This window comes from Podarcis erhardii, assembly GCF_964252035.2.
Source record: "Podarcis erhardii genome assembly, chromosome: 11".
Lineage (NCBI taxonomy): Eukaryota > Metazoa > Chordata > Lepidosauria > Squamata > Lacertidae > Podarcis > Podarcis erhardii.
Genome location: NC_138501.1, coordinates 12,420,168 through 12,492,256, shown reverse-complemented (window position 1 = coordinate 12,492,256; position 72,089 = coordinate 12,420,168). Strand labels below are relative to the sequence as shown.

The 72,089-nt window shown below is 43.1% G+C and overlaps 1 protein-coding gene and 1 long non-coding RNA gene across 2 annotated transcripts; both read left to right on the top strand.

The window, feature by feature from the left end:
* Positions 1 to 22,930: 22,930 nt before the first annotated feature.
* LOC309352247 lies at positions 22,931 to 25,428 on the top strand. The gene is made up of 3 exons (XR_014161190.1): positions 22,931 to 23,046; positions 23,260 to 23,364; positions 23,485 to 25,428. It is a non-coding gene; the product is annotated as an uncharacterized lncRNA (long non-coding RNA).
* A 9,632-nt stretch (positions 25,429 to 35,060) lies between these two features.
* Positions 35,061 to 71,596, top strand: SPTLC1 (serine palmitoyltransferase long chain base subunit 1). Its single transcript, XM_081880510.1, has 15 exons — positions 35,061 to 35,160; positions 37,750 to 37,857; positions 43,289 to 43,383; positions 45,455 to 45,548; positions 47,820 to 47,892; positions 53,276 to 53,408; positions 58,173 to 58,302; positions 58,980 to 59,069; positions 60,129 to 60,236; positions 61,473 to 61,568; positions 63,913 to 64,009; positions 65,268 to 65,322; positions 68,118 to 68,235; positions 69,321 to 69,394; positions 70,151 to 71,596. Exons 1-15 carry the CDS (start codon positions 35,098 to 35,100, stop codon positions 70,242 to 70,244), a joined length of 1,428 nt encoding a protein of 475 aa, XP_081736636.1. The 5' UTR covers positions 35,061 to 35,097; the 3' UTR covers positions 70,245 to 71,596.
* Positions 71,597 to 72,089: the final 493 nt, after the last annotated feature.

Genomic DNA, 72,089 nt, shown 5'->3' with positions numbered 1-72,089 from the left:
ACTGTAAGCCAATCAGGTTGTGGATTCGCTTATATCTGGAGCATGATTGGGTGGTCCTGCCAACCAATCATACTGCTGCATTGTTCTAGGACCAATCAGACTGCTGCATTCTGAATCCTATTGTTCTAGGACCAATCAGACTGCTGCAATTTGGATCCTATTGTTCTAGGACCAATCAGACTGCTGCAGTTTGGATCCTATTCAACTCAGTACATAACAGATACAAAACCTTGTGGAATATGCAGAAATGGTGAAACTTACTGGAAGAATAAGAAATCAAGATAACAGAATGGAAATTATTTATTGAATATTTACAGATGAATTGTAAATGGATGAGATTGGCAGGATTATTGTAATAACCTGCAGTTTTATAAGAGAATATATTTAAAATAGATGAATAATAGATGAAATAGATGAGGAAGGAAGTCAAGTTTTGAAATGTTAAAATTATTGTAAAATTAGTGAAATGTATAACTCTAAAAAGCATGAGAGAGAGAGAAGAGTCATTTTCCATAGATCATCACATTGGGACTGTACAACAGTGACACACAATGTAACCTGGGGGTCTGGGTACACACCAAATATTTAAAGCACATTTTTGTTTTCCCCGCAGAAAAATCTGGGAACTGTAGTTTATCCCTCAAATAGTTACAGCTCCCAACACCCTTTAAAAAAAACTGCAGTTGCCAGGATTCTTTGGGAAGGCAAGCTTTATGGTTTTTTGGAGGGACTGGTGTAGTTCACAGTAACCAGTGTGCATTTTAAGCAGTTGTTTTGTTTTCCTTTTACGCTGTTGATTCCTAAGTATCCTACCTTGCCTGAAAGCATGAAATCCTCAAAGGTCAATTGGCTTCTTTTATAAAGCCCCAAAGCTGTAACTTGCCGAAGGAGGAATGTACTTTGTGGTTTAGCAAACCTAGCATGCCTTACCTTACTAAGCAACCACGCTGATTTTTCTCTGCAGTTATATAATTAAATGCAATATCTCTTTACCAACTTTGATTGCCACTCATCGAAGTTTGCCTTGCAGTCTGCGATCTCCAAATCTCTCCCTCTCAGTCGCTCGCCTTCCTTATGTCTTTAGATCTCCCTCTTCTGGCAGCACAGAAGTCCTATACGAACACTGCTAAGTGGATTTATTAATGCACATGTCCTGGCCTGATCTAATGGTCCAATCCTGCAACCTTCCCCAACCTGGTGTTGTCTAGATGTATATTTTTGAACCTTATCAGCCATTGAGGCTGATGATCAGGGATTATGGGAGCTTTAGCCCAAAACTGAAAGTGCTGAGGCTGCACTGATGAAGGAATCGTGCTTACGCATTTATTTATTTTAAAAAATATACAGTAGTACCTCAGGTTACAGACGCTTCAGGTTACAGACTCTGCTAACCCAGCAATAGTACCTCAGGTTAAGAACTTTGCTTCAGGATGAGAACAGAAATCGTGTGGCGGCAGTGGGAGGTCCCATTAGCTACAGTGGTACCTCAGGTTAAGAACCGTTTCAGGTTAAGAACAGACCTCCAGAACGAATTAAGTTCTTAACCTGAGGTACCACTGTATATAGTATTTTGAGGCCCTTATAGTTAAAGCTATGGTTTTCTCAGTAGTGATGTATGGATGTGAAGGCTGATCACCGAAGAATTGATGCTTTTGAATTATGGTGCTGGAGGAGACTCTTGAGAGTCCCATGGACTGCAGGAAGATCAAACCTCTCCATTCTGAAGGAAATCAGCCCTGAGTGCTCACTGGAAGGACAGATCCTGAAGCTGAGACTCCAATACTTTAGCCACCTCATGAGAATAGAAGACTCCCTAGAAAAGACCCTGATGTTGGGAAAGATGGAGGGCACAAGGAGAAGGGGACGACAGAGGACGAGATGGTTGGACAGTGTTCTCGAAGCTACCAGCATGAGTTTGACCAAGCTGCGGGAGGCAGTGGAAGACAGGAATGCCTGGCGTGCTCTGGTCCATGGGGTCACAAAGAGTCGGACACGACTGAACGACAACATATGGTGTTTTATAGGAAGATTCCTTTCTGGAGTAGACGCTATGCACATAGTGCCCATTGACAGATCTCTGCGTTTGGCACACAGACTTTGCACCATCCCAATTGCTGGATTCAAATGCCACCCACACATCAATGAGCAGATGGCTGTCAGTGTTCTCAATGTTAACCTCTCTGGTGGAAGAACTGAATGTAGCATCTCCATGTACCCAGTACATGCCTGATTTTATCCTGTGTGTAAGTTATTATTTTTATATTATTATTATTAAATGCATAGATTTGGGTTTTGAGTCACACGTACACAATCTAAACAATCAACCCCCGGTGTGTGTTCCTTTCTGTCTGTCCAGTTTTGACCTGTAAAGCAGGAGTGAAACTAGGATTTATTTCACACGGGTCAAAGACTCGGTTTGGCACATACCCACCCATGTGCATTTGGGTGGAGGAGTCACCTGGGGCAAAAAATAGGACTAGCCCCCCCCCCAGCTATGACTCTGCGTAAAGAAAAAGCTTTAATCTTCTTGTGATGCAACAACTTCCTAATAATAATAATAATAATTTATGATTTATACCCCACACATCTGGCTGGGTTTCCCCAGCCACTCTGGGCGGCTTCCAACAGAACACTAAAATACAATAACCTATTAAACATTAAAAGCTTCCCTAAACAGGGCTAACTTCAGATGTCTTCTAAAAGTTTGGTAGTTATTTTTCTCTTTGACATCTGGTGGGAGGCGTTCCACAGGGCGGGTGCCACTACCGAGAAGGCCCTCTGCCTGGTTCCCTGTAACATGGCTTCTCGCAGTGAGAGAACTGCCAGAAGGCCCTTGGCGCTGGACCTCAGTGTCCGGGCAGAACGATGGAGGTGGAGATGCTCCTTCAGGTATACTGGACCAAGGCCGTTTAGGGCTTTAAAGGTCAGCACCAACACTTTGAATTGTGCTCGGAAACATACTGGGAGCCAGTGTAGGTCTTTCAAGACCGGCGTTATATGGTCTCGGCGGCCGCTCCCTGTCACCAGTCTAGCTGCCTTATATCTATCTTATATCTTATATCTATGCTTATATCTACGGGTGCCATAGGTCCAGATTTTCCTGGACATTACCGGGATTTCCAAGGCGGAATTGACGTCCAGGGGGAATTTCCGAAAGGCGGCACTTTGCTCTGGATCTTAGACAAGTCAGAAAAGCTCAACGCCCTTGGGGCTTTCCTTCCAAAAGCTGAAATACTTTCGGGGTATCCTGGTTTTTCCTTTTTGAAATATGGCAGCCTTGCCTCCTCCTGAAAGGGTTGTGATCACCTATGATTAATTCATGCTATCAGAAGCTGACGTATGTAAAACAGGCCTCTAACTCTCCACCCGGCAGGAGGGAATGTTGGTTTGAAATCTCAAAGGACTTTTTGAGTGTAGTAGAACATGTCGGGATATCAAGCCCTTTATCAGGAGAAACTGGCAACTCTCCCAGGCACCCGGCTTGATTCCCTGTTGACCTCCCTGGCTGCATTCCCCAGCAGGCGCAGGCAAGGTCTCGATCGGCGATTCTTCTCAAACGTGAGAAAAACACACCCCTCTTTCCTGCCCCCCCGGGCAGGGGAAAGAGATAGACAGAAACGTATTTACATGCCTTTATTTCTGTCTTTGCAGCGTTACAAAAAACATGACTGCTCTCTTCAAGCTCCAGCAGTCTAGAGACTAACACTTCCTGGATAGGAACAAACGGAAGAGCTCATATTACACTCTGAGCTAATTCCGGTGCTTCGCACTGTGAATTGACTGTCCCTCTGTTTCCCACGGGCAGTCCCAACATGTTTACTTTTCAAGCTAGCACTTTGCAGCTGCATTGCATCCATATCGTAACAGAACATGCTTTCCTGGGCGTAGCCAAGGAATCCGAAGCAAAACCAGCTCTCTTCCCTCACCTTTGCCCCCGACTGCTATGCGGAAACTCCCCGGACAAAGTTCACTTCAGGACTCGGCTTTTCTAAATGGCACGGGAGGGGAAGCCCAGCCAGATGGGCAGGGTATAAATAATAAATTATTATTATATAAATTATTATTATCACCAGTGGTGAAGCTAAATGCTCCGCTACTGGAGGCGGAGAGCAGGCATGCCACGCCACCCACAAGGGTGTGGTGCGTGTTCTGGGGACATGATACACCACCTGTGGGGGCATTGTGCCAGGTGCGTGGGGAGCACGCAGCACGTGTCTGGGGGGGCGTCACGATGGCACCCTACCAGAATAGTGGTGCCAGGGGCAGTCCGTTCCCTCCGCACTCCTGTTCCTTTGCCATTTGGCATCACTTCCCCAAGGTGCTTTTGTGCCAAGGGAACAACCTTTCCTGCTGGCAAAAAAGATGAGGAGGACCAGAATAGGTGGCGCCTTGTCAACATTGCCAGCCTAAAAATGTATAATGAAGGCACCCGGCGAACCTTCTTGGGGAGAGTATTCCATAAATGAGGAGCCACTGCAGAGAAGGCCCCGTTCTCGTGTTGCCTCAAGGATATAGTTTTTAGTTGCCACAAGCATATAGTTTTGAGTTCCTCACTTGTAGATTTATAAATTTGTGTCAACACAAATAGAAGTTACTAATATCGCAGTTGTTGTATAATAAAATAAAACTGAGTCGACAACAACTCACACCACCCTTAATATAACCACAGCTTCCAGAATTTATAGGAGATACTATGACTGTTTAAAGTGATAAGCTGGTGCTTTAAATCTATGGTGTGAATGGGGCCCAATGGAAGTTTCCTACATTTCTTTTGTGATCTTTAAATTGAAGTATTTAATGTGCGCACCACACTAGAAGGTTTTTATGTGTGGTGTTCAGAACAAACACACACTTCTCCATCTGTGGAATGTTAAATGTAACCCCTCCCCCCCAAAAAATACATAACACAAATGTGAGCATACTGCCAAAAACAGTGCATACCAAAAATAATAATAATCTGTGGCTTTTGACATAAGTACAAACGAGAAAACATCCATTTGCCACTCATATCAGACAGTCTGTCTCCCATTCGTTCCCTTGCCTCTGTTCTAGCTCTTGGTCTGTCTCTGTCTAATCTAGGAGATTTGTGTTGCTGATGGAAACTCGGATGAATTATCTGTGAACTGGGAGAGGAAGGCTGGCAAAGAATTTATTCACAAATACATTTTCCCCATCCACCGGCCACCTCCCATTTATTTCCAATAAAGTGTGGATAACAGATGTGCACAGATGACTGCGAAGGGACTTCTGAGCAGATATATGGGGTTCTTCTTTACAAAATTAGCCAGCTTTCCTCTGAGAAAACCAGAACTTTCCTCCATGTAGTATTTCTAAACATAAAGAGATAATCTGCTTCAAGACAGAAGGAAAACATTGAACTGAGTTTCATTTCCAAAGGTTGTGCTCTGTGTCCAAAGGATAGGCAGACAACACACATTCCTACTTCAGAATTATATAGCTATTCTTCCATGATGATTTTCCATCTCGGATCTCCAGTGTCCACAGCCTTCCTCACCGTAATTTCCTGGCAAAAGCCTTTTCTCCATTATCAGAGGGATGTTCAAGTCACGATGACCCAATCTGAAATATTTGCTATAGCTGCATTTTCCACACTACTCAGTGCTGAAGTACAAGCAGTGTCTAACACCAGTAGCAACTGCCTAATAATAATAATAATACTGTAATAATAATAATAGATTTTATATACTGCCCGATACCCGGAGGTCTCAGGGACGTTCACAAAATAAAATCAAAATATAAAACCACAAAATACATAATCAAAATAAAAACAACAACCCAATAACACCCCCCCCAAAATCCCCATATTTTAAAGGGACATAGGATGTCAATCCAATCAACCAAAGGCCTGATTGGGAACTTTTTTCCCTGGTTCCTAAAGGTGTACAGTGGAACATTGGTTGTTGAACATAACCTGTTCTGGAAGACTGTTCAACTTCTGAAATGTCCGACACCAAGGCACAATTGCCAGTTGGCAATTTTTTTTAAAATGGAGAAACGTGCCTTGGAAGCCTTTCAAGAGTTTGGGTTCTGAATTGTTCAGCTTCTGAAGCATTTGACAAGCGAGGTTCCATTGTATAATGAAGATACCAGGCGGACTTCCCTGGGGAAAGCATTCCACAGTCGGGGAGCCTACTCCAAATATCCCAAAGCACTTAAAAATAATAGGTATGGTAAAGTTAAAGGACCCTTGGATGGTTTAAGTCCAGTTGAATTCAACTATGGGGTTTTGGCGCTCATCTCGATTTCAGGCCGAGGGAGCCAGTGTTTGTCGACAGACAGTTTTCCAGGTCATGTGGCCAGAAGGAATAAACCACTACTGGTGCAATGGGACATCATAACGGAAGCCAGGGCTTGCCAATCGGAAGGTTGGCGGTTCGAATCCCTGTGAAGCAGTGAGCTCACGTTGCTCTGTCCCAGTTCCTGACAACCTAGAAGTTAAAAAGCACGCCAGTGCGAGTAGACAAATAGGTACCACTGCGGCAGGAAGGGAAACTGTGTTTCCGTGCGCTCTGGTGTCCATCATGGTATCCCATTGTGCCAGAAGCTACTGTTAGGTCCATCATGAGACGTCCACCAGCTTCCAGCCACAGATACCAGCAACCTTCAAGCAAGCAAACTTGCCTTATTATTGCTCCTTAGCATCCCACTGCCAAAGGATTGTCTCCTTCTATTCACCAATTTGCCTCCTCCAATCGGAAGAAACCTGGGCAGCGCTGAATGTCACACCCATTGCCAGGTGTGTCCTACTGGAAATAGAAAAGGGCTTTCCTCTTGGCCTGCCTTTATATCCACTCAGTTGCCAAGTGCTTTTGTGACATCACAAAAAACTCACAGCCAATAGCAACAGCTGGGGAGGCATCATCTTCATTGCTTTGAGCCTCACAATGGCGGGTGGACCTATCAGTGATTGTGTGCTTGTTTATTTGGAATGTGGGTGGCGCTGTGGTCTAAACCACCAAGCCTCTTGGCTTGCCAAGCGGAGGGTTGGTGGTTCGAATCCTCGCAAAGTGGTGAGCTCCCATTGCTTTGTCCCAGCTCTTGCCAACCTAGCAGTCTGAAAGCACACCAGTTCAAGTAGATAAATAGGTACCACTGCGGCGGGAAGGTAAATGGTGTTTCCGTGCACTCTGGTTTCCATCTGAAGTGGTTCAGTCATGCTAGCCACATAAGCCAGAAAGCTGTCTGTGGACAAACGCTGGCTCCCTTGGCCTGAAAGTGATATGAGCTCTGCAACCCCATAGTCACCTTTGACTGGACTTAACCGTCCAGGGGTCCTTTACCCATTTTTTTTACCTATTGTGATAGATCCATGCACGTGCAGTTTTGCAACTGTTTCCTGCACAGTTTCCCTGGTCTCTCCAAGTTGCTTCGGCTTTTGCATATTACTAAATTGTAAAAGAAACAGGACCAACAAAACATTTTGTTTTTACAAAAACAAAACTTGATATTCTTGCAGGCCGGCAGCTTCTATACGGGAGAATTCTGCCGTCTAACTCCAGCTGTGATAAATTTCTCTTGACTGCTATGTAAACCAGGGTTCATCCAAGACATTTTGCTGCCTGAGTTGGCAGCAAATGGCACAAATCACTTCATGCCCTAAAGTACGGTATGCAAGAAGAAATGTTTTTGCACCAAAAGGCACTTCTTCCTCTCAGATGTCAAGGTGCAGAGTTAGGCCATTTTGCCACCTGAGGCAGAACATCCTACAAGCACCTCTCTCACTGCCTGCCACAAAAAGTAAAATAGCCATAGATTAAATGACTAATGATTTATACTATAGCCCATTCATGACACCCAAGGTTTGAGGTGTCTGCCGCACTCTACCTAACGGTAGGGTTGACCTCGGTGTAAAAAACATTAATTATTGCATATCATGTGAGCATCTTTAGCACATGAAATGATTTGTGCCCATATTTATCATCGACATCATCACAGCTACTACAGAAGTTAATAACAAAGGGCTTAGGGTGGATATTATTTTGATAATCTGCTTCCAAACTGAGACCTTACTAAGTACACCTCTAGGGGGAGCTGTAACTTCAACATCCAAACATGCATATAGAATTTGAAATTCAACCTCCCTTCATCACTTTTGAAGCAGACCATATTTCTAAGCTTCCCCTTTTCAACTTGAGCGAACAAATCTGATCTGCGAAGATGACCGAAGAGAATTTCCCCCACCTTGCATTTGGAAAAGATAGAAGGAAAAGGCCATTTCCCTCCTAATGGATTCACAGCCTCATACCACAAATTTCTGAACTGTTTGGCATGCAACTAATTGCTAAATGCCGGGGACGGTACCTAATAAACAGAGGAACTTTTAAAGAACAAAAACAAAACCATGAGTTCTGAATTGTGATTGGTCCCAATCTCTACACTTAACACTTAATTAGTTTTAATAATAATTTTTAAAATCCTTATGCATGCAATTTTACATTCAATCTACCTCAAGGTCTATCAGGATTTCTCACTGACATCATAATTTGTGGGGGGTGGGGTGGAATCCATTGGCTGAAATAATATAGAGTGGATTTTTATGACATTTGGCAGCTACGGCAATCACTTGGGCCTAATGCAAAACATGTGTCTGAAGATTTGTAGCGCTTAAATCGAATGCTGAGTTGCATGCTGGTGTTAAGGAGACTGTTCTATATCATGCCATCTGCTGGGGCCTTTCTCCCAGCAAATTCTGTCTCCTTTTATAAAGAGAAACAAGCTCTTAAGAGATTGAAGTGGCTTGAAACGTTAACGTTATGAAACATGGCAATGCGTTAGAGCAGGGGTAGGCAAGCTAAGACCCGGGGGCCGGATGCAGCCCAATTGCCTTCTCAATCTGGCCCATGGACAGTCTGGGAATGGGCGTGTTTTTATATGAGTTGAATGTGTCCTTTTATTTAAAATGCATCTCTGGCTTGTTTGTGGGGCCTGCCTGGTGTTTTCACATGAGTAGAATGTGTGCTTTTATTTAAAATACATCTCTGGGTTATTTGTGGGGCATAGGAATCTGTTCATTCCCCCCCCCAAAAAAAAAATATAGTCCAGCCCCCCACAAGGTCTGAGGGACGATGGACTGGCCCATGGCTGAAAAGGTTTGCTGACCCCTGCGTTAGAGAAACCAGCAGCATACACAGGTAGGGCCATGAAATATCTGCAGAAATCTCAACACAAACAGGGATGCTGAGAGTTCCGTTTTGCCAATATGTCACGGACATATCAATATAACAGTATAAATCAGGCACATCCTCTGCCTGATGCGTTATTAGGGTGGGCTTTTTTTACTTGCTAGGAGGTGTTTTTAAAACACACACGTATATGAAACACCCACCTGTAGTTAAAGAGGTCCAGGGCAAGCAGAAACATGCCTACTTGAATCATCACATCCCGAAAAGTCTAAGGACCTTGAGTAGCAGAATCCATGTCATAGGAAAGTTCACGGTCTCATAAATTTCCTAAGATCCTTTGGGTTGTGTTTAGTCTTTCTGCATGAAAAAACATTAAACCAACCCTGAGCCTGAGTTTACCACCGTTAACTTATATTGTGTGTGTGCAATTTATCAATCTCTGTAAGATATTTGAAGGCAGATACAGTGGTACCTGTGGTTATGTACTTAATTCGTTCCGGAGGTCCGTTCCTAACCTGAAACTGTTCTTAACCTGAAGCACCACTTTAGCTAATGGGGCCTCCTGCTGCCACCACACCACCGCTGCACAATTTCTGTTCTCATCCTGAAGCAAAGTTCTCAACCCGAGGTACTATTTCTGGATTAGCGGAGTCTGTAACCTGAAGCGTATGTAATCTGAAGTACCACTGTACTTCCTTCTTGGTGGGGGGGGGGATGAGCAATTGACAAATTGTGTTGCATAAACTGGTGATGGATATAATAGCGATATAAAACCATAAATATATTTCAGTATTTCCAGATTACATCTGCTCTGCTCAGGGAGGGTGTCTCTAACAGATTCCTCTCCCTCTTTCAGCAGCTCCCACATACCAGGCTGTATTTTCAGGAGACGATTTGGCAGGTTGGAGGAGACAATAGGGAGAAGGAGGTGTCACAATTTCCTTACACAAATATTCTTTCCTGATCACACTAGCTGTGGTGCCAAATTTTACAGTGCAAAATGAAGCTGTTCGCATGTTTGTAGAGGTGTGGCTATTATTTTTATTATTTATTATTTATTATTTATTATATCCTACTCATCTGGCTGAGTTTCCCCAGCCGGTGGCTCCCAGTTGAGTGTTAAAAACAATACAGCATTAAATATTAAAAACTTCCCAAACAGGGCTGCCTTCAGATGTCTTTTAAAAATAGGATAGCTGCTTATTTCTTTGACATCTGATGGGAGGGTGTTCCACAGGGCGGGCGCCACTACTGAGAAGGCCCTCTGCCTGGTTCCCTGTAACCTCACTTCTCACAGTGAGGGAACCGCCAGAAGGCCTTCGGTGCTGGATCTCAGTGTCCGGGCTGAACGATGAGGGTGGAGACGCTCCTTCAGGTCTACAGGACCAAGGCCGTTTAGGGCTTTAAAGGTCAGCGCCAACACTTCGAATTGTGCTCGGAAACATACTGGGTGCCAATGCAGATCTCTCAGGACCAGTGTTACGTGGTCTCGGCAGCTGCTCCCAGTCACCAGTCTAGCTGCCGCATTCTGGATTAGTTGTAGTTTCCAGGTCACCTTCAAAGGTAGCCCTATGTAGAGTAGTCCAAGCGGGAGATAACTAGAGCATGCACCACTCCGGTTAGACAGTCCGCAGAAAAATATACAATACCGGTACTACACAGATTACACCTTAGCCGCTAGTACACTTGCAGGTTCAAGATGCTGATGTTAGCCGATAAAGCCATAACAAGTTTGGGACCAGAGTACTTGAAGGACTACCTGAAGTTGTATCAGGCTGCCTGCATTGAAAAAGCTTCAGACATTCTCCTCATTTATTAGTCAATACCAGACCCTCCAAGTGTCCCTATTTTCCAGGGACATCCCTGATTTAGAGAAGCTGATCCTGGAATGTCCCACTTTTCCTTAGGATGTCCCTATTTTCATTGGATAAATGTTAAAAGGTATGAAGTTATCTGACTCCCAAACTGTTTGAAGGCAATCCTGTATAGGGAAGGTTATTTTAATGTTTTATAATGTTTTTTTTATATATGTTGGGAGCTGCCCAGAGTGGCTGGGGCAACCCAGTAAGATGTGTGGGGCATAAATAGTAAAATTATCATTATGGAATGGGACGTCCCTATTTTCATTGGAGAAATGTTGGAGGGTATGCAATACTATCCATTAGGTTGGCGAGGAAGGGAGGGAGATGTGAGCTTTTTAAGTGGTGACCCCATGATTATCATATTATCTCTTGAGGAGTGTTCAAATGGCCCTTTTTTTGCAGACCTTTAAATGGGCCTTTAAATACAGTAGGTATGGATGCCTCACTTGTTTCAGATGGCTTTTGAGTAAAATGTTGTGGTCGGAGAGTCTGAAGGGTTTTGACTGGTTTTAAATTGGTTCTGTCATGCTGGACCGATTCACCTCCTTGTTATGGCCAGTCTTGTGATCTTTATGTGATGCATATTTCAGCATTTTGTGATCTTTGTGCAATTAGTTTATTGTCTTGCATTTAGCCCCCTTCAGAAGGCAGTCTACAAATATCTGCCCAACATATTTTAAATGAATAAACGAGCACGCACATCCTAAAACAGCCTGCACATTTCAGTTCATTCACTTTCCTAACTAAAAAAAAGTCTGCCTCTTTCTCAAAGTGGATCTGTTGTGCTAGGGTGAGGGAGAACTTCACTTTAATTGTGCCAGCCTAAATGTGGGTGGCGCTGTGGGTTAAACCACAGAGCCTAGGACTTGCCAATCAGAAGGTCGGCGGTTCGAATCCCCGCGACAGGGTGAGCTCCCGTTGCTCAGTCCCTGCTCCTGCCAACCTAGCAGTTCGAAAGCACGTCAAAGTGCAAGTAGATAAATAGGTACCGCTCTGGCGGGAAGGTAAACGGTATTTCTGTGTGCTGCTCTGGTTCGCCAGAAGTGGCTTAGTCATGCTGGCCACATGACCCGGAAGCTGTACACCAGCTCCCTCGGCCAGTAAAGCAAGATGAGCGCCGCAACCCCAGAGTCAGTCACAACTGGACCTAATGGTCAGAGGTCCCTTTACCTTTACCTTAAATTTCCTGGTAGGTGCTCAAAATGCTCATGCAAAATACTGACAGTCTAGCGGCGCCCTGATTTAAAAACATAGCAAAAGGCGAATAATACAACAACCTTTGTTTTAAGGTTCAGTCAATTTGCCTCCTGGGAGGCTGGAGGCAATGGATCAAGCCTCATTCCAGGCTGGCAGGGCAGGATTGACTAGCGGCGAGTTATGACAAGTGCCTGCCTACGAACTGCCCCCCTTGTATTGGGAAACAGCTTCAAGGCATTTGAGACGATGTGTTGCCCATGGATTATTACCTTTGCCAGGTGCTTCGAGTCACTTGGCTTCCTGTTTCATAAGATCAAGAGTGAAATATTTCTCCTAATAGCCCCTCTGAAATCGACGGCTTGCCTCATTTCACTGCAGTATTGATGATGGATGCATACCTCAAATTGGAGGGGGTGGGGAAATTCTTTTCAAGACACACACACACAAATGATCCCCTCAAGGTTACCACATATTTCACCTTAAGGGCACTATCTGCATGAAACATATCCGTTATTTTTAACAAGGAAGAGTGTGGTGACATTTAACAAGAGCGGGGAGGGACAGCTTTGCATTCAGGCTGACAAAGAAACCTTTTTTTAGCATGCCAGGAGTAACTCAATCCCATCTCCTATCTTAATTTTTGAATCCCAAGCCAAAACAAGCTGAGCATCACATTTCACCCGCTAGCTGGAGGCAAGTCAACATGGAAGAGGAAGACTTCGTGTTAAGTTTTCACAGCAGCCAGTGCTAGAGGAAAAATGCTTTTTCCTCTGCCTTTGTCAGACGAACTGAAAACATAATCTGTCCTGAGCAGAAACGACTTTTTATGTACGTGACGACAGCAGCATGGATGCTATTAGCCCAGAGATGGGAAGGAAATAAAGTCCCTACCAGAGAAGAATGGCAAATTAAACTGTTGGACTATGCCAAAATGGCAAAATTGTCCGGAAAGTTCAGGAACCAAGAAGACCAAAACTTTAATAAGGAATGGGAGGAAATTATAATTTATCTTGGAGACCACTGTAAACAGATGAAAACATTAGCAGGATTGCAATAACACTTGTAATATAACGGGTATTATGAAGATAATGAAGGAATATATATATAGAGAGAGAGAGAGAGTACTGAAAAAGATGCAGTAGAAAAGATTTAATAATAGAACCCATGGAGGGGAAGGTGGGAAGTCCAGAGATTTGGAGGAATCTCTTAATTGTGAATATGTGTTAAGTTATTTTTCTAATTTTATACCTTTAAAATCAAATAAAAATTATTTCCAAAAAAGAAGGAGAGAGAGAACATCATCCGTCCTCTTGTTGGGTAGAAGAGGTTCATGCTGACAGGGCCATCTATAAGCCTCTGCACAATCTCAGGCCTCCAAAATGTAAGAAGAACTTTGTTGGCTCAGACTAAAGAATCCTTGACCTCAGAATCACAGAATTCTAGAGTTGGAAGGTAACTCAAGAATCATATAGTCCAATCCGCACAAATGCAGGAATTTTAGCTTAAAAGCTCCTAACAGAGGACCATCCAACCTCTGTCTAAATACCTCCAATGAAGGTTCTAGCCTCTTGTTCTCACAGTTGTCCACCAGCGATGCCTACGGGAAGCTCAAAAGTAGAACTGAGCAGAGAAGCAGATTCTCCACTTGTGATTCCCAGTAACTATCAGCCATCATTGATAGCAGTGCACAAACTGAGTTGTCCCTTCAAGTCCTTTCCCTTCCTCGCTAGGCGGTGGTGGAGGCAAATGGCACCATGCTTTCATGTACGAATGTCTGTTGAAATGAAGCTATTGGCCAAAAGAGTTGCATACAGGCTATTGATGGAAAATAAAGAAGAGTGCAACTATAATAATAATGATGATTTTTATACCCATTTGGCTGGGTTTCCCCAGCCACGCTGGGCGGCTTCCAACAGAATATTAAAAATGTGATAAAACATCAAACATTAAAAACTTCCCTAAACAGGGCTGCCTTCAGAGGTCTTCTAAAAGTCAGAGAGTTGTTTATTTCCTTGACATCTGATGGGAAGGCGTTCCACAGGGCGGGCACCACTACCGAGAAGGCCCTCTGATTGGCTCCCTGTAACCTCACTTCTCACAGTGAGGGAACCACCAGAAGGCCCTCGGCGCTGGACCTCAGTGTCCGGGCTGAAGGATGGGGGTGGAGACACTCCTTCAGGTATACTAACCTAGGAAGATCAATTTGAAATGAAAAGATAAAGACATTTCCTTCTCAAATGTGTCAGTATTTGCAGCATTCTTTTCTTGATAGATAGGAAGACCCGTGCTTCTTAGCACTATCTTGGCTCAAAGACTATCAGGAGGGTCTTGTGTTTGGTTTACATGGTTTTCTGGCACACTTCAAGCCAGCAACACTGCAATCCATTTTTAAAGTTACATTTTTGTTCAGCTGTAAAATGTCTGGCAATTTATTTTTCCAGCTGTTTTATACCTTTTCTAAAACAACATTCTTTCATAGTCTTAACACTTCTTGGCCTCATTAGACTTGTATCGAAGTTTTTGCACAAGAGAAAGTAGTGAATTCAGCTTGTATGGGAAAAGACAAAAGTATTGCCAAGTTTATTTCTAGGCATGGGGGGCTGGCAGAGGACACCAAGGAAAAGTCAGCAATACAGAATTTTCTGTTGAAATAGCTGAAAGTTACCAATATGTCCCCAAACACCATTTTAAAACAAAGCAAGGCATCACTCAGTATTTGGATTTTTCAAATCTCTCTCTCTTTTTGTATTTCTAGCAGCCAATCCCATTCATGTTTACTCAGAAAGAAGTCCTGCAATCTTCAGCTAACCTTTCTTTCAGGTAAGCATGCACAGAAATGTCACCTCAGCTTAGGTTCCTCACTGCATCTTCAGCTGACTTCATTTTTAGAGACTCCTGACGCCATTGTTACCAATCCATTGTATGTTGTTTTTGTCCTATCTTGGAGAAGGGTCTCTCCGTGGGATCATTGGTCTCCAACTCTTTGAGCTCCTCTCACCCCATGTCCTGATCCAACCAGCCCCTCCTGGATGTCTCAACAGGGCTTGTGACAGAATCTGTCAGTCTTCGGCGTGGTGATAAAGTCGTGGCAGTGTCGTGGAGAAGCCGGAAAACAGCAGTTTCACATCTTCTTCTTTGGCAATCCCTCGTAGCCGAGTAAAATTGTCTTCCATAAACATGGTTTTAACAGTGATTCTGTAAGTGATCGTCGAGGCTATTTCTGGATCCACACGTCCTTCCACAGTGGGGACAGAGGTTTCCAGGTGGGAGTTGATCACGGTGAAGGTTTGCCAAGCGTGCCTTCCTCCTAGCACATTTCTCCTTTCATCCTGAGTTTGAGTGTCTTCAAAGCCCATGACATATTTGGTAAAGACTGTTCTCTAATTGGAGCACTCGCAGACCAGTGTTTCCCAGTTGTCGGTGTTTATACTACATTTTTTTTAGATTTGCCCTGCAAGAATCTTTAAACTTCTTTTGTTGACCTCCAGCTTTCCATTTTTAAGTTTTGAATAGAGTACAGTGGTACCTCGGATTAAATATGCTTCAGGATAAATACGCTTCAGGTTACAGACTCTGCTAACCCAGAAATAGTACCTTGGGTTAAGAACTTTGCTTCAGGATGAGAACAGAAATCATGCTCTGGCGACGTGGCGGCAGCAGGAGGCCCCATAACCTAAAGTGGTGCTTCAGGTTAAGAACAGTTTCAGGTTAAGAACGGATATCCGGAACGAATTTACTTAACCCGAGGTACCACTGTAGTTGCTTTGGAAGATGATAATCAGGCATCCAAACAACATGACCAGTCCAACGAAGTTGATGTTGAAGAATCATTGCTTTGACACTGGTGATCTTTGCTTCTTCAGTGTCTATGACACAGTTGTTTAGTCGTTTAGTCATGTCCGACTCTTCGTGACCCCATGGACCAGAGCACGCCAGGCACCTCTGTCCTCCACTGCCTCCCGCAGTTTGGTCAAACTCATGCTGGTAACCTCAAAAACACTATCCAACCATCTTGTCCTCTGTCGCCCCCTTCTCCTTGTGCCCTCCATCTTTCCCAACATCAGGGTCTTCTCCAGGGAGTCTTCTCTTCTCATGAGGTGGCCAAAGTACTGGAGCCTCAGCTTCACGATCTGTCCTTCCAGTGAGCACTCAGGGCTGATTTCCTTCAGAATGGATAGGTTTGATCTTCTTGCAGTCCATTGGACTCTCAAGAGTCTCATCCAGCACCATAATTCAAAAGCATCAATTCTTCGGCGATCAGCCTTCTTTATGGTCCAGCTCTCACTTCCATATGACACAGACCAAACTTCAATTCAGAGAACTGACTGCTTTTCTGATCTCATTGTTCATGTGGATCTTAGCCAAAACCACACAAAAACTTGTGAATGATACATCTGTGTGGATGCTTAAATGCCTTTAGTGGTGAGAAACATATGCAGCTTCGATAACAATCGTACTGCATAGGAGAAGTCTCTGAGTCTGACTCATGGGTGCAGACTGAGGGCAAGACAGAGGGGCGTGTTGTTCTCTTCTGGTAGCTTCATAGTGTTTGGTTCACAAGACAAGACTTCAGAAAGATAAAAAATGGTTTAAAAATAAGGTTTGCTGAAGGGAAGAAGTATATTGACAATTTAGTAGGACTCTATCTAACAGATAATGATTTGTGCAAGGCCAGGGCACACTTCGACCCATTTGATGAAGCTGTAATTGAAAACTCAGGACATGACCTCACTAATAACTGCAATGAGACAAGATCCAGATTCAGCCTTTAGCAGCAATGCAGACTCGAAATGTGCCAAACCAAACACATTTATTTGGCTAGTGCCCACCTTAGCCTAAGAAGTATAGAGGCCCACTCAGTTACGCTAATACTAGCACAGAAAGGCATTTTTGTAACTCCTTACATAGGAAAAAGGCAGAGGATATAATACAAAATCTAATCTCTTGAACATTTGTGAAAAGCTGATCCCACACTACTGAAAGTTAATGACAGTTGAGATGTGTTAATGCCTCGATTGAGGCAGATGTTTTGGTATCTAAAATATACCTTAAAGATTATCAAGTTCATCTGAAGGCTGCTAAAAAGGAGACTGAAGGAAAATATTAGACTAGCCGTTTCTTACAAAACTCAGTTTATCCTCATTCGGAGGATATGCTAAATTCCACACATTCAAAGATCATTATTTCCCTCAAAGAATTCTAGGCACCACAGGTTACCTTCCACATAGTTACAATTCCCAGAAATCCTTAACAATCTACTGCTCTCAGAATTCCTAGAGGGGGAAATGTGCTTTGAATGTGCTATGAAGTTATAGTGTGTACACAGTCTAAACTACTCAGTACTATGTGGTGCAGTTAAATGAATTAACTTTTCTTTGACATGTGCAATTCATTAAAATGTCAGGACAAGGCTCTGTTCTGTTGTTCATAGTGCTAGGATGCAGTTACTGTTGTTACGGCATACCCTCCAACATTTCTCAGTTGAAAAGGGGCCTTTTCTGTGGTGGCTCCTTCTTAGTGGAATGCTCTCCCCCAGGAGTCAAAACAAAATAAAAAAATTCCTTCCTTCCATCTGTAACTCCCCCAAGAGGTTTGCCTGGCACCTTCATTACATAACTTTAGGCACCAGGCAAAAACATTGGTCTTTTCCCAGGCCTTTGTTTCATTGGCCAATCAATGGCCTTTTAAACTGTATGGCGGGGGGGAAGGGTGCTATTGGTTTTGTTTTTGTTTTTGTTTTGTTATTATGGCATTTTATTTGTTATTTGGGGACATGGGTGGCGCTGTGGTCTAAATTGTAAGGTCAGCAGTTCGAATCCGCACGATGGGGTGAGCTCCTGTCATTTCATTCCAGCTCCTGCCAACCTAGCAGTTCAAAAGCATACCAGCGTGAGTAGATTAATAGGTACTGCTGCGTGGGAAGGTAAACGGCATTTCCATGTGCTCTGGATTCTATCACAGTGTCCCGTTGTGCCAGAAGTTTAGTCCTACTGGCCACATGACCCAGAAAGCTATCTGTGGACAAATGCTGGCTCCCTCGGCCTGAGAGCGAGATGAGTGCCACAATCCCATAGTCACCTTTGACTGGACTTAACCGTCCATGGGTCCCTTTACCTTTTCCCTTTACCCTTATGGTATGTATTTTTGTGTTTTTATATTGTAAATGCCCTAGGACAGAGCAACGGGAGTTCACCCCATCATGGCGAATGGAACTGCTGACCTTCTCATCGGCAAGCCTAAGAGGCTTAGTGGTTTAGACCACAACACCACCCGGTTCCTGAATAAACAAGCACACAATCACTGATAGGTCCACCCGCCATTGTGAGGCTCAAAGCAATGAAGATGATGCCTCCCCGGCTGTTGCCATTGGCTGTGGGTTTCTTGTGATGTCACAAAAGCACTTGGCAACTGAGTGGATATAAAGACAGGCCAAAGGGAAAGCCCTTTTCTTTTTCCAGCAGGACACACCTGGCAATGGATGTGACATTCAGCACTGCCCAGGTTTCTTCCACTTGGAGGAGGCAAACTGGTGAATGGAAGGAGGCAATCCTCTGGCAGTAGGATGCTAAGGTAAAGGTAAAGGTACCCCTGCCCGTATGGGCCAGTCGTGTCCAACTCTAGGGTTGTGTGCCCATCTCACTTAAGAGACACTTCCGGGTCACGTGGCCAGCGTGACGAAGCTGTTCTGGCGAGCCAGCACCAGCGCAGCACACGGAAACGCCATTTACCTTCCCGCTATAAAGCGGTACCTATTTATCTACTTGCACTTTGGGATGCTTTCGAACTGCTAGGTGGGCAGGAGCTGGGACCAAAAGACAGGAGCTCACCCCGCCGCGGGGATTCGAACCGCCGACCATGCGATCGGCAAGTCCTAGGCACTGTGGTTTTACCCACAGCGCCACCCGCGTCCCGCGCTAGGGAGCGATAATAAGGCAAGTTTTCTTGCTTGAAGGCTGCTGGTATCTGTGGTTGGAAGCTGGTGGACATCTCATGATGGACCTAAGAAAAGCTGGCAGATGTTGGTGGATGGAAGCCAGTGGCATGTGGATTCGGAAGTTGGTGGAGGCTACAAGGCTAAAGCAGACTGATGTTTGTGGATGTCGGCTGATGGAAGTTCACCTTTGGAAGCCAGTCAACAGAAGCCAGGGGATATTTGTAGATTGAAGCCGGGACACAAACGTGAATGGATGTCATGTTTTTGGATGTCGGCTGGTATATGTTTGTGTGAGTACATGGGGGGTTTCAAATGTGGTTGAGGCAGAATGGTGTTTCTGTGTGCACAAATGTAATGTGTGAAAGGTAGATATTCATGAATAGATGAAACCCAGGGGAGGGGGATATTGGTTTCAAGGAATCATAGAATCAGGGAATCGAGTTTGGGAGGGACCATGAGGGTCATCTAGCCCAGCCCCTTACAATGCAGGAATCTTTTGCCAAAAGTGGGGCTCAAACCCGCTGGCATGCTTTCGAACTGCTAGGTTGGCAGGAGCTGGGACAGAGCAACGGGAGCTCACCCTGTTGCGGGGATTCAAACCACCGACCTTCTGATCGGCAAGCCCAAGAGGCTCAGTGGTTTAGATTACAGCGCATAGATGTTTAATTAATAAATAAATAATTTTAGTGTTCCATCTCTCATTTGAACAGTGTACGTGATATATTAATGTGTGTGTTTGTATACTGTTCTATACCTGAGTGAGCACACAAACCCTTTAGGCTTGATAGCAAAAACTTTTCAAATTGAGCCTCACCCTGGCAAAGGTCTGGAGAACAAAGTGCTGCTCTGTGTACTGGTAACCATTCCTGTTCTAGAGCATCTTGCACCATCTGCTTATTCAAGTGGCCAAGCTTACTAATATATGCTGGAATGTTGCATCAGGGCTTCTCCTTATATCAATTCCTCATGGAATATTTGGAATTACTTTGTTCTTCTTGCAGAGGTTTTGATCACTCTTCAGTTATTTTTCTAGCTTTGCGGTGACACTAACTGCTCAGTCAAAATATATTTAGGATGGTGATTCAAAGGCTGCTTTTACATGATTATTTGCCTACTTGTCCTCTGAAACAATCAACGCATATGTTTAAAATTGCAGATAAATTATGATGCCACATCTGCTTCTGGTCCCTACCCACATGGGGGTTGGGGCTGTGCTTTGTCTGTCCACCCTGCAGGCTTCATCCTAAGAGTGCTTTAAATTTCACCCAGGATTCTCCTCTGTCTTTCTGGCTCCTGACTCACCTCCAGAATGGTCCTCCTTGGCTGAAAGATTGGTCAAGGCTTCAAAAGGATGACGTAGGCTGTCTTACCTGATGAGGAGCTCCATCTCATAAGTATTTAGGCCGGGGTATAGTGTCGCTGTTCCACCAACAGTGCCAACAGAGCTCTGCAACCCTCCACTCATCCTGATCTGTTTACTTGGGCTGTGTTGGCAGATATCTCCATTGCAATGGCAGCTTCTTATTACCCTCTCTTTGAATTTTGCTGATTCTGGCCACACTCTGGTCCTGGCTGCCCACAGTTGGGTTCAAGGTTCTCCTGTACACAAAAAGAAAACAGTGTGACTCTTTGTGACCCCATGGACCAGAGCACGCCAGGCACTCCTGTCTTCCACTGCCTGCTGCAGTTTGGTCAAACTCATGTTGGTAGCTTCGAGAACACTGTCCAAACATCTCGTCCTCTGTCGTCCCCTTCTCCTTGTGCCCTCCATCTTTCCCAGAATCAGGGTCTTTTCCAGGGAGTCTTCTCTTCTCATGAGGTGGTCAAAGTATTGGAGCCTCAGCTTCAGGATCTGTCCTTCCAGTGAGCACTCAGGGCTGATTTCCTTCAGAATGGATAGTTTGATCTTCTTGCAGTCCATGGGACTCTCCTTGCCATGGTGAAGGGGCTTGAATAACTCAGAGAAGCTATGAGCTATGCTGTGCAGGGCCACCCAAGATGGACAGGTCATAGTGGAGAGTTTTGACCAAACGTGATCCACCTGGAGCAGGAACCGGCAAGCCACTCCAGTATCCCTGCCAAGAAAACTCCATGGACAAAGACAACAGACATTTGGGCTATGTGTCACTTATTACTGATGTTACAAAGAAGCAACTTGAGAGTACCTAAACATAGCATGATGCCTGCATCTGCTTGCATCTGCTGCTGAAAGCCCTTACAAGATTGGTAGAGTTTTGGTTTTATAGCTTGTCTTGCCATCCAAGGAATATTTTATGAACTACTATCAAGGTCTGAAGAAGCTGTAAAAATCCACATTGTTTCAGATCCCACCCTGACCTGACACGTCAATTTTTGCTCCTAGCGCTCCTTTGATCCTTCAGCTTTCCTCAGCCTCTTCTGCTGAGTCACCAGCTGCTTCTACATGCCTGACCAAGTCCTGGAAGGGAGATTAAGTCATTTCGAAATCAAAAGTTGGTAATGTACGCACAGTGTATGTGTACATCTTTGTGGCATGAAGCTGAGCTACGTTGGCAAGAAGAGAGTGTTTGGAAGTTGGAAGCTGAGGCCTTCAGGGCTTGGCAGGGCCCCTCACCAGTCCAAATTAGATGCACTGCCAGCCATTGCTTTCCCTGCCTGGACCCAAGATGGTTTTCTGTGGTAGGTACCAGTGCCAGTTTAGAACAGGAACCAAGCTCAAGTGGTCCTATCAACATGGACCAAACACCATTTTAAATTACCTAAAATTCAATGTCCTGATGCCTAAATCTATTAAATTTATTCATTCCATAGAGCTATAGTCCAGGTAGGGCTACATCTAGACATTTCATTGGCCAAGGCATTGCATTTTGGGTGAATTAAGATGTTGGTTGCTTCCACAGATGAGAGCTGAGCTTAGCTCTCATTGAAAGCTCTGTCTCCCATCTACCACTGAAGCATGTCTAGGAGGCTGATGGATGTGGCATCAGAGAAAGCTTGTGATGGCCAAGGTTGTCACAAGAAGAGCAGAGCCTGATGTTGAGTGGGGGGACATCAGCAGCACCAAACCACGGGCTCCGTGAAGTCCAGCACCAGCCCTGGGTGTCTGAATGTGTTTTCTAATTTTGGCAAAAAAATGACCGGAACAATCAGAAATCAGGAAGACCAAAATTTCAATAAGGAATGGGAAAATTTATACTTTATAATTTATCTTATAAACCATTGTAAACAGTTAAAACTGTTAGCAGGACTGGAATAAACTTGTAGTTTAATGGTGGACGTAATGGAGATGTAAAAGATTTGGATTATTATAAAAGATGCAGGAGGAAATGATTAACAATAGGACCCACAAAGGGAAGGAAGGAAGTCCAGGAGATTCCTTGGAATATTGTTTTTTATGTTATATATTGGATATGTCATTGTAAAACTTTGATCTGAAAACCAAGCAAAGAAATTTAAAATGAAAGTGTTTTCTAATTTGTGCAAAGATTGTAGCCACAATACGTTCCTGCTTAATGGTGAAACTAGATGCGACAGAGGGGATATCCATATTGTGGATATATTTCTCCAGGCACTGCAGCCTTCATCCGAAGCCTCCCCTTTCACAGCTGCTTTTAACAAAAGAAAACAGCAGCTGAACAAGCCACAAAAATGTGAGACTGTAAATTTTGAGAGACAGCACATCACAGTCTCCTGTCCTTATCTCTCTAATACTTCCTCTCCTTGAGTCCAAAAGGTCAGGTCTGGCCCTCATACCTCTGTTTGATATGACTGATGTGTCTGAGCACAACTTTCTTCTTTTGTTTCTTGTTGTGCAGAAACTTCGACGTTCTCTTCCCATGATTTACCCTGACCTCAGCCTCCCTGTTTAAAAAAAGGATAGGACACTGAAGAATGTGAAATGTAAGCAGGGTTTATACTGGAAGATAGCCAGGTGAGCTGTGCATCTTCCCCTTCCCAGAGAAAGATGCTTGGGCCACCTCAAGCTGTTCTCATTCCTGTCTTCCTTCCAACAAAAGCAAAAGCAGCGATGGCACAGCCAGAGACTCTGCACACTTTGGGGATTTAGTTAATCCCAAAAGCCAATATTGATGCTAAATCCTTTGCTTTTAGGAATACTCTTTTACCTTTAACATTTGCTTGACAGTGAGATTTGACGGCTGCAGTCTGCCCCCACCTCCGTCACGTGGTAAAGCAGGACTGGAAGATGTTACAACCTGAATATTTCTCCAGGAGACTGTAAAAGGAACAGGTGCTCTCCCTTTAAGTCCATCTTCACATTAATGGGGTGTGGGGTTTTTTTTGGTCAGGGTTTCATTACTCTGACCCCTTTAAATTTCTCATTATTTTTCAATAATATTTTATTGCTCAGCCGGATTACGAGTTTCATGTATTACGGTCTGCCAATTACCTGTTCACCTGGGAGGAATAGCAATTGCCTCTGAGTGAGCCCTAAGGAGGAAAACAGCACCTGTCCAAGTGAGGGACTTCGGTGGATTGCAGAACCCACATCACAAAGCAACATCTGAAATTGGGGCAAAAGTGGTTCTATGTTGCCGGGATCTCTGTCAATTCTCCGTGGAACCTTCAATGTGGGGTTCCGCAGGGCTCAGTCCTATCCCCCATGTTGTTTGACGTCTACATGAAACCGCTGGTGGGGTTATTGGGAGGTTTGGAGTACGTTGTCAGCACTATGCTGGTGACACTCAGCTCGATTTCTCCTTTACATCTGCAGGTGAGGCAGTGGAAGTGCTGGACCAGTGCTTGGACTGGATGAGAGCCACCAAACTGAAGCTCAATCCTGATAAGACAGAGACACTGTGTGTGTGTGTGTGTGTGTGTGTGTGTGTGTGTATACAGTGGTACCTCGGGTTAAGTACTTAATTTGTTCCGGAGGTCCGTACTTAACCTGAAACTGCTCTTAACCTGAAGCACCACTTTAGCTAATGGGGCCTTCCTGCTGCTGCCGCGCTGCTGGAGCACAATTTCTGTTCTCATCCTGAAGCAAAGTTCTTAACCTGAAGCACTATTTCTGGGTTAGTGGAGTCTGTAACCTGAAGCGTATGTAACCAGAGGTACCACTGTATATATATTTGGGTTTTTTTAAACATATCATTTCCAACAATCATTTAACATAAATTCTTATCTTATACAATGTTTTGGACTTCCGTCAACAACCTCTGATGATTTTCCATTCTTTATCACTTATTCTGCATTTCTTAATTTCTCTATTACTCTTAATTATCATTAACTAATAATTATTTTCATAGTCTTAGCACAATCACATCCCAAGCTGGCTACACATGTAATTTGAATTTAAAGCTACGTAGTGCCAAGGGGAATCGACCATTGCATATGCCACATAAATACCTGCAATATTAAAATTATTATGGGTGCGTTTAAACATAAACCATTGAAAGCATCGGCTGTATTGTTCAATGAATCGTAGATGCACAATTGTTCAATGAATTGTAGATATGCCCTTTTTAAATGTGCTTTTTGGGGGGCATTATTGGGTTCTTGTTTTTATTTTGATTATATATTTTGCGGTTCTATATTTTGATTTTGTTCTGTGAACCTCCCTGTGACCTCTGGGTATAGGGCGGTATATAAATTCAATAAATATAAATAATAGATATACAGTGTACAAGCTGACAAGATCTCATTAATCTTAATTAAAATTTATCTTTATCAGATCTGGCACCTGAGAAAGAAATTATGTTTACTAATGTAATAGGTTTTCCTCATATCTCTAGATTGCCTATGTCTGAAATTTTAGGAAGCAAGGTTAAGTGTCCTGAAAACAGCTGATTTTGTAGCTATCCTCTTTCACATGTAAATAACCTACAGTAGTGGTAGTAATAATATCTCAGGTCAAACCAGCTCAGAGATAACAAACAGGAAACCTACATATGTTGCCACTTTGAACAATACTGGTGGCCTTTCAGATTTTGGAAGCTTTCCAATTTGCAAGCATTGTTGTAGCTAGTGCATAACTGCTCCCTAGTGGAAAAGATATACCACTGCAGATTATTTCTATGCCTAGTTGTGACATAAGATATTTAAGTCAGTTGAGCATGTTGCCATCAGAATGTCAAACAATCTGTAGCTGGAGTTATTTATTCACAATGGGCAACATGACTCTGGGCTTCTGCAAATTTAGGGGGAAATAGAATTTCTGTGATTTGTTCTTCTAAAATCCAGCTGAGATTAAAGTTTATTAGATTACTTTACCCACCATGACTTTACCCACCGTGACTCAATGTTGAGGGGGCCTGGGGAGTGTTGTGCGTGCATGTCATGCGCAATGCGCATCACACACCGTTTCAGTGGTCAGCTCCTTGGTTATCTCAATGTGCTCTATGTGGGGCTACCTTTGAAGGTGACCCGGAAACTACAGCCAATCCAGAATGCGGCAGCCAGACTGGTGACTGGGAGTGGCCGCTGGGACCACATAACACTGGTCTTGAAAGACCTACATTGGCTCCCAAATCGTTTCCGAGCACAATTCAAAGTGTTGGTGCTGACCTTTAAAGCTCTAAACGGCCTCAGTCCAGTATACTTGAAGGAGTGTCTCCACCCCATCATTCTGCCTGGACACTGAGATCCAGCACTGAGGGCCTTCTGGCGGTTCCCTCACTGCGAGAAGCCAAGTTACAGTGAACCAGGCAGAGGGCCTTCTCGGTAGTGGCACCCGCCCTGTGGAACGCCCTCCCACCAGATGTCAAAGAGAACAATAACTACCAGACTTTTAGAAGACATCTGAAGACAGCCCTGAGTAGAGGAGCTTTTAATGTTTGGACTACAGTATTTTAATATTTTGTTGGAAGCTGCCCAGAGTGGCTGGGGAAACCCAGCCAGATGGGTGGGGTATAAATAATAAATTATTATTATTATTGGCCTCTGCAGACAATGCGACGTTGTCCACATGACATCACACGCATGCAGCGTGCGACAGGCCCCCCCCCCTCAATCTTTGGGGCAACCTGACACCTCTGTCCCCAGCTCAGCTATTTTCCCAGGTCAGGCTTCCTCACTCAGGGAAAACCAGGACTGCGTTTGCTTAGTAACATCCATGCTTCTCTTTCTTTCTCCTAGATCCCAAAGGCAGCTAGTACCTCCTGAAGGGCCAATATGCAGAATAAATATCCCGTCTGTCTCATGGGTAGATATGCTCTCCACATTGCCATTACTTTTACTGCCTCAATAGCATACTACTCTGTCCATGCCAGAAGAACAGAACTGTGAACTTTGGAAGTTTATGAACTCTCGCCATCAGGGGCTGGTCCAATAAAAGTAATTGCCTTACCTGCTTTGCCTCATTGAATATGGAGAAGGCAATAAACCCAATGAATCACGTTCAATGTATTTCCTTCTGCGCTCAGTAAATACCTTTTTTATTATTACCAGTGCCCTGGGATGTATGATTCATGAAACAAGTTTGCACATATTTAGTCTACTCCTTGGAAAGGTCCTGCTTTAATCTTGTTGCGGGTCAACTTCATGCTAATGAAGATGGAGAAGTTACGGCACGATCCTATGCTTGTTTCCACAGAAGTGAAGCCACGGTGTTCAATGGGACTTATTCCCAGAAAAGTGTGTATAAGGCTGTAGCCTAAAACTTGTATGGGCAAAACTTGGTGGTAGGTCAGAGAACCATTGAAGTAAGTAGGGATGGGAAACCTGTGACCTCCCCAGATGTTGCTGAAATACAACTCTCCTTTTCCCTGACCATCGATCAAGCTGGCTGGGGCTGACACGAGTTGGAATCCATCAACATCTTTCTCCCTCTCTTTCTTTCTTTCGCCAAAAGTGGTCTATTGTGTTAGCATTCAAACTTCAAACAAAATAAATCTTACGAACATCTTGGAATTTCAAATTTTAAAAGAACATGTGGAAATTCTCATACCTTAAGTTTTTACCGCATATGAAAATTGTATTTATTTGCTTATTTTACATCATTTGTATACCACCCAAGCCACAATGCCCTGTTTTGTTTCCAGCTTCCCCAAGTATCCTCTTTTTTCTTTTATTGATAGAGGGAAACAGAAAAATATCTGCACAAAAGGAATTGAGCACTATCTTTACAAGCCTAAATTCCATAGCTGGCTCATAAGATCGTTTATGTATGCATTTGTCGTGGGGCAGTTTTACAATTTAAACATTTCAAACTACAGCAAGCCACAAATTAGGTACTGTGTAACAACAAAGAGGAAACAGAGTTATTTAAATTGGGGAAATGCTAAGAGGTATAGAGAACAATTAAATATACCACAACAATAATAAATAGGGACAGGGTTTATAGGGTCAGATATTTTTCTTTCTTGCAACTAATTTTATAATGTACCTTTTTTGCACACAATTTCTATGTAGGAACGTTCCATGCTACATTACAAACTATTCTGTGGAGGCCCATAGACCTTCAGAGAGGCTTTTTAGAGGCAGAAAAGGCTGCAAATACTTATCTGGATCCAAGATTTGCTTATCTTTGAAACAATTATTGTTTCCCTTTCCTGACACAGTAGAGGGATACAACTTGCCTGTGAATCATTTCCACATATGCATATTTAGTATACAGTACACTGCAAATTGAGCAAGCAAACTCACCCTGCCCAAATTAATTACAAATAGTTCCACAGTTACAAAGAGTTCAAGGTATTTTTGCAATGGAGTGGTGCAGATCTATGGCAGCACACCAGATCTACGTATTTTATTGGGCAGTGCGTAGTTCTGGCATCAAATCCATAACTCATTGCTCAGACCTTACTAAGGATGACTCCTGTATTTCCCAAGACCGGAGACAATGAAAATCTCTGATTTTCTCAGCATCCTAAATTGTTGTGGCTACGCCTGTCAGGCTCGAAGTGTTCTGCCATCACCTCCACGCATGTTTTACCCATAAGTAGAAGGAATTCCTGTTTGCCTTCTGGTTTGGATTACATGATCTGTAAACACAGCAATGCCCTTATGAACTTAAGCAAGACGACAGGATCGACTGCTTAACGTTTTTCTAGTTGACAAATGGGTTTTAAGGATAGCAAGGCTGGTCTGGTGGTTTCAGCATCAGCTCTGCAGACCTCAGATTTTAAACAACTATACAACATTGAAAATCACAGAGTATTTTGGCACCATGGGAAAAACTTGAGACTGTGCGCTGGCATTCCAGCACTGTAGAAATATATACTGTACTGTTAACTCTTAGGACCTTTTATTCTGTAACATTGGTGGCAAGAACAACCTTACAGCTTCCTTATACAATGCTTGTGGGTTATCCTTATGTTTGTATTTTTGCTTTTATTTTCTTTGTATGGCTTTATTTCTTTATAATGGAAACCTTTTCAATAAAATATGAATACCAAAAAATGTTTGTAGTGAAAGATTTATGGTAGTCTGGTTTATGCCTTATTGCTAGGCTGAAGAAATATATCTATATCCAGAAATATAGAATATATTTCTATATTCTATATCCAGATTCTGTTAATTTCAGCCTAGGGCTTAATAATAATAATAATAATAATAATAATAATAATAATAATAATAATAAATTTATTATTTATACCCCGCCCATCTGTCTGGGTTTCCCCAGCCACTTTGGGCAGCTTCCAATAAAAGATTAAAAATTCATTAAAACATCAGTCATTAAAAACTTCCCTAAACAGGGCTACCTTCAGATGTCTTCTAAAAGTCCTATAGTTGCCTATTTCCTTGACATCTGATGGGAGGGCGTTCCACAGGTCAGGTGCCACTACTGAAAAGCCCCTCTGCCTGGTTCACTGTAACTTGGTTTCTTGCAGTGAGGGAACCACCAGAAGGCCCTCGGCGTTGGCCCTCAGTGTCCGGGTTGAACAATGGGGTTCAAGACTCCTGCACTTCTGGTTTCGTATGCAAGCACACAACTGGAAGAAAAGAAGAAAAGAAAAGACCTGCAATGGAACCTGGAGGGTATTTGAGCCACACTCTCATCCCTCTTTCAAGGCAGAACCTCTTCCATTTCTTCCACTGAGGGGAACATAGTATATGCTTTGTCCCCCCCCCCCCCATAGTCTCTGTTCTGATAGGGGGAGGAGCTTTCCTCCCCAGCTCACCCCAACTGGAAAGGTAGTGTGGTGTAGTGGTTAGAGGGTTGGACTAGGGCCTGGGGGACCAGGGCTCAAAGTCCTCCATCAGCCATGAAGCTCATTGGGTCTTCATGGGCCTGTCACCATATCTCAGGCTAACCACAGGGTTGTTGTGAAGATAAATAACAGGGGAGAATGTAAACTGCCTTGAGCTCCTTGGAGGAAATGTGAGATATGAATTGAGCAAACAAATAAAAGGTGCCATTTTCAGCCTTTGCCACCTCCTCTTTTCATTATCTTCTGTCATTCCCCTCTGCCTGATAGGTGACTGTCAGCCCCTTTATAGCTCAGTCATATTTCCCCACTCACTCTCCCTCTCCGGAGATTAGTCTTGCGGGATATCAATCCTAGTGCTCCTTATCTTTCTATCTATCCCCATCCTCGAGCTTTCTCTTTTTGACCAACTCCTTTGATCAGCTTCATCAATGTGGGATTTGTGGCACAAACTGCAACACTTGTTTGGAGTCCATCGGACAAGGTTAGATTTGGGGGAATTAACCTGTGATCCTGATTTGCTGGGCCAATTACCTGGTGGCAGGGGGCAGCACGAAAAGTGGGGTTCACAGCACAAAACTTTGGCATCAGTTTTTTTTGGGGGGGGTATCCAGAATTTTGAGGTCACATGGTAATGAAGCTCCTTTGATTTCCTTCTTTATGCCAACTCTGCAATGGTCAGAGTGGAATGCTCTCTCTGAATTTCCTCCTCTGATTTCCTATTTGGTGACTTCCCTGGCTTTTTTCGGGCCCATGTAGGACCAGTCTGGATAGTTGGCCTTGGTGAAGATTTGACATTTTCATCCCCCAAAAGTTTTTGATTTGAGTTTCTACTGAAATGAAGATGCATTTTAATGTTCTATTCTAATCTTGTTTTTAAGTTGTATTTTAATCAATTGTTTTATACAGTGGTACCTCAGGTTACATATGCTTCAGGTTACATACGCTTCAAGTTACAGACTCCGCTAACCCAGAAATATTACCTCGGGTTAAGAACTTTGCTTCAGGATGAGAACAGAAATCGTGCTCTGGCGGCGCAGCGGCAGCAGGAGGCCCATTAGCTAAAGTGGAGATTTAGGTTAAGAACAGTTTCAGGTTAAGAACGGACCTCCGAAACGAATTAAGTACTTAACCTGAGGTACCACTGTACCTGGTGTTAGCCGCCCTGAGCCCAGTCTTGGCTGGGGAGGGCAGGATATAAATAAAACATCATCATCATCATCATTATTACCTGGTTTCCTTAAACCTGTTACACCCCCTTCTTCCCCCTTTCAGTGAACTACTTTTCTGTATTTTCAAAACCTTTCTCTGCTATTATTTCACTGTTACTCCTTTTTCACGCTGCTCTTTGCAAGTTATAACAAAATAATAAAACTGGGAGACTATGACACACTCACACCCCAAGACCCGTAGGATTATGTAAATTGGAGCATGCATTATTTATTCTGGTTGGTGTTTACCGAAAATGTAATCCAGGACACGCTAAAGAAGGGTGTGGCTGAAAGTACAAAACTGAAGTCCTGTTTTTCTACTTGCTTTGCCTGTGGCCACCAGCTGAAAAGCATTATTACTTCACTCCCCCTCTCCCTTCCGTACAATTTGCTTCCCATCTGGTGTTGTGGCAAATAGTGTTTCATAAAGTGCTGGGAGTTGCGTGCAGAGTGGTTACATGGGTAATTTATCACAACCGGGATGGTAGCATTGGTCCCACTTTTACCCTTAGAATCATAGAATCATAGAGTTGGAAGAGACCACAAGGGCCATCGAGTCCAACCCCCTGCCAAGCAGGAAACACCATCAGAGCACTCCTGACATATGGTTGTCAAGCCTCTGCTTAAAGACCTCCAAAGAAGGAGACTCCACCACACTCCTTGGCAGCAAATTCCACTGTCAAACAGCTCTTACTGTCAGGAAGTTCTTCCTAATGTTTAGGTGGAATCTTTTTTCTTGTAGTTTGGATCCATTGCTCCATGTCCGCTTCTCTGGAGCAGCCGAAAACAACCTTTCTCTCTCCTCTATGTGACATCCTTTTATATATTTGAACATGGATATCATATCACCCCTTAACCTCCTCTTCTCCAGGCTAAACATGCCCAGCTCCCTTAGCCATTCCTCATAAGGCATTGTTTCCAGGCCTTTGACCATTTTGGTTGCCCTCCTCTGGACACGTTCCAGTTTGTCAGTGTCCTTCTTGAACTGTGGTGCCCAGAACTGGACACAGCACTCCAGGTGAGGTCTGACCAGAGCAGAATACAGTGGCACTATTACTTCCCTTGATCTAGATGCTATACTCCTATTGATGCAGCTCAGAATTGCATTGGCTTTTTTAGCTGCCGCGCCCTTTTCTTAGGAAATACTGCACAGGTGAACGGAAGAAGTGGGACAGGCCACTCTTTCAAAACACAGGTGGCAAAGCAGCTGTAGATCTGCATTATTATGCTTCCACTGCCCGTCCTCCTTTTTCCCAATTTAAAGATGTGCCTCTCTTCAAGGTGTTACAAGGGACCAGGCAAAATCAGCAATCCCTTCTGGGTGTGCCCAAAGTCATCTTAATAAACAAGTTGTTTTGCTTTGCTTTAAATTATTCCTAATTAAAATGCTAACACAGTCATTTCTTAGTCAGCCCTAACCATATCTACTCAGAATTAATTCATACAATTTCTCACTTGCCCTCAAAGTATAAGTAACTCTGCATTTATATGTTGCTCTGCTACCACAGCCATTAATTGAGTCATATTGAATTCTGCGACATTTACTCCCAGTCGCAGGTAAACGGGATTAGGATTGCAGATTTACACAGAAGTAAAGTCCCCCTGAGTTCATAAGCACCTACTTCCTAGGAAATATGCTCAATGTCGGTGTTGCAAACGTGACCATATGAATGATTGCAACTTGAACGTTTTGTAATACAGTGGTGCCTCACAAGACGAAATTAATCCGTTCCGCGAGTCTCTTCGTCTTGCGGTTTTTTTGTCTTGCGAAGCACAGCTATTAGCGGCTTAGCGGCTTTAAGAAAAAGGAAACAAACTCGCAAGAACTCACAAGACGTTTCGTCTTGCGAAGCAAGCCCATAGGGAAATTCGTCTTGCGGAACGACTCAAGACTCTTTCGTCTTGCGCGTTTTTCGTCTTGCGAGGCATTCGTCTTGCGAGGCACCACTGTATTTGTTTCTCGCCATTTTCCAGAAGAGAAATAGGAGGAGAGAATATTGAATCACTTTGGTTAGGTGTTGACTCACTGATTCCTCAGGCCGCAGTTCTGGGCTAAGCCTACCATGTGAGCCAATAAAGGAAGTGTCAATGAGATGAGCAAAATACCTTCTTCTCTAGATTGCAGCAGGAAGAACAAGAAGTGCAGAACTGAAGCTGGTTCGCCTCCTTTCTTCGCTTATCGTAGGCATGTGACTCCCACATATCCATGCGTAGATTTTGTCTGCTTGAATTGTGTTTTACCTCGTTGGAAGCTGCCCAGAGTGGGCGGCAAAATAATAATAATAATAATAATAATAATAATAATAATAATGTCAGATGGGTGGCATAGTAATAATAGTAATAGTAGTAGTAGTAGTAGTAATAATAATAATAATAATAATAATAATAATAATACAGTGGTACCTTGGGTTAAGAACTTAATTTGTTCTGGAGGTCTGTTCTTAACCTGAAACTGTTCTTAACCTGAAGCACCAATTTAGCTAATGGGGCCTCCCGCTGCCGCCGCGCAATTTCCTTTCTCATCCTGAAGCAAAGTTCTTAGCGGAGTATGTAACCTGAAGCATCTGTAACCCGAGGTACCACTGTAATAATAATAGAGGTAACCTGTTTTTATGTTGATTATATATATTGTGGTTTTATATGTTGATCTTGTTTTGTGAACCGCCCTGAGACCTCCGGGTATAGGGTGGTATATAAATTCAATAAATAATAATAAAAAATATATATTAATAACTCAGGGTCCAAACTAGAGCATGATGCTAAATGTGTACTTAGAAACCGCATCAAATCCAGAGGGGAGAGGGCTCCCATTGGGACCATAACTCATAGCCATGCCAGTGGTTGGAAGAGATTGTTGGGATTGCAGCTGGAGAGGGACAGCTTATACCTACATACTCTGATGTCGTTTTGGAAGAAGTATCTGATGTCACATCTGGTCCACAATTTAGGCCAGGGTGTCCCAAAGCTTGGGTCTCCAGCTGTTTTGGGGCTACAGATCCCATCTTTCCTGACCACTGGTCTTGCTAGCTAGCGATGATAGGAGCTGTAGTCCAAAAACAGCTGTAGACTCAAGTTTGGGAAACCCTGATTTAGGCGATCCTGCAACCTCCCCTGGCTCAATCCAAAACGTACTGCTAAATGATCTCCTGGAAGCTTCATGTGGCAAAGACTCATGAACCCCTTTATGTTTCTACACGAAGTGCTGTGAATTCAAGTTGCTGTATAAAAGAGTAAACAGAGACCATTTAGAATCAGGTGAGGCCATGTGGGGAACTTTTCACCCTCCAGATGGTGCTGAACTGCAACTCGCAAGTAATTCTTGTGAATTATGATGCTCTTGTTCTTGTTCTTTCACAGCAAGCTTTGTGTCCTATACCACTGGCCTTAACGCCGGCTGCGTTTTGAACCAATAGGACAGCACCATCCAGGGCCCATTGAAAAAATGTGAGAACACAAGTTGGAACCATCCTCTTAAAATAATAAGGTGGCAGCGATAGCTTTGCGACGGAGGTTTAAGAGAACTACTGGAGAGCAGACGGAAGGCTGTCTTAAGCATATCCGGCGCCGTGGTTCAAAGATCCCTCCGGTGCCCCCCCCAGAGTTGTCCACCTTTTTTAAGGGGGGGACCCCAGAGTTGCTGACCTATTTTAGGGAGCTGACCATGCTTACACATTATCTCTAACAAGCTCTTGGAACAAAATAAAATGAAAAGGCAGAGGAAAATCTAATGAAGTCCTCAATTCCAAAGCAAGACTCATTCAAGACTCGGCAGATCTTCTAATTCATCCTCATGATTCAAATCACCACATATCCAAAAGTTAAAGGAATCACCAGTTTGTTGTTCTTTAAATAAATTGATAAAAGACACCGAGAATGAATTTCCCGGCCAATTTATGTACAAATTACAAAGTGTACATTTTCAAATATTGTGAGGGGTGGCGTGGGGGTGAGTGTAAATCAGTGACATCCTGAACCTAAAAAAGGACCCAAAACTTGGGTCACAAAGGCTGCAGCTGCACTTACCTGAGAGTAAGCCCTGCTGAATCTAATGCAACACACGTCTCACAACAATTGAAACTGATCTGTAGAAAGCACAACTTGAAAAAAAGAGATAATGAACCTATTTTTGTAAATTAAGAAACGGCATTGCCATTCCAATGGTGTGCGTGCACTGCTGCATCTTGTGACCGATCCTATGGCGTGGGGCATCCTAGCAACCCTTAGATCCTATGGGGCGGGGCATCCTTGCAACCCTTCCAATAGTCTGCAGCTTGCAACCAATCCTATAGGGTGGGGCGTCCTTGCAACCCTTAGATCCTATAGGGTGGGGCATCCTTGCAACGCTTCCACTATTCTGCATCTTGCGACCGATCCTATGGGATGGGGCATCTTTGCAACCCTTCCAATATTTTATTTACGTAAGTTTTGTGTGTGTGTGTCTGTGTGTGTGTGTGTGTGTGTGCGCGTCAGCGAGTAAGAAGACCCGCCGCCTCCACCTGCGCCTCTTCCTCCTCGTCTCTCTACCAGGCAGTCTCCTCCGGGGAGTGGAAGGGGTTAAAAGGGGGCGGGGCGGCGGGCGTGTCCGCCGCGGGCTCCCCGCCCCGCCCCCGCACGCGGCGTGACGTCGCGGCGCGCGCCGGGACCCGGAAGCATCTCTCGGCGATGGCGGCGGAGGGCGCGGGGCAGCAGTGGGTGCTGGTGGAGATGGTCCAGGCCTTCTATGAGGTGAGCGGGCCCCTCGAGGTGGCCGGCCGGGTGGGTCGCCGCAGGGCTCCGCGGAACGGAGCGAGGAGAGGCTGGAGGCTTGCCGAGGGGTCGGGGCAGGAGCAGGGGCCGGCGGGGGTCCCTTCCTCGTCCGCCCCCACGACCGAAGAGGGAGGCTGAGGCCGGGGTGGGGCGCCGGGAGGAGGGTGGCTGCCCGGGGGAGGGGCCCGTGGGCGGGGGGGGGGAAGGGGTCGCCACGCCTGGCCGTCAGGAGGACGCATAGGGGCTAACAACAAGGGGCAGAGTTCCCTTCGCAGCCCCCCCTCCCAAGAAAATAAAAATTTGAGGGGGACGGGCCCCCAAAGTTGAGGGGAATTCCCTTTCAAACGGTGTGTGTCTGTGCCACATTAGTATTATTGTTATTGAGGGAGCTGGGCCCCCAAAATTCAGGGGAATTCCCATTCAAATGGTGTGTGTCTGTGCAACATTAGTATTATTATTATTATTATTGAGGAAGCTGGGCCCCCAAAGTTCAGGGGAATTCCCATTCAAATGGTGTGTGTCTGTGCCACATTAGTATTATTGTTATTGAGGGAGCTGGGTCCCCAAAATTCAGGGGAATTCCCATTCAAATGGTGTGTGTCTGTGCAACATTATTATTATTATTATTATTATTATTATTATTATTATTGAGGAAGCTGGGCCCCCAAAGTTCAGGGGAGTTCCCATTCAAATGGTGTGTGTCTGTGCCACATTAGTATTATTGTTATTGAGGGAGCTGGGTCCCCAAAATTCAGGGGAATTCCCATTCAAATGGTGTGTGTCTGTGCAACATTAGTATTATTATTATTATTATTATTATTATTATTGAGGAAGCTGGGCCCCCAAAGTTCAGGGGAATTCCCATTCAAATGGTGTGTGTGTGCCACATTATCCTTATTCTTATTACTCTTTCCTGCTGTAGGGCAAACTGGATTTAGATAGCTTTGGGTTCCCACCCCATAGCTCCCATCAAGATATAAGAAGGTGTCATTAAATATTGCAGTTATAAGGGTTATTTAGGCATGAGCACCATTGAATTCTGAGCAAACGTATAGGTTCTGTTTGTATGTGTCGCTTATAAATATGGGGTAAATGTGCATAATCTTGGTTATCATTCAGTGGGTGTCTGTCTAGAACGCTCTGCTGAATTAATTCCCAGTCCTCCAACATGGACTTATTTTTTTGCTTTAGGCAAACAAACACCTTCTTATTCAGGTGTCTTAAAGTAGTTTACATACATTTAAGTATTCTTAATTTTTATTTCCTGGCTTACTTTTTTATTATTTGTATTTTTTAACCTAATAAGCCACTCTGAAATCAGTTTTGATGAAGGACATTATGTTTTAAATGAATAGGCTTCTGTTTGTTTATAGCATGGGTTGGTGACAGAGCTCATATCCCAAGCCTTCTGGCTTTCAGTCAGAACAGACAGTGCTGCATTGGGTAGTCTTAATACCTAGTACAAAATCCCATTGCCATTGGTTGGCTTACCCATAATACAGTGGACGCTCGAATTCCGAACGTGATCCGTGTGGGAGGCACCTTTGCAACCTGCAGTGCCGCGTCTGCGCATGAGCAGTTCGCAATTTAGTGCTTATTCGCATGTGCGAGCACTAAAACCCGGAAGTAACCCGTTCTGGTACTTCTGGGTTTCGGCGTGTCCGTAACCTGAAAACGCATAGCCCGAAGCGTCTGTAACCCGAGGTATGACTGTACCATATTTTTAGCGCTGTCTGTATTCAGAGACTACATCTTTTAATTTGGATTGGCAGAGCAGTTTGGTTGGCCTGGCATAGTTATACTTCTGTAGGTGAGTGGTAAGTTGAGAAATCTAACTTCATGATTTATAGTTCTAAGTAATGCTGGGGGTGGAAACGGCATGGACACTTTGAGGGAGCAGATTAACCTTTTGGCCTCTGCTTCTAAGGGAGTGGTGTGTACCTATTCTGTTCAAACCCATTGACCTGATGCTTGTTGAAGCAATCTTCCCAGAGAAGAGACTGTTGAACTCTTTGAAGATCCTGTGTGTCTACAACATGTCCACTTAACACAGCTCTAATGGGAGTGTAGAGATCTTAAGTAAGAAAGATACTCTGTGTATGGAGACATAGCTAAGTGTATAGAACACTTGTTCTGAGCTATACCAGTTGCATAAAGTTGCCTATTAGGAAATGTAAGAACTTGTTTGGCAGCCAGCAGTTCCATACCATCAACGAGTGGAGAAAGAATGGACCACTGTCTCCAACAGCAACCTTCTTGGGAGAAGGTATTCTCTTTTGCCTAGTGCCCTGAATTTCCATGTTCAGTGCAGAGGAGGGGACTTCCTAACCTTTGCAGTCTTTTTTACAAGGCTGTGTTATTGGATCCAAGAGAATAAATCCAGCCTTTGTCCATTTTCTCTTTTGAAACCTTCCGATTGGGCAGTGCTGGGCTTCCTAAACATTTCAGTCAGGTTACAAGTTTGGCTAAAACAGCAAAAAGTGGTAAATTTAACTTGTACACTTTTAAAGAGATGGTAAACTTAGAGCAATGATTAATGTGCAGCTGGTATTTTTGTTTACTTTCCAGGCTCCAACTTACCATCTTATTTTGGAAGGTATTCTAATCCTATGGATAATCAGACTTCTTTTCTCCAAGACGTACAAGCTTCAGGAGCGATCTGACCTCACACCTAAGGTTTGATGTTCCAAAATAGTCTCAATATGCTCTGACAAAAAACTAAAAGTCAGTATGATTAATAGCTGTAATGCTTGAAATAAGCACTTCAGTCTAATCATTGTTTTTTAAAAAAACAACAACGTGTTTTTATTAAAGATTTTCTTGGGTTACAAAAGTACATACATCACCTCTATTTTCAGATCATAAAGTCCGTTTTACATATCAGTTATATTTGATGTGAAACATTAATGTATACAATACAGTGGTACCTCTGGTTATGTACTTAATTCGTTCCGGAGGTCCGTTCTTAACCTGAAAATGTTCTTAACCTGAAGCACCACTTTAGCTAATAGGGCCTCCTGCTGCTGCTGCGCCGCCGGAGCACAATTTCTTTTCTCATCCTGAAGCAAAATTCTTAACCTGAAGCACTATTTCTGGGTTAGCGGAGTCTGTAACCTGAAGCGTATGTAATCTGAAGCGTATGTAATCCGAGGTACCACTGTATAAGATTGGGGGAGAACAGAGGTAGGAAGAGAGAAATGGAGGGGGGGGAGAGAAGAGGGGGCTGAGTCTAATCATAGTTGTATATACAAGTGTGACTGTTTTTCCTAAAGCCTCTCACACACACAAAAACCCTGTTCAATTATGGACTGTGTTAATTCGTATTACTAATGACTTGGCTCTAGAGAAGTATGATTGCATAAGCAGGGAGGTTGTGGCTGACAGACACACTGTGTGGGGTGCTGTTTAGGACACCCACAGCCCATGTTTTTCTCTGGCTCCAAACCTGTTAAATAAGTTGTGGTATTTAGGGGTGCTGTTTTAAAAAGTGATGTTGGTTTCTGTGTAGCAAAAAAAAAAAAGTTCCTCTGACAATTACTCTTTGAAAGTGGTGCTATGTGCTTACCTTGGCAAGTTCCACTGATCAGCTGATTGGCAGCACTTCTGTACCCAGGGCTTTGGAAGATCTAAAAGTCCATTGATTGGTGGCAATTGTGAAGCCCAGTGCACATTACTTCCCCAAACCTAACAATCAGCTGATCAGCATTAGGAGTAAACAGGTTGATTTCAAGTCATTATGTCATTGTAATGCAAGGTGATAGTCATGGCTGAACCATGTTGGGTTGCAGAATGGGAGGGGATATAATGACAAGACTGGCTGGATCCAGTTCCCCACCTGATACCAAAGTTATTCTAAAAGGTGATTGCCCAGTTTAATAATAATAATAATAATAATAATAATAATAATAATAATAATAATAATATTATAATTTATTATTTATACCCCGCCCATCTGGCTGGGCCTCCCCAGCCACTCTGGGCGGCTTCCATAGAAACCAAAATTACAGTAAAATATCACACGCTAAAAACTTCCCTGAACAGGGCTGCCTTAAGATGTCTTCTGAATGTCAGGTAGTTGTTTATCGCTTTGACATCTGCTGGAAGGGCGTTCCACAGGGCGGGCGCCACTACCGAGAAGGCCCTCTGCCTGGTTCCCTGTAGCTTTGCTTCTCGCAATGAGGGAACCGCCAGAAGGCCCCCGGCGCTGGACCTCAGCGTCCGGGCAGAATGATGGGGGTGGAGACGCTTCTTCAGGTATACTGGACCCTGTGTGTCGTACAGCAGTTTTCCACAGGAGAACAGATATGATGGCAATATGGCTGGAAAATGCTCTACCTTTTCTTTACTGATCCAGATGTTTAGTTTCTTCACAGCTGTCACTCATAACGAAGTGGAGATGCAATTTGCTTTTTATTTTAAAATATGCCTAGTTCACCTTTCCAAGAGTCAAGGCAGCTAACAACACCAGAGTCCATTTACCTTTAACCTCTAGGCCAGGAACGTTCAACTCTAGAGACTGTGATCTACTCCCAGTAAAATAACACCGGGAGTGATCTACCCACTTTCATTTTTTTGAACTTTTTTGGGAAGGAGAGACTACCAGGGTTGTTGAGAATGTTTTAATTCGATATTACTTAAGTCCGCAGCAGTAGCTACTTACAACACTCAAACGTCAGTGCATGACATGATAGCTTTCACAGCTACAGCAGCAATTGGACATAGCACCAGGGGACCGCACATAGGACATGACAGAGGAATACAGCAAGGGGGCAGGCAGGGGAATATTCCATTCCCCTTTGTTTCATATTTGGTGATCGAATACGATCCCGCAATTGACCACAATAGCCTGGAGATCTACCTGTTGTTTGCTGTCACCCGGTTGTAGATGTCTGCTCTAGATGTTTTTGGACTCCAACTCAAAACAGCCCCCGTTAGCGTGGCAAAGGATGATGGGAGTTGTAGTTCAGCAACATCTAGAAGGCCCCATCCCTCGAAGTAGATGCTACTATGGTTGGGTCCATGCAGCTCTTTAGGAATAGATAGTCTTACACACATTGTTCTGCGATTTGTTTTTCGTTTGACGGGGAGATTTGCGAGGCAGCATGCTTTTTCTCTCCTTTAACTGCATAAAGATTCCTTGCAAAAGGTCCATCTAGTCTTTCATCTGTTTCCAACAGTAGCCAGCCAGGTATCTCTGGAAAGCTCACAAGCATGATATGAAGTTGACTTCAGTACAGAATGTTCAGGGGTAGCCTGCCTCTAATGTTAAGCATCCATTGTGAAATAATTGTTCATGATGCAGGTTTTTTTTATTAAAAAACCCCATCTAATTTAGTGGTTATTACAATTTGTGGTGTTAAATAGGTTGGAAAAGGTAGGGCATTTATGACTGCTTTATGGTTAGTGAGATCTAGGGTAAATGCTATATTTATCTATCTTACTCATTTGAAAGCAGGACTTAGCATTGAAATAGAAGGAACTAAAAGTACCTCAGAGACCTAATGATGTTTCTTAGCCCCTGGGAAGCTTTCATTTCTGCTTTTCCTTTAGCGTAATGAATAGTAATGACTACTTGCCCACAAGTGAGATGGGGCATTCTAAGTATAACTTGTGTTCACGTTATAGCAACAACAAAATGAATAATTTCCACTTTCATAACTAGTTGTGTTTATTAAAGCACATCCTGAGCTTCTACCAAACCCTGGTTGTGTGCTCTTCTTTAATTAAGTTGTTTATGCAATATATATCCAAATAGATCTGGAACGGATTATGTTTGACAACCAAGGTTTGACTGTATTGCTTGGTTATAAGAAAACTTCCAAGCAGTTTGCAAAAATATAAACTAAAACATTACAATTCTCAATAAACAGTTTAAAATAGGTATTTAAAAACATTCAAAAGGTTATTAAAATCAGCAGTAGATAAAAATACAAAACACACGTAAGTTCTACATGCCAGGAGAGGCTTGCCTAAACAAAAATGTTTTCAGCGGGTGTTGGAAAAAGTATAACAAAGACACCCCCACTAAAATACGGATTTCTTACAAGTGTGGAGCAAATATTAAGTGGCCCACAGCCCAAAGCAGTCAATTGGACATATATGGAGTAAAGTGGTCCTGTAAGTAAACTGATTCCAAGCTTTTAAGGGCTTAATATACTAAAAGTAACACTTTGAACTTGGCTCGGTAGTGTATGGGCAACCAGTACAGAAATCTGAGTGGGCAAGATCTCCCTCTTGTCAGTGATGCGGGTGGCACTATGGTCTAAACCAATGTTTTCCAAGCTTGGGTCTCCAGCTGTTTTTGGACTACAACTCCCATCATCCCTAGCTTTCAAAACCAGTAGTCAGGGACGATGGGATTGTAGTCTGAAAACAGATGGAGACCAGAGGTTGGGAAACACTGATCTAAACCACTTGGTCTCTTGGGCTTGCCGATCATAAGGCTGGTTGTTTGAATCCGCGTGACAAGGTGAGCTCCTGTTGCTCTGTCCCAGCTCCTGCCAACCTAGCAGTTCAAAAACAGTGTGGGTGAGGAACCTGTGGCCAAATGTTGATGGTGGCGCTGTGGTCTAAACCACTGAGCCTCTTGGGCTTGCTGATCGGAAGGTCAGCGGTTTGAATCCCTGTGACGGGGTGAGCTCCCGTTGCTCTGTCCCAGTTTCTGCCAACCTAGCAGTTCGAAAGCACGCCAGTGCAAGTAGATCAATAGGTACTGCTGCAGCGGGAAGGTGAGCGCCGTTTCCGTGTGCTCTGGCATTCGTCACGGTGTCCCGTTGTGCTGGAAGCAGTTTAGTCCTGCTTGCCACATGACCCAGAAAGCTGTCTGCGGAGAAACGCCAGCTCCCTCAGCCTGAAAAGCGAGATGAGCACCGGACCCCATAGTCGATTTTGACTGGACATAACCGTCCAGGGGTCCTTTTACCTGTCAGCAGCCTGCCGCAGTATTCTGCCTCACCTGCATCTTTCCTGCTGCAAAGGAAGCCTCACATAGAGTGCATTGCAGTGATCCATTCTTGATATCACCAAAGCCTGAAGTGAAGCTGTCCCATTTCAGGCATGATTTTAGCTGTCACACCAGTCACAGCTGATAAAAGGAATTCTAGCCACTGAAACATCTTGGGCCACCTGTGTCAGAGTTGGGTCCAGAAGCACCCCTAAACAGCCTGCCTGCTCCTTCAGGGGGAGTATAGATCCACCCAGGCCAGGCACTTGACCAATTTCTCAGACACAAGAACCACTCACCCATAGTGTGTTGCCAGGATTCAAGTTCTGCTTTCTTTCCCTCATCCATCCCATCACTGTATCCAGGCAGTACGTTGCCCTGAGGCCTTTTTGGCATAATAATAATAATAATAATAATAATAATAATAATAATAATAATAATAATTTATTTATACCCCGCCCATCTGTCTGGGTTTCCCCAGCCACTCTGGGCAGCTTCCAACAGAATATTAAAATACAATAGTATATTAAACATTAAAAGCTTCTCTGAACAGGGCTGCCTTCAGATGTCTTATAAAAGTCTGGTAGTCGTTTTTCTCTTTCACATCTGGTGGGAAGGTGTTCCACAGGGCAGGTGCCACTACCGAGAAGGCCCTCTGCCTGGTTCCCTGTAACTTGGCTTCTCGCAGCGAGTGAACTTGCAGAAGGCCCTCGGCACTGGACCTCAGTGTCTAGGCAGAATGATGGGTGTGAAGACGCTCCTTCACGTATACTGGACAATGAAGAAATAAAGATGATAATAAAACCAGTATTCAGGTGGGTGGACTTGCTTGGTGCTTCTGTACAGAGAAGTCTATTAATTTCATAATGATCCTTTTAATGTCTATATTGCTCTTGGAAAAACATGTTGTCAGCATAATCAAATGTTTTCCCAGCGCTAACAAATATGTGGCAATAGTTACAGTGCCAACTGGCATGCATAGAACATGAAATACATATGTGGATTAGAAAATGGGAAGCATATTAATATGAATGAATTACATTTTTGTATCCATTTAACTTACCAGATGTGCATGTAAAATCCATCTGCTTAGATCAAAAATCTCTTCCTGATTTTCTCAATAAAATTATTAACAACCAATATTTTGGCTTCTTTCTGTTTTAGGAAAAGGAAGAGTTGATTGAAGAATGGCAGCCAGAACCACTTGTTCCTCCTGTATCCAAAGACCATCCAGCTCTCAACTACAATGTTGTTTCAGGGTAATCCTAGAATAAATCAATTCCACGTTTGACTAAACAGCCCAATCCCTTGCATGCTTACTTGAAAGCCAGTCCTCCTGACTTCAAAGGTGCTTGCTTCATAGTTAGTATGCTTAATATTGCAGCTTTGATTACTTTCAGGGGAAATTGTGATTTGTTCTCTTGCAAACTTTGAGAACCAGGTTACAGAATGGATTGAACTTTTAGCTCGCAACAAAATTTTGTTTTTTAAAAAAACCCTCATGAAGATGCCTGGCGTCTGGTTCACTTAGTTGGCATTCAGCTGCTTAATTGATATTAGAGACTTGCCTGGTGACTTTTCAGAAATGTTATTGTGAAAGCTTGTCATCAAATCTAAACTTTTTAAGCTGGGAGATTTCAGTGGTTAAGAAATGGTTGCTGGCTTCTATGCGCCTCCGAGAGTGAAGGCAAACCACTGTGTTAGCAGTACCAAAGTGATCTCTCTGGGATGCAAGCCTGGGCAGTGTGTATGGGGGCCCTGGGCTGCCCAGGCGACAAGACCCCCCTCTCGGCCTCGCTGATGTGGTCCAAAGGAAAGGAAAGCAATACGTTTGGCACACGCTTGGCTGTAGGAGTTGCCGGAAGGAGGTGGACAAGGTGGACATCCAACCATCTTAGGGACTCCACTCTGGATTTGTGTCGGGTTTACTCCTTCGCCTTTTCTTCTCCCAAAGATATCCTGCAAGGCAGCAGAGGTTTAGGATCAGAGTTTTCCTTCCAGAAACCGCCTTCTTGACCATTGAACCCACTGTTTATTGGCCTCGTCCACTCAGTTTGCTGGAGCCTGTTTTCACATGCAGGGGAAGTTCCTAACTCACTAAGGGTTTGAGACCCATTGGCTACTCTCACCTGCTTTAGCCAGCCAGTCGAAGCCATTCCCAGGGTGTTGCTGCTGCCACATTCTGACAGCTTTGAGGAGCCACAGGTGAGAGCTGAGTGCAGGTTGGGCACCAAATGTGGACAAACTACCCCAGAAGGAGCCTAACATGTCTCTCACCACCCCTCCCCTAACACCCCATAAAGGTAAAGGGACCCCTGACCATTAGGTCTAGTCGTGGTCGACTCTGGGGTTGCGGCGCTCATCTCGCTTTATTGGCCGAGGGAACCAGCGTACAGCTTCCGGGTCACGTGGCCAGCATGACTAAACCGCTTCTGGCGAACCAGAGCAGCGCATGGAAATGCTGTTTACCTTCCCGCCGGAGTGGTACCTATTTATCTACTTGCACTTTGACGTGCTTTCGAACTGCTAGGTTGGCAGGAAAAGGGACTGAGCGATGGGAGCTCACCCTGTTGCGGGGATTCGAACTGCCGACCTTCTGATCGGCAAGTCCTAGGCTCTGTGGTTTAACCCACAGCGCCACCGGCCTCCCATACACCCCGGTTAAGAAGCAAAACCTATAATATTCTGAATGTTAATGTTGATCCCAAAGTTATCCTAAAACTAGTAGTTAGACATAAAGATTTGTTTTCTACCTTGCATGTCCTGCAGTAGTAGTTCAGTAATAAAATTAAAAAAGTAAATGGATATTTGATTATTGAGGAAAGGTAAGAAACCTCTTTATTTTAGCTCTGTTGAAAGCAAAGTGATCTTTAACTAGAGCAGTTTTAATTTCTGATTGTCATAAGGTAGTTCTATGTTTCCCAAGATCCCTCTTAAATTTTCCTCCCCACTGCATGTTCCAGAGTTTCAGATATGGGTTCTTTAAAGTAGTTAGTGTCCAAAAATGCCAAATTCTGTGCGAGATGAGTGCCACAACCCCATAGTTGCCTTTGACTGGACTTAACCATCCAGGAGTCATTTACCTTACCTTCAAAGGCATGGCTTCATCAACAGGAATGCAGCTGTTTGAAATGTGATATAAATACTAAAAAAGGAATCCCCGCACCAGAAAGACTGAACAGTTTCCACCATTGCAATATGTATTTTCAAATTAGTTGTGTTTACAGTGTTGTGCAGATTTTTTTAAAGCGCTGTTCTCTTACCAAGTGCCTGAAACAAAGTTAGGATTATTAGTAAGCTAAGAAAAGTTTGGTTTTCTTTTCTTTTCAGGCCTCCAATTCATAACATTGTCGTGAATGGCAAGGAATGCATAAACTTTGCGTCATTTAATTTTCTTGGGCTTTTGGATAATGAAAGGGTCAAGGTAAGTGCCTGCACTGTTGCTCATCTGAAGGTATTGGCTCAGGTGTAACAATCCTGCCTTAATAATCTACTGTTTATTAAGCAGGGAGGGAGCATCCTGTCGCTGTGCTATACTTTGCATACCAGATTCGGTTAGTGCTGTTCACTTTAAGCCATAGTTTAAAGTTGCCCAAAGGGGCAACTGCAGTTGAATCTTGAACTCAGTGCCACAGTTTTATAATACTGCTGTTCATATTGTGCTTGAAAAGACTACATGAGAATCCTAGGCGAAACCTCCCTTTTAGGTAATGAACCCCTGGCAACAGACCTGCTTGGATTTAGAGATCTAAATAAATATATTCCTTCCAGTAGCACCTTAGAGACCAACTAAGTTTGTTACTGGTATGAGCTTTCGTGTGCATGCACACTTCTTCAGATACACGAAAGCTCATACCAGTAACAAACTTAGTTGGTCTCTAAGGTGCTACTGGAAGGAATTTTTTTATTTTGTTTTGACTACGGCAGACCAAGACGGCTACCTACCTGTAAATAAATACAGTATGCTTTCAAACCCTTGTCTAGCATCTTGTTTGTAGGGCAACTGTGTTGCATTCATTTGTACTCGCTGGGACATGAAAGTGCCAATACTAACACTGTTGAATGTCCCAAGGAATAGCTATTGAATGTCCCAAGGGATAGCTCCGTAGCTGGGGTCGGCAACCTAAGGCCTATGGGCCACAAGCGGCCCATGGAGGTCGTTTAACCAACCCATGGACCCCCGCCGCCCGCCCAGCTGGCTTCTGTGCACCTCACTAAACCGGGCATGGAGCAGAGCGGGGACCACCTTCTGCGATGCTAGCCAGCTTCCCATTGGCTGCAGGAAGCTCCTGCAACCAATGGGAAGCTGTGCACACCTCCTCTGCGCCAGAAGGAGCGCCGGAAATAGCGTGTGCACGTGTGTACTCCGGCTCACCGCGGCGTCTGCAGGACCGTGAACTGGCCCAAGCCACAAAAACTTTGCCGACCCCTGCTCAGTAACATGAGATTCTTAATTTCAGGGTCATGAGTTTGTGCCCCTTGTTGAGCCAAAGATGCTTGCATTGCAGGGAGTTGGACTAAATGGTTCTCATCAGTGTTAGGAACTGGGATACAAAAGCTAGGAGCTACGTTGCTCCTGGGGCTGGAATTGTAGGTGCAAAAACAGAATGTCTTGATGCTACTTTTTTATTTATATAGGGATTTCTTTTTTAAAGACACTAAAAGTTTTCTGTTTAAAAAAACCAGATTTTGGCACACATTTAATCCAGGCAGGTTTAATAACATGAGAGAAGTAATAGTGTAGGAGGGATTTCTTAATACAGCTATGTACGTGTAAGAGCAACAGAGGGGAATCCTATAATGAGGACACTGCCCTTTCCAACAGTAAGCAGCCTACCCACCAATTTCCCTACAGGAATATTTGTGGAAGAGAACCTGCTAGGGGAGATGCAAGTGATCCCTTGCAAACAGTAAGGTGGGGGGAGAGGACACAACAGGAAGCACAAAAGCACTGATGCTTCCTGGTGCCTTTGTAGGTCCTCTTTGAAGGCAGTCTGATATCCCTAGCCACATTATAAAGGGATATTATATTATCACACAAGCATTGCTGTCTATGTTAAAGTGCCCAATACAGCAAGCAAAAGTGTTTTGTAAGAAGTAGGTGCAGATAGAGCCTTTGAGAAAACATTTTGGAGAGGGGTTCAAGTCAGGTCAATTAATAAACGTGGGTGTTTTAAACACTATCTTTTTATTTAAAATAAACAAAAATAATCCATTAAAAACAAAAATGTAACCTGTTTTGTTTTTTTAATCAAGTGTCCTGACTTAGCATTCTAAGATCAGCAGTTAATAATTTTTTATACAAATTGGTATAAAACACCTGATTCTCCCAGCAGCGTGGTGGGGGTGGGGGGTGTTGAGAGACAGTCTTTTGCTGCTGCTGCTCTGCACCTGGGCGAATCAGGTGTTTTGTGGGATAGAGCAGTAGCAAAAGGCATGTCTTTTGCTGCTGCTGCACCCTGCAGATCAGTGGACTGCAGCCAGGCCAGGGTGGAGATACCTTGACGCAATAGAGGCTCGCGGACATCTCCGTCCAGTCGCAAAAGGTGGGTTGCCAGTGGCAAAATGCGACTGGAACAATAGGCGTATCCAACGCCAGTCCTCATGGTCAATTTTGTGATTCTCTGAATACTATAGAAATCATTTCTTTTCTAACTGTACTTAACAACTCTTCTCCTGTTATGCTTATTCAAAGAATGCAGCCCAGAATTCTCTGACAAAATACGGTGTTGGCACCTGTGGCCCAAGGGGATTTTATGGAACCTTTGGTATGTATAACCTGTTTTTTTCCAGTAGAGCATTAAAGGTAGCTAATTGAATGTTGACGTCACATAAAGGAATTGGGAGATGGGAACCAATGCTGACGTATTCCTCATTCAGATGAATTGGCATGTAAGCTTGTGGGGTTTTTTTGCATAGTGTCATTAACATGCAAACACATGGAGTAATAACAAGAGCACATGGTCCCTTTCCTGAGAAGCACACAAACTAGAGTTTGACATGGGGAGGCAGCAGAAAGAAAGCTGAAACTGAGCATAAACAGAAAAGGAGTTTCCATTCAGTTCAGTTGAACATACTACAGCTCAATCCTCCCCCTTTTCTTCAGTGAGTAAGATTGTCTTCCATAAACACGGTTTTAACAGTGAATCCGTAAGTGACTGTGGAGGCCAGTTCTGGATCCACACATCCGTCCACAGTGGGGACATAGGTTTCCAGGCAGGAGTTGATCATGGTGTGGATTTGCCAAGCGTGCCTTCCTCTTAGCACGTTTCTCCCTTTCGTCTTGAGTCTGAGCGTCTTCAAAGCCCATGACACATTTGGTCAAGGCTGTTTGCCAGTTGTAGCGCTCTCAGGCCAGTCTTTCCCAGTTGTCGGTGCTTATACTACATTTTTTTAAGATTTGCCTTGAGTCAGTCTTTAAATTTCTTTTGTTGACCAGTATTACGCTTTCCATTTGTAAGTCCGAAATAGAGGTTGCTTTGGAAGATGAGATATATAGATATTTATATAGATACACACACACAAGATACACATGTCTGCTCACGGAGTTTGAGGGCCTTTACACTCGGGGAAGCTAGGTACAGAACTGCATCAGTAGCAAATGAGAGCTAAGAGGTTCTGCCAAAGACATCAGAGAAAAAGTGAGTTCACAGGAGGGATTTGAAGGGAAAGAGTAACTGCTGGAAAGTCCACATTTCTGTCTTCTTTTTTTGGCTGCTGCTTAGAAGATATTTCCAAAATCGGAATTAGATATTTCCAAAACCAGAATTATCCATATGAGTTTGAAGCAGCTTTTAGTCTGCATCCAGAAGTATACCCATGGTTGCACCCTCAGTCTTTTCAGGGAGAGTACTTTGCTGGGCAGTTTTGTACTTTTTGAGTGAAAAGAGATCACTTTTGCATCTTGTGAAAGTGAAGCTACAATACTTAACAAAGTATTATAATTAGGATAAACTAGCATTTTTATTTTTATTTTTTATCCTGCTATGGCTGTATGCTAATGCAATAAAGGTTTGATTGATTGATTGATTGAATACTTAACAAAGTATTATAATTAGGATAAACTAGACCCCAGTTGGATTGTAATGCCTGAAAGAAGCAAGAGGAATTCTCACTCAGAATTAAATGCTTCTTAATTCTCTAGAGCCATTCATCGGCCTACAGATGCAGAAACACAACTTTTTAACCATGCCAATACAACTTGATCCAGACAAAAGCAAGTGAGTTAGTTGGGCATAAATGTACTTATAATGGATGAGATGTATGTTCTCCCCGAAAGATTGACACCCAGGACCCTAGAGCTACTTCTGCATTGGTCTGAGGGGCTGCTCAGATTTCCACTGGCAATCCTAGTCTTTGAATATTCTGTAATGCCAGTAGCAAGAAATAGGAACTGTGAAGCTTTTCGTTAAAGAATTCAGCTATTGCCTTGACATAATTTTAAAAAAGAATTCCTATGACTTGCCTCTGGCCAGTCTCAGACTGCCTCTGGCCACATCAACTGGACCTGAAGGCAGATCTGGGCAGGACAGTTGCAACAGCATCCTAGCTTCTGTTTTTTCCCTGTGCTTCCCTTAAACTTTCCAGATCAGTTCCTGATTTTTTTCACAGCAACAGCCTTCACACAATCTCTGCTTGCAATAGAAGTTGCAGCTTTTTCCAGGGTCATGAAACCGTTACAGCCGATTATTTACAGAAGCTTCGTTAGATTCTCCCATGTGTATCGGTTACAGAATCTATCTTGTTTGAGCAGAATACATTGCTGGATGATGCCTTAAGCTTGTTTCAAGAATGCTTCACAGCTTCTTTTCGCGGTTATTCAAATGTCATACAGGGATAATTGGCAGAGCTAAAGCAAAGACTAAATACTGAGCTTTCCAAAGAGGCCACGAGGGGGCAGTCTGATTTCTGGCCGAAACATCTTGACCGCTTGCGAACACAGTAATGTAGATATTGCCAACATACTATATCTGTGTGGTAATCAAGAGGTTTGGATTCAAACCTCAAGCGGAGGGTTTTTGTAATACAAATCCTGCTGTGAAGCTCCTAGTCTGCATTTAATCACAGTGTGAGGGTGTTTCACATTCCTCTCCTGTCTCTGCAGAGCACTATAGAGACAGCAGTACAGTGAGCCTAAACGTTTTCCTTTATCTCCCCTATAGTCTGACTTTCTGGTGCGAGTTGCTTAACTTGCTGGTGTTTTTACCTAGAGGATTGGGAACGGCTTCCAGGAAGCCACTTGGGACTGTTCAGGTTTCACAAGGCAAAGTGTTCATCTTATCGTCGGCATTTTGGGCACTGTGATTTGATAGTTTACCATATGAGAACAATGTCTTCCATGCTCCCTTCTCCTTTTAATCATTTCAGTGGTGGTGCTAAAATTCTCTCTTACCTTCCTTGTTACTGGAAGATTGTGGCGAAACACTATCCATGACCATAACTGATGTTGTTTTGACTAGATTCCCATCTAGATATCCTGACTTCTTAATTTTAAAGCCATGTGGTTTTCAGTATGGTGAAAGACTTCTTACTCTGAAGGTTTGGCTGTTCTTTCCAGTGTATGTGTCATCTTCTCATGCTCCTGCTTAATACCTAGGGTGCATAGGAATACGAGAAGAGAAAGGTTTACGCCCTGCCCCTTTTCCTTGGATTTTAACAGCAGATTCTCTTAGGAATGTTGGTCACTAAATTGGGTCCAAACTGCCCCCCTCCCGATGTGATAATGAGAGATTTTGAGCTGAAAAAATAAGGTTCATTAATAAGGTTCATTAATCTGGCCTGTTACCAGTTCCCCAGTAACTCTAATCCTGGCAACTTTCTTTATATTGAAAAGAGATGGTCTGAACTAATAGGTTTCATCCTATCAGACTCTCAGGATGCTGTCACCGGCTCCCGGATGGTTGCCCAGGAAAGTATAAAGACAAGGAAAAGTTTCTTGCTTTCCTTTTTTATTTGAATCTTTACAGAGAGAGGCTATAGACCCCAGGCTCTTGGATAATGGCGTTGCCCTGAGTGAATCTCCACCCCCCATCCCCCAAATCTCTCCCACTTCCTCGTTCGTCGTTCTCATCATCTCTACGGGTGCTGCTACATGCCCTCTGTCTTTGAGCTCTTTGCTCTCCCACTTTTAAGGCTTGCCAGGTTCTGGGAGATGGAGGGTCTGGAATGCTTTCTAATGACAACGTGTCAGCCGGGTGTTGTTCCGGCTCTCCCATGATTTCCCAACTTTTCCCCTCATCTGCCTCTGAGCTGTGACCTTCCTCAAACCCCTGTTGTAAATCTATACTGTCTTCTTCCTCCTCCTCCCTGGAAGGGGCAGAATGGGGAGGCAGACTCCACAGACACAGTGGCCACTCCTGGAGGACTCTCATGAGGCTCAGTAAAACTCTCTTCCCCACCACTTGTGCTTGGAGGAATAGATACCCCATTCCTTGCAGTGCTCGCTTGTGCTGCCTTAAACAACTTAGAAGCCATTTTACCATGTAAGCGGTATAAAGGTAAAGGGACCCCTGACCATTAGGTCCAGTCGTGGCCGACTCTGGGGTTGCAGCGCTCATCTTGCTTTATTGGCTGAGGGAGCCGGCGTACAGCTTCCAGGTCATGTGGCCAGCATGACTAAGCCGCTTCTGGCGAACCAGAGCAGCGCATGGAAACGCCGTTTACCTTCCCACCGGAGCGGTACCTATTTATCTACTTGCACTTTGACGTGTTTTCGAACTGCTAGGTTGGCAGGAGCAGGGACCGAGCAACGGGAGCTCACCCCGTTGCAGGGATTCGAACCGCCGACCTTCTGATCGTCAAGCCCTAGGCTCTGTGGTTTAACCCACAGCGCCACCTGTGTCCTTATATAAGCAGTATATATGTAAACAAAACAATGAGCTTGCTATCCTTTTCCATATTTGATGGAAGATGGGTGGGAGAAAGTGGAACTATTGGGCTCTATGGCACTCATTTGTGTACACTACAGTCACTCCTGCTACGCTGGATTGAGCCCCTCCAGCACCCACCCCCAGAATGAGATGGATCTTAATTCACCATGGTTGAAATTATATTTGGGGACAACGGTTAATTCTTCTTAAATGGGTGGATCTTGCTGGGTTGTGTGTGTAATAAAGGTGAACCCACTGGCAGCATATGAATCGATGGTTAGCTTGACTCAACAACGCCACACACACAGGGCAAACAAAACTCACTGCAGTCAACTGTAGGTGACCATCCATGCCTTGGGCCCCCAACCGCTCTCAGTGCCAAAGAAAACTGATAAAGGAATAGAAAGAACCTACCCACGTGACGCTGACACAAAAACCTTGCACATATACCATGTAAAACAACGAAAGTTTACTACCTCCCTTCTCCCCCCCCCAACTCTCTTCTCCCCCACCCTTGTATGCAATATGCAATATTGAAGTCTCACTGATCTGCAGAAAAAAACTTTAGAATCTGAAAATAGAGGTGATGTATGTACTTTGGTAACCCCAGGAAATATTCAGTAAAAACATTTTTTAAATAATAATGGATGAATCTGTAAAATAGGGCTCAGTAAGTGATAGATGCGAATGTTTCATTCGAAATGAGGGATGTTCAGAAAATGAGTTGGGGAGGAGTAGGAAGGTAGGGGATGAGAGAAGGCAAAAAAAAAAAAAAGTGGAAAAATGCAAGATAGGAATAAGTGTCCGGAGAAGAGATTTAACTCCACTGATTGCTTTGTTGGTTTATCGAGCCTGAAACCTGCTTGGGGAATTCCACTTGGAATGCACTATGTTAATATAGAGCTAAGATAATTACCCCTTAGCTTTCTAAACAAGCCTCTGACACTTGGCAGTGTTGATTCCCTCTGTTTCTAGTTTCCCAACAACAGACACATTTTGGTATTCGTTTCTGGAATATTTCTGACAGGTATCTGAGTGTGGCTTGCTTACTTTTACTCACAAAACATAAGTGCCCTTTTAAGGTAATGCAGTCAAACACTCAGATGAGTTACTTTGCACCTGGTTAGAATGACAGGATTGTCAGCCTGTACTTGTTCCGTCCATGTGTGTGTGTGTGTGAAGGAGAAAATAACCTGGGCAGAGTTGAATAGATTTTCATGCTGTTAATGACTTTGCATCTTTGTGTGACTTTTCTAAAACATAAACTACCCTTCTCAAACAGATGTACATCTGGAACTGGAGGAACGACTTGCCAAATTTATGAGGACCGAGGAAGCTATCATATATTCCTATGGATTTGCTACAATTGCCAGTGCTATTCCTGCCTATTCAAAACGAGGAGACATTGTTTTTGTGTACGTAATCTTCACTTTTTCTATATTACAGTGGACCCTCTGGATACAAACTTAATTTGTTCTGGGGGTCTGTTTTCACCCCCAAAATTATGTAAATAGAGACACGCTTGTGCGCATGCGCAAGGTATGTGGAGCGCTTGTGCGCATGTGCGCGGGGCGAAACCCGGAAGTATACACTTCTGGGTTTGCCGTGGCCGTAACCCAAAGATTCCATATCCAGGCGGATACGTAAGTAGAGGTACGACTGTACGTGGGACTTTCTGAAGAGGCTCCTTCAGAATCTCTGTAGTATCTCTTCTCCTCTCTGTAAGGCTGAGGTTCTTCATAGCAAAATCCACTTGTTTCTAGGTACCATATTTCACAAAAGGTAAAAATTTTACAGCCAGTTTACACTCTCTCTATCAAAAGAGGAATCCCTACCATACTGGACTGTATGTTCGTGAGCAAGCAACATTTCAGTTGATAGCAATTCCTGGAATTGCAGCACTTGGAGGTGGGGGGAGTACCAATGCAGATGTGGCTATTTTTATCCTGTGACTTCCCTTGTTCACCTAATTTTCTTCCTTCAAATCCAAGAATCATAGAATCCTGTGTGTGGTAGTTAACCCCACTACTACTATTACTACATCATCATCATAAAACAATAATTCTATTATTTATACCTGCCTATCTGACTTAACAGGGATGCGGGTGGCGCTGTGGATTAAACCACAGAGCCTAGGACTTGCCGATCAGAAGGTCGGCGGTTCGAATCCCCGCGATGGGGTGAGCTCCCGTTGCTCGGTCCCTGCTCCTGCCAACCTAGCAGTTCGAAAGCACGTCAAAAGTGCAAGTAGATAAATAGGTACCACTCTGGCAGGAAGGTAAACGGTGTTTCCGTGTGCTGCTCTGGTTTGCCAGAAGCAGCTTAGTCATGCTGGCCACATGACCCGGAAGCTGTACGCTGGCTCCCTTGGCCAATAAAGCAAAATGAACGCTGCAACCCCAGAGTCGGTCACGACTAGACCTAATGGTCAGGGGTCTCTTTACCTTTACCTTTATCTGGCTTAACAACAACAACAACAACATTAATTTTATCATTTATACCCTGCCCATCTGGCTAGCTTCACCCAGCAATTCTGGGTGGCCTACAGCACATAAAAAATGGTAAAACATTAGACATTAAAATTTTCCTGATACAGGGTTGCCTTCAGATGTCTTCTAAAAGTCAGATAGTTGTTTATTTCCTTGATATTTGGTGGGAGGGCATTCCCTAGGGCAAGCGCCACCACCGAGAAGGCCCTCTGCCTTGTCCCTGCAACCTCACTTGTCGCAATGAGGGAACCGCCAGAAGGCCCTCAGAGCTGGACCTCAGTGTCCAGGGTGAATGATGGGGGTGGAGATGCTCCTTCAGGTCTACTGAGCCGAGGCCATTTAGGGCTTTAAAGTACCAACACTTTGAATTGTGCTCAGAAATGTATTAGGAGCCAATGAAGATGCTTTAGGTCTCGGCGGCCACTCCCAGTCACCAGTCTAGCTCTCTCATTCTGGATTAGTTGTAGTTTCTGAGTCACCTTCAGAGCTAACCCCATGTAGAGCATATTGCAGTAGTCCAAGCGGGAGATAACCAGATAGAATCGATTTAAACTAAAACAGAACTTATTCTTTCTGTTTGAACCACTTCAAGTCAAACCCTTTTCAAACAGATTTGTCTTGCCGCTCTTAGAACAGTTGTGCATGCTTGAGGTTTGGTTGAGCCTTTGGGGAAGAGATTTCCAAACTAAGCTAGAGTACAGTAAGGTGGCCAGTGAATATATGCATTGTGTGCCTTCCTCCTTCAGTCTCTACCAATGGCTTACAGATGCAAAACTGCTTGGAGGAAGAAGCCTATGAGCTGGGCTATAGATGGGGGCATCTCATATACCTGATAGGGACAATCTCCCCTGTTGTAGTGACACTTTTCCCAGCTGTAGCAATCTGCGAATTGTTGCCAGCCACTGCTGGCAACATCTGTGTACACCCAAGTTAACCATAGATATTTCTCTCAAAGGGACAACCTACAAGCTGTTGCTTCTGGTTACCAGCTCTTAGTGGGTTCTGTGGTCTGTTTTAGTGAACATGCATTATGAGCTATCAATCTCAATTGTTTAAAAATGAGATTAACTGGGACAGTTATAAAAGCGCTTTAATAGGCCTTCTCCTAGAAGAAGGGCTGAACGTGATTGTTAGGAAAGTGGTTATGCACAATTTTTCAGCGCCAGTGTAGGATCGCTTATATGATCTTGTCATTTTCAAAGCTGTATCTTGATACCATTTTAAATGCCTATTAAGGGGTAGTTTTAATCGCTTATGAAATGCTTTCAAAATGACTACTTGGTTTTAACGATCAATTGCTGCTTCAGAATCAACTCTTTTAAAATTGCTAGCAGCTGTTGAAACGTTTTGTCAGTATCCCCCATAGGTTACAGCCAAGCAAAGAAATGCACTTGATGAGTGGTTGGAATGAATTTACTTAATGTCAGACAAAAATCTCCTCTAGAGCACTCTTACTGAGCTTGTGCTTGTTATGTGTTAGTTGATACTAACTGAAATTGTGTGTGTGCGTGTGTAAATCTCATAGAACTCAATGAGACATTCCCAGATAAATGTGTCTGTAGCATACGTAGTCTGATTTTTTCCCCCTTTCCATTTCCCCCCCACGTAACCTATGAACTGAATGAGTTCAATGGCTAGGAATTACCTAGCCCTGGCAGTTTTCTCCTAATTAATATACTAGCTTCCTTTAAAAAAATTATTGAAGGTGGCAAGCAAACTTTTTTTAAAAAATGTAAAACGGTGAATAAAAGAATATTAAAATAGCCTTTATGTTTAAAATTACAATTAAGAGATTATGAGGAGTGTAATCAAATAACTAATTAAAGGAGTAATACCTAAAGATGTCTGTGGTCCCTCTGCCCCAGCCCTAATGTCTTAGCTGCTCTTCAGAAGACAAGCTCAGTTTGAGCCTTTTGGAAGGATGTGGTTATCTTGCCATCAGCTCAGAAAATTTTCTGTCCACATTTCAAACCCATGGAGCTAATCTCTGGGGTTAGGCAGATTCATATGGGTGGAGATAGTTGGTGCTCTGTTCCCAGGCCATATAGGGCTCTAAAGTTCAAAACCACGGAATCCTACACAAAACTAATAAAAATGACTGGAAAAACAAACCATAAAACCCTGATACTGTTCCATCTTCACTAGGTACCAGTTTGTCGCTGGGCTCAGTTTTAGGTGATGACTATAGACCTACAGACTCTTATTAACTGGAGTTTGAGTTGAGTATAGAAACAAATAGGTAGACAGTTCAGATGATGCAGTATTTCAGTTTTATGCTGCAAACTGCTATCTCCTGTCAGTGCTGGGCCAGAGGGATTGTGGTCTATTTGAAGTTTTTGCTCTGCCATCAAAGGCAGCCCTAACATAGTGTTACAATGATCGGCTAGAAGTGACTAGGATATGTCTGAGTCTGGTTTCCGAGATAAGGGCACAGCAGCTCCACTAGCCAGATCTGGCAAAAGGCAGCCGTAACAACTTCTGCTATCTGAACATCCTTAAGCAAGGCTTTACCTAAGAGCACTGCCAAGCTGCAAACCAGATTTCTTTTTTTAAGAGGAAGGCCTCTCCCAAACCTCTTCCAGGCTGCCAGAACATCCAGCTAGCAGCACCTCTGCCTTGTCTGGATTAAGCTTCGGTTTGTTCACCTTAATCTACTGCAGAACTCACCAGTTTAGAACTTCCATTGCATCAAAAGATGGAAATGAAAGCCAGTTTTGATCTGCATATAGATGATCTCTAGCCCAAATACCGGGATGATCTAGCTGTTTCATGTTCATGTTGAGAGACAAGATGAATCAAGTGTGACATCCTGTATGCCAAAGGTGATGGGTTGGAGGAGTGATGCCACCTTCTGAATCTATCCTTTAAAGGATCTCTATATACTCTCAGTTTGACTCAAGAAAATCACCATTTTAAAGTTCAAATCGGAGGAAATAAATACATTAAATGGACAAAAGTACAAAGATTCACAAAATGTTTAGGAGTATTCGTCCCCCCAGAAAAAAGTACTCTGTGTGTGTGTGTGTGTGTGTGTGTGTGTGTATTTTTACACCTTAGGGATCTTTTTGATTCATACAGAGGGATAGAAACGTTTTAATAAACAAAATGATGTTAGTAACAGTTCCTGTGAACACAGGAAAAACAAAATTGTTGCCTATTGATTAGGTAACTCTCATACACTGGCTGCATTCAAACATAACAAATTATGGTTTTATCATTATGTGAATGAGCCTCAGGCACATTCATTTTCCGTACTGTCACCAGTGAAGAAGATTGGAAGCTTCACATTTTAGTGTTGTAGCAAAACCTAGGGAAGCTGTCATGAATGTTAACTATGGTTTGCTAAAACAGGCAAACCGGGAAACATTGTTCATGAAGCTGGTTTGTTTCAATAAACCATAGATAAAAATAACACGGTTAAACTGCAATTGGAAATAGAAGCAAAAGCATGTCATCTCCTTGTGGCCATTTCAGAGAGAGAAGAATGCAAGAGCCCCATCATGTGACGATATTGCTAATCGAATGCAGTCTTGCTGTCCACTTCTGTAGCTGGAGGTGGTTGAGGCTGCTCATATAGTCAAAAAAACACATTGTGTAGCAGTTCGTGAAAAGTACATTATGGAGAGAAATCAGACTTCAAAAAGGCAGCTCATGCTAAGAGTGAACTGACACAATTCTGTGTATTTACAGTGATGAAGCAGCCTGCTTTGCTATTCAGAAAGGCTTACAGGCATCCAGAAGCAACATTAAGTTTTTTAAACATAATGATATGGCTGACCTTGAGCATCTACTCAAAGAGCAGGAGATTGAAGATCAGAAGGTACGGTATTTTTGAAGTCATTGATGTGTTGTAGGGTGTATTTTTAAGCTAACATATTTTGATGCCTTCATTGCTCATTATTTATCTTCGAGTCCATTCTGGAAATGAAGTGTTGTGTATCTTTTGAAGTAGGTTTGGCAGCTGTGTTTCATTTATTCAGATAGCCGTGCTTGGTGTCTGCAACTTTCACTTAACTTTTGAAAAATCTACAGATGGAACTGTAAGAGATGCTGTTCACCCACTTTTTCTTTTTTTAAAAAAAAAATCTCAAAATAACCAGAACACACACCACCGCAATATCAGTGCAGTGTAAAAAATACTGAAGAGTTCCATTTTGTTTCACAACCACACTGTAAGCACCATTTTTGTATTAAAGTAGTATCAAAACAGAGCCATGCACATTTCTTTATACATCAACATGTAAAAGGCTCGGAGTTAATAGCATTAAGCCTTTATCCTGGCTGCAGAGCTTACTGGCTATAAAGAATGCTTAACCGCAAAGTATCATATTGTTAAAAATGTGTTTAAGGCCATTGATGTCTGCTGGCATAAGCGCAAGCTTTTCTTCTATACATTCTGTCAACTTTTGGTGGCATTTTAATAGTAACCTAAGTGAGATTATCTCATAACAAGCATCTGTTAAGAAGCATCCATACAAAACTTTTATTTCTCTGCAGAACCCTCGTAAAGCTCGTGTAACCCGGCGCTTTATCGTGGTTGAGGGTTTGTATGTTAACGCTGGAGATATTTGTCCTCTTCCGGAATTGGTGAGTAGGTAGTTTTTATCAATAGGTATTTTCCCTACCAGTCATTATGTGCTATGTGAAGAACGAACAGAAAAATACTAGACTGTTTAGTGATGGGGGGGGGCCTAAACCACTGAGCCTCTTGGGCTTGCTGATCAGAAGGTTGGCGGTTCGAATCTGCACAATGGGGTGAGCTCCTGTTGCTCTGTCTCAGCTCCTGCCTACCTAGCAGTTCGAAAGCATGCCAGTGTGAGTAGATAAATAGATACCACTGTGGCAGGAAGGTAAACGGAATTTCCGTGTGCTCTGGTTTTCCGTCACGGTGTTCAGTTGAGCCAGAAGTGGTTTAGTCATGCGGGCTACATGACCCAAAAAGCTGCCTGCGGACAAACGCTGGCTCTCTCAGCCTGAAAGTGAGATGAGCACCACAACCCCATAGTTGCCTTTGACTGGACTTAACTGCCCAGCGTTCCTTTACCTTTACCTTAGGTAGGGATTGAGGGCTTCACCCCTTATATATGAGATCACTTAGCTAGTGCAGGGGTCAGAAGAATGGGGTGCAGCAATTTTGAGGCAGGAGACAATATTCTCACACTGGGAATGAGGCATGTTATATTGATGCTGCTGTGTTCTGCCTAAAACTCTAGTTGTGCATTGATAACTTTCCCCTATAACTGGGGAAAGTTTTGTTACAACGCATTTGGGCAATTTCTCAGTAAGAAGGCTTTCTATTTATTTCTTCAAGGAAGTCTGTTCCTACTCCCAAAGTTTTAAGGGTACTAGTTCTGTATTTCGATATTTCACCGCACACACACTCTGGACTCCCAAAAGTCCAGCTATTCAGTGAGGCACCAGTGCACAGAAAATTATATTCTATGCATAATCAGGCTAAATATGTTCCATATCTTACAACAATGTCAAGGAATTAAAGTGCATGGAGGTTTGCATTTTTAGAATGAAGTTGACTGAGCAACAGTCTGATTGAACACTTGACAACTTGTACATGAATCTGGTTTCTTGTCCTGAGCACTCGATAATCTTGTGCTCTCTTGTGTCACTTGCAATTGAATAAATATGTAGGTGAAATTGAAATACAAATACAAAGTGAGGTTATTTTTGGAAGAAAGTCTTTCCTTCGGAGTGCTGGGAGAACATGGACGAGGAGTTACAGAACATTTTGGAATAAATGTAAGTGCATGCTTTTCTCTGATGACAATGCTTTTTTGCGCCAAAAGGAAGAAACAACTTTTGATATGTTTGTCATGTTTATAGCAGTGGCTTAGCAGCCATTATATGCAAATTCTGTGCATGGCAATCTTGTCTCTTGCATAATCCCTTAAATATTAGCTTTGCAAAGAAAATTTAAATATAGGTGGGATTATTACTAGCAACAAATACGTAAAGCATCTTCAAGTTATCAAAATCATTGTCCTTTTAAAACAATCTACTGTGACTTAGTTTGCAGGTTTTTGTTACTGCTTTGCCTTTTTCTGAATTTGTCAAGAATCTGCTTTGGGAACGGACAAATGAATGGGTGAATTTTCTGATATGAAAGAACATACTTAACACAGAGATGCCGTATACATTAATATACCCGCATGATGCAAACTAACACATAACTTTATATAAATCATTCAGAACGTTTTACAAATTACTGGCTAGGATTCAGGGTGCTACTTGTAGTGTCCTCTACATGTTCAGGAACTGTTTATCCACAAAGAGGAAAAGAGCTCATAAAGTAGAACTTGGAAAGCCGCAAGGAGCTAATCTTGGAAGGGAAAAAAATCCTGCTCCCTGTTCATCTTTTGATTCGTTGAGCATTTTTATTCCAGATGGGTTGTGTCATTGTAATCATTCTGGAAAGTGCATGTAGAAATTTACATTAATATTGACACTCGGGTCAAATGTGTTAACTGAATGTATTCTACAGTTAAGTTGAGAGCTGCTTCAGATCCACTTTGCTATTTTAGATCTCAGTGGTTAAAACAGGAAAACTTAAATTGTGGATACAGCGGTACCTTGGTTCCCAAAGAGCTTAGTTAGCCAAACAAATTGGCTCCCAAATGCAGCAAACCCAGAAGTAAGAGTTTCAGTTTGCGAACATTTTTTGGAAGCAGAACATCCAATGCACCTTCCACGGACTCCCAAAACGGATTAAGTTCGAGAACCAAAGTACCACTCTACTTTGTATGATACCCACTGACACCAGAAATTTGCATTGAGTGCCACTTTAATAATTTATCTTGTATTTTGCTGTCTGTCCTTCTCTAGATGAATTTAAAGAGTTCGTGTCTTTATTAATTATGGGCACGTTTGGGAGGGTTAAATAATTCAGAAGCCAATCTAACCTTTCTACGGCTATATGGCTGGTTACCAAACATGCTGTTTTTAACTATCTCTGGTATTGCCTTGTTTGTGCAACAGATGGATGACATTGATCTTATAAGTGCAAACATGGAAAACTCCCTGGCTTCTATTGGAGGGTTTTGCTGCGGGCGATCCTTTGTTATTGATCACCAGGTAGGTGTAAAAACCGGAAATGTGTGATATGTTGTATGTTTTGCAGTTCCAGTAGAATACTGTGACCAAGACAGGTATTTGATATAGTGGAGTCACACTTGGCCAGTCTGGCAGATGTTGGCAGGCTGGTGGGAGCATCTCCTCTTCATGTTGTCAGTTGAGAATAACACCATCTTGTTCATCTTCCAGCATTATATATGATATCAAATGCCAACAGTGCCCTTCAGCTCTCTACATTGGACAAACAGGACAAACTTTATGCCAAAGGCTAAATGGGCATAAATCTGACATCAGGAATCATAAAACAGAAAAACCAGTAGGAGAACACTTCGATCTCCCAGGACATTCTATACAAGATCTTAAAGTAGCTGTCTTATTGGAAAAGAATTTTAGAAATACAGTGGTGCCTCGCAAGACGAAAAGAATCCGTTCCGCGATTCTCTTCGTCTAGCGGTTTTTTCGTCTTGCGAAGCAAGCCCATTGACAGCTTAGCGGATTAGCACTATTAGCGGTCTAGTGGCTTTTAGCGATCAGCTGTTAAGCGGCTTATCAGCGGAACAGCTGATAATCGGCTTAGCGGCTTAGGAAAGGGGTGAAAAAAGCGGGGGGAAACCCGCGGGAACTCGCAAGATCTTTTCGTCTTGCGAAGCAACCCCATAGAGAAATTCGTTTAGCGAACCGCCTCCAAAACGGAAAACCCTTTCGTCTAGCGGGTTTTCCGTCTTGCGAGGCGTTCGTCTTGCGGGGCACCACTGTACACTTGAAAGAGAAGTTGCTGAATTACAACTCATTACCAAACTAAAAACTATGGAGAGACCTGGTCTGAATAGAGATATTGGATTCAGGTCCCATTATATACACCAAAGCTAATTTTGGTCATCTATCCCTTTAAAAATCCCTTGCCCTTCCCTGTGAAACCAACTGCCATAACAGTCATCGACAGTTGTAAGGTTGAAGCGACCTCTGACGAAGTGTGTATTATACATGAAAGCTCATACCTTGAAAGCTTATATTTAGTTGATCTTTAAGGTGCCACTGGAATTACTGAAAGATGTTTTCATCTTTCACCTTGTTATTTATTATGACCATTAAAGGGAGCCACAGCAAACAAGGAGCATCAACATCTATTGCTGCGGAATGGGGCAAAGGTTTCGCTGGATGCAGCTGAATTGGTGCCCAGTATACATAAAGGAAGGTGGCTGACCAGGGAAGAATTGGGGAGAAGTAGTTGATAGTAGAGGGGAAGGTCCTAGAGCAAAGGAGAGCCTGGGCTTCAGTAAAACAAATAATTTAATTAGGCAGCACCTATATGATATCGAAAGGGACACGGGTGGCGCTGTGGGTTAAACCGCAGAGCCTAGGGATTGCCAATCAGAAGGTCGGCAGTTCGAATCCCCACGACGGAGTGAGCTCCCATTGCTCAGTCCCAGCTCCTGCCAACCTAGCAGTTTGAAAGCAGACCAATGCAAGTAGATAAATAGGTACCGCTCTGGCAGGAAGGTAAACGGTGTTTCCGTGCGCTGCTCTGGTTCTCCAGAAGCGGCTTAGTCATGCTGGTCACAGCAGTCATGCTGTACGCCGACTCCCTCAGCCAGTAAAGTGAGATGAGCGTCGCAACCCCATAGTCGTCCGCGACTGGACCTAATGGTCAGGGGTCCCTTTACCTTTACCTATATGATATCGAGCGACAGAATAATTTGGCCACAACAAGGACATTTTGTCCACGGTATGATTGTTTTCCACCTAGTCACTTTGGCACCCTCTTTGCAAAATTTAACAATTCCAAAATACAGACCAGCTTTCACTTTCGCAAGATTGAATATACTGCCTTCGGCTGTACTTGAGGGTCAATTCTAAAAAATCCCGCTGGGAAAACGGTTATGTCCTTGTGGAGAGGGCAGTATTGAGTCAGTGGCTCATGTGCTTCTGGCTTGCACTCTTTATAAGGATTTGAGGAGTGAGGTTATTACTCCTCTGTTATTGTCCATGCCAGGTCACTCAGCCATTGCTACTGTGTCCTTTATTTTAGCAGATCAAGGTGTTCAGGTGACAGCAAAAACTGCAAGGTTTTTAGCAGGGGCAATCAGAATAAGATATATTATCTGATTATTGATGTAAACCTCCAAAATGTATTTATCTTCAGTACATTTTATTTTATTTTATTGCTATGGCTAGTGGTTGATGCAAATAAAGATACTGTGTTGCACACATGTAGCTGTTGGACATAATTTCAGATTAGGTCTTTGGAACAAGGGCAAACTAAGCATCCAGATAAATTCCAACTTGTTTACCAATGAATTATCTATATAAAGTGTGGTCACTCCATGCTCCTTTTTCTTTCCAGAGATTATCTGGCCAGGGGTACTGCTTTTCAGCCTCTCTGCCTCCTCTCCTAGCTGCTGCCGCCATTGAGGGCCTCAATATCATGGAGGAAAACCCAGGTATCTTTTTTAAAAAAGCAGAAAACTGTTTAGCATAAACTGCCATACTTGTGAGATGGGTTTGACTTCCTGTTCTTATGAGAGATTGCTCGTAGGTTCACTGTAGAAATTGCAGTTCACATTTTGGTATGCTTGATAGTTGACTCAGCCCTTCTTCTTTTTTAAAGATGCCTATGTTATCCGGAGGATAGTTGTGCTATATCACCTAGTACATAGTGCAGTAGGAAAGTTTGTAATTTTTTGAGAGTGATGAAATCCCAAGAAATCTCCTAAGAAATCTCACCAGGCTTGTTGAATGGGCCACAAATGATATAAATGATTTGTTCCATTAAAAGTTATGTAGGCAAAGGATGAGGGAGGGAGTTTTTATTTTTTTTGAATAGAGAAGAAAAATAAATGGCAATAGCAATGGCTACCAGGAAAGAGAGTCTTCTCTCTAGTTGAGAAGTCATTCAGAATGTGCCAGAAAAAGGCAAATTCAGCGTTGGAAATCCTTGCGAAGGGAATTGAAAACAGCTAGTAGCATAATGGCATCATGTAAATCTCAGAATGGCAAAATCTATTACATTGTGCACAATTCCAGTTGTACTGGATTACAGTTGGAAAAGGTGTAGGAAAAATGACAGCAGAAATAATTAAGTGGCTAGGGGTACAGTGTTTCCCAACCTTTGGTCTCCAGCTGTTTTTGGACTACAATTCCCATCATCCCTGACCGCTGGTCTTGCTAGCTAGGGATGATGGGAGTTGCAGTCCAAAAACAGCTGAAGACCAAAGGTTGGGAAACACTGGGTTAGAGCACCTCTCAGCCTTGCCTCCTCCGCTGGCTTATGTTGTTCTCCCTCCAGGAAAGAGAATTTCTCCTTTAGAGGCCTGAACTATTCTGCTACCATCCTTCACTTCTGTTTACCCAGAAGCTGAGATAAGAGAAAGCCTTTTTGCTCTCTAGCAGTTCTCCAGCTCTGCCTTTGAGAGAAGGTGAAGTTCATTGATTCATGAGCTTGAAAAATGCCCCACTGTTGACCATGTGGTCTTCTTCTGTTCTACGGTGCTTGTTGTCTGTTCCCCATGGTCTAAGGTAGCATGGGAGCCCCATATTTGTATCGCTAAGCATTTATTTTCTCTGTATAATTCCCTGTAACCTCTTGAGTGGTAGAAAGGCAGATTTGTAGAAGTGGCAACTCTAGCACAAGACTTAAACAGCTGTTTATATTTATGCTGCTCAGTTTTAGATACCCCAACTTAAAACTGTTTTGTTTAGGCATTTTTCAGATTTTACGAGAAAAATGCAAGCGAATACACCAGGCTTTACAAGGGTAAGTGAATGCTTTGCCTTCTTACTTTGAACTCCACGTTGAACAGAAAATGCCTCCTAAAAAAGCTATAGTTTTCCAAACATCCTATACCATATTATTCAGGAGTAATCCCTAGTGAGCGGAATAGGGCTTGCTTCTGAATAGGCATATAGAGGATTGTTTAAGATTGCACCTCCTAGTGGGGTTCCCCCCCCCCCAGCTCTGTTAAAGTTTGATCTACTTTAGAAAATCCCGCTTCTGCGTTTGACTGCAGTTACAGTTAAAGCAGGGAACAATTTCTTGAAATACAATATGGGCAGTTTAGCCGTAATTTATCTTCAGTTTAAAATTCTTCTCTGTGGCATTTCAATATCAGACATGCGTTTAAAAGATCATACTCCCTCTAATAGTGCTATATAAAATTTTATAGCTGAGGTAAATAAACATGTCGTGTGTAAAATAGCCTTTGTTCCTAGGCACTCCTAGCTATTTTACTTGCACATTGAATTATTAGCAGGGAATTCAGTCTTCGATTGATATCAAAGATGCAGTCCATGTCTGTAAATATGGTCATAATTAAGATGTAGCTGGCCAAAACCACTGCAGAAAATAGATACTTGTGGGAGACCCTGTTTCCAAGACTTTGCTCTGGGCTCACTTTGGAACACTCCCAAGTATTAATGCAGGAATATTTGCAAAGACTAGCATCAAGATTTTGGATGCTTCAGGTTTGAGCCTCTTGTGCAAAATTAATATCTGCGCATTTCACTTTATTTACCACAAGAGGTTGTGAATCAATATATCCCAAGTTTAGATTAGGGTCTCTGAATTCACTTATGTGTTGAGCGTCTTCAACACATCAGTGTTCAGCACATCTTTCAAATCACAAAAGAGCCTTGGCCCTAGGCAGTTGCACGATATCTGTTCCCTTTTTTGAAGGCGATGCTGCAATTCTCTTTTCCGTAATCAGGTGCATCGTACATCCTATCCTTAGCTTTTCCATACATCTTCTGTAGCACAAGTTTTCATTAGGCATACATTTCATTGTGCCAAATTCCCCATCCTCTGCCTATGTAAAATATCCTTTCGAATAGGGTTGCCATACCAGCAAAGCCAGACTCTCTTCTCTTAACACAAACATTAACTGACCTTTTGTCTGGAAGAGCTTTGTCTGACACTTTGCTTATTGTTCTTCTCTAGCTTGATGTGTACTTGAGTCAGATGTTGGTTTATTTTAAGTAAGTGGCAAAAGGAACTTGGATATCAACTTGGGACTTCTAAAGCAGCCTCTAGAAATGTACAGTACATTTATGACAAAGTGCGGTTGGGGAGAAATCTGCAAATGTCAAAGCTTTAAATTGGCTGGCATTCAAAGGCGGTTTCTCTTATTAAACCACCTCTTCCTTTTGTAGCAGTTAGTTGCCTTCATTTCTGAAACATGCTAATGGTCCATTTTATAACTTAAACTGTCTGTTAGAATTTGACATGAAGCATTGGTATTGGGACCTGAGCTTTTTAAGTTCTTCATAAATGATCTAAAGTTATTTTGTAAGTCTTCAGCATGCAAGCCTCTCACATGGTTCCATAAAAATCTGCCCCGTAAACTAACATACAGTTGCATTCATGATTTTGCTTGTGACTAGATGATTGCTTGCTTTATGATATTAATCTCCAAACACTGCTTCTCTCTCTCTCTCTCTCTCTCTCTCTCTCTCTCTCTCGTGTTACTGATTTCCTTCCAGTAAATAGCCTTCCATTAGATTTCAGGCTCTTAACAAGATGCTTTCCAGCAATTTTAATGTGGAATAATTGAAAATTGAGATGTTTCTAGAGATTAAATTCTAAATTAAATTGAGCAAAACTCTTAATTTGTTTTTGCATATCTTTGTCCTGTTGACAGCATTGTCCACTTGCCCAGTGAAAAACTCGTGGCTGGCAGGGCTTTTATGCTGACCTAGTTGGAGGAAAATATATTCTTCCACAGTTCAAGGAAGTGCCTCACCTCTTAATTTAGAAGTGCAGTTTAGGCAGATTCTACTGGCACTCTTACAGGAGTTGAAACTGCCTCCCCAAGTCGAATGTGTCATCTCTGTTTCTAGATTTGATCAACCCAGTGTTGTCTCTGCTTTGTTCCTCCTAGACACTCTTTGGCACGCTAGAATTTAGCTGTTTAGCATCTAAAACAAGTACCCATGTAGCTGTGGGATAGGAAGTTGCTGAAAGAAAATGGTAGAATTGACATGGCCGTTTCCAGATGTTTTGTTATCCACACTCCAGGTTACACAGAACTAGACGATACTGTAGAAATTGGCTGATCCAGTGCTGAAAAGCTGTTCTTGCTGTGGTTAAACATTTGATTCTGTCCATGTAGGAAGGTAGTTCCATTTCTCAAATTAGTTTATTTGGATACTGGTCCTATCACATCCAGAGGCCAAGAAAAGTACAGTAATTGAAGGTTTGGGAGATGGGAAGTTTGCCTGTAGTCTGCAGATGGGCCACCTGCTGCTGCTTAGGCAACCTGCTATAATGCATGGTGTTTGCTTCTGCTCTCTGTTTGTGATCCATCATGAGTTGGTATAGGAATGGAAGGAAGGAAGGGGTGAGTTCCATTGGATGGGGCAGCCTTCCTGACTTGACCGTGTGGTTGGCTGTTTCGGTCATGCAATCCTACAGGAAAGCAGAGAATGCATTCCATTGAGTTCACTGTTCTCACAAAGCGACTGCTAATTTACGTTGCCAGTTTTTCTTTCATTTGATTGCTGACCATATCAGCGTTTTTGATATGTTGACCTTTTTTCTTTTTTTTTTTTTTTTAGGATTCCTGGTCTACGTGTAGTGGGGCAATCCATTTCTCCAGCATTACACCTCCGCTTAGAAGAAAGCACTGGATCTCGAGAGAGTGATGCAAGACTACTGAAGGAAATTGTTGATTATGTAAGAGTCCTTTTTTACAGTCCTCAAAGCCTAACAATGAAAAGAACGGTGTTCTGTATTGAAGTCTCTGTTGCACTTCCTTCTAGAATTCCTCCATGTGCTGGGTTGCAAGGTTACATTTGAAAAGTAGGGTTGCCATACACCGGGAATTTCCTGGGCATAGCCGGGATTCGGCGGAAATCACTTTAATGTCTGGGAAAATCCGGACGTATGGCAGCCCATACCAAAAGTGTAGATTTAGGCAAATTCCCTTAAAAATAACTCCAGAACTGTTTTTTGTAAAAAGAGAAAAGGAAAGTTCAACAACTTTGGCCGAAAAGGATTTTCACACTTTGAAATATGGCAATCCTAAGATTGCTACAGCAATCATCTGGGATTGGTCCCTTTTTAAAATAAGGCATATAAAAGGCAGCATTGTACCCGCTATGGGAGATGGGTATTGAAGGCAAGACACCACTGGACGAATGTCTCTAAATTCACTGGCTCTTGAGCCGTGTGGTCCCACAATGACAGGCGACTCCCAGTCGGTTGCCCAGGAACGTACGAAGATAAGGAAATGTCTCTTACCGTCTGCTTTTTATTCAGTTTTTATAGAGAGAGGCTGTAGAACGCAGCCTCTTGGATAATGGCATTGTCCAGAGTGAATGTCCACCCCCCCCGTCTCCCTCACTTCTTCATTCATCACTTTTACGGGTGCTGCTACATGCCGTCTGTCTTCGAGTTCTTTGCTCTCCTACTTTTAAGGCTTGCCAGGTTCTGGGATTGGGGAGCAGACACAATTTCTGGCATCTAGACATGCGCAGATGCGATTTCCGGCACCGCAGTAGCGAGTCGCCATGCTGCACCAGTTTAGCGCAGCGCGCGGGGACTCGCCAAGTGGGCAGCTCGGTTTGGGGGCGGCTTGTGGGCCAATTAAACTGCCCTGTAGAGCAAGGAGCAGTCGTGGTGATGGCTAGAAGAGAGAGGACAGTATTACAAACCAGGACTAAAAATGCATTTAGCTCCTTGTGGCAGGGTATCACATGTTACTTAACAGTCCGATAACACATGAGCATGGCACCTGATGTTCCTGTTTCTCTCCTCAGTGTATGAACAGAGGTATTGCATTAACCCAGGCTCGCTATTTGGAGAAAGAAGAGAAATTTCTCCCACCACCCAGGTTCGTAAATACTTGCTCACCTTGCTATTAAAACAAAACTGTGCTCTTCTGACGGCAGGCAGAATGGGTGGGTTGAGAAGCATGCCGTAGCTTGTGTTGGAACCTCTGGATTTTAAAGGTCGCTGTTGTTTTATAAGTCATGGACTCATCTATTGAACAAGCAGACTGTCCTAAATGGCTTGCTCATCTATACCTAAATAGGGTTCCGGGCAGGAATATGTGTGAGGTTTTTTTAAGAATAGCTAATAAAATGCTGTCTGACGGTTACTTGAGATCAAGCCTGGGGAGGGAGAATAAGGTCACTTACATTCTGTTGTCACTAGAAACAACAGAATGACTCAGGGCCCAGCCAGATGGGTGGGATATAAGTAATAAATTATTATTATTATTATTATTATTAACATCATCATCTCGCTGTACCTTTTCTAGCTACTGAACTATACCAGTCACCACAGCTAGACTTCATAATCCTTATTATTGAATTGACAGGGGAAGCGATCACTACTGTTATGTGAAGCAAAAAGTATTGATGGGCAAAGGAAAGTATTAGGAGACTGAGTACTGTACATGTGCAGCTGTCTTATTTATTTATTTAAGTCAGGCCACTGATCTGCCTAAGCAGGTAATGTCTTCTCTGACTGGCAACAGCGTTCCGGAGCTTAAAGAGTCTGGTTTGTGCTGTAAGGTTGCACACATTTTGCCACGCAACGAAAAGACAACAACTTTGACCGACTACCGTGTTTTTGCCCTTGACAGCATCCGAGTCGTAGTGACAGTAGAACAGACAGAACCGGAATTGGACAAAGCTGCCTCGCTTATCAGGGAAGCTGCGGAGTCAGTGCTGAATTGAGGCCTGCATACTTGAGTCTTCGTTCTTCATCCAACACTGGGAATACCGGTTTTCCTACTGTATGGTGGATTGGCTTGTGCTCCCAAGGTTCAAGCTCGTTGACTTTCTCTTCTGACGGAGTGGAAAGCTCAACTTCCACTGAGTCATTCCAGAACAAAACAAAACAAAGTCACAAATATGGAAATGTGAAACTCTGCTCACTGTATAAGTACTGTTTCGATTGGAGATCATTGTTATCACTGGCATTTTACATGAGTTTCACCTCTGTTCTTAAAGGGCCTTATTCCTTTCCCTAGCTCTCTAAATGTGTAAAACAAGCCGAGCTATTTTTGAGAGTTTTGTGTTTAACGCTAATGAACATGAAAAGGGTGAAAAAACTTACACAATATTCTTCATTTAAACTCTTATTTTAAATAACATTCCCCCGAACAGGTTCCTATTACTGTCAGACCAGATAGTTAAACGGTATTATGGAATTATGCTTTTGAATAATGTACTTAAGTAGCTTTTATTACACTGGGTATGTGGGAATTTTGTACACTTTTTTTTAAAGATCTTTTGGTTTTTGAAATTCCCAGAAAGAGCTGTTTTTCTAACTGTCTGTCCGGTTTCCATTAAATGTCTTGTCTCATGCCAATTCCTTTATTCTATACAAGTTGACCTTTCCTGTGATTTTACCACGCATTTAACTTTTATACCGGTGATTGCCAGTGCTGTGCACACATTGGAGCTCTCAGTTAAATTTCAGTCTCAATCTCCATTGGATTGAGTTCAGCATTGTACAGTACAATCTGTAGGCACACACAGATGAAATGCTGGTAGAATTTCTTCCACCAAGCAAACAAAACAAATATCGATCTCTTACCATAATCTGGTGGGTGCATAAATTAATGGGGAAACTAATTCACTCATGATGTTTATTGTCCATGTTTACTCATGAATACTTTTAAAAACCATGAATACATTAGAAATACTTAACATTTGTTGCATGGGCACATATCCCTACTGTAATCAGGAAGTTCCATTTTTTTTCTCTCTCTCTTTCTCTTTCTCTTTCTCTCAATTACTTGCTTGAGACCACCACTCAGGTCTCTGCTAAAGATGTGCAGAAAAGGGACTGTCATTGATACCGTAGAAGTTTCAGTATTCCACCTAGAGTCAGAAGGACCTCTTTCACCCTTCAATGAATTTGCCATGATAAGTGTTCCAGATTTCTGGTGAATACTATTTTTAAAAAACTTTCTGTTATATCTGGGTTGTTCTACACTCCTGTGCCTTTTTTGGTTGCTGCTACATATTCCAGCGCTCTATTTGACACATAATTTTTTTAAAAAATAAAAGCATATATTTGACCCTGGTTTTGTCCTTCTTTCTTCATATTCCGACTGCACCATCTTCCCTATCAGCTACAATCTCATTAAGGGGGGAAATAATTGGATTTGAGCTACAGTCCCTGAACTCAGTAGGGTTAAATCGGCTTAAAGTGCTTCATGGTAACTTGAGGTGGGTATCAAAGGTATAAATTTTTCCATCATGCTTCAGGCTGTGCTGCCTTCCATACCCAAGCCACTTAATTTGCTACGTTGATGAGTTTCTGGTTTTCTTCAAAATGCGGTTTCAGGATTGTGGCCAAACGTGGTATAGTCCAGTGTAACTTTATCAGCTGCCGACAGTTATGCTAATTGTAAACTGAAAATATTTTCAGGACTGTAGACTCCCAAATTCTCTTTCAAATGAGATCAGAAAAGGGTTGGGACATCTCATTTAAAACAGGGTGTCCTGCTTTTCCACAATCGTTTTCATGCCTTTGGTTTTATGCTGCTCTGTGTTTTAGTATTGATTTTT

Coding starts and splice junctions, on each gene's coding strand:
- SPTLC1 (XM_081880510.1), top strand. CDS start 35,098: ATGGCGGCGGAGGGCGCGGGGCAGCAGTGGGTGCTGGTGGAGATGGTC. Junction 65,323..68,117: donor ATACACCAGGCTTTACAAGG/GTAAGTGAATGC, acceptor TTTTTTTTTTAG/GATTCCTGGTCTACGTGTAG. Junction 68,236..69,320: donor TGAAGGAAATTGTTGATTAT/GTAAGAGTCCTT, acceptor TTCTCTCCTCAG/TGTATGAACAGAGGTATTGC.